The sequence below is a fragment of the Maniola hyperantus genome, chromosome 18 (genome assembly GCF_902806685.2).
Source record: "Maniola hyperantus chromosome 18, iAphHyp1.2, whole genome shotgun sequence".
In the NCBI taxonomy this organism is placed as follows: Eukaryota; Metazoa; Arthropoda; class Insecta; order Lepidoptera; family Nymphalidae; genus Maniola; species Maniola hyperantus.
This window is the reverse complement of record NC_048553.1, coordinates 3,114,502-3,181,589: the sequence shown is the minus strand read 5'-3', so window position 1 is coordinate 3,181,589 and position 67,088 is coordinate 3,114,502. Positions and strand designations below refer to the sequence as shown.

General features: G+C 38.1%; 6 protein-coding genes across 6 annotated transcripts; 4 read left to right on the top strand and 2 right to left on the bottom strand.

Moving 5' to 3' along the window:
- The first annotated feature begins 15,215 nt into the window (after nt 1–15,215).
- LOC117990809 (bilin-binding protein-like) lies at nt 15,216–24,846 on the top strand. The gene is made up of 4 exons (XM_034978300.2): nt 15,216–15,351; nt 22,410–22,626; nt 23,032–23,139; nt 24,635–24,846. Exons 1-4 carry the CDS (start codon nt 15,235–15,237, stop codon nt 24,787–24,789), a joined length of 597 nt encoding a protein of 198 aa, XP_034834191.1. The 5' UTR covers nt 15,216–15,234; the 3' UTR covers nt 24,790–24,846.
- A 10,671-nt stretch (nt 24,847–35,517) lies between these two features.
- On the top strand, nt 35,518–41,446 carry LOC117990380 (bilin-binding protein-like). Its single transcript, XM_069504627.1, has 4 exons — nt 35,518–35,930; nt 36,885–37,101; nt 39,347–39,454; nt 41,168–41,446. Exons 1-4 carry the CDS (start codon nt 35,820–35,822, stop codon nt 41,314–41,316), a joined length of 585 nt encoding a protein of 194 aa, XP_069360728.1. The 5' UTR covers nt 35,518–35,819; the 3' UTR covers nt 41,317–41,446.
- A 519-nt stretch (nt 41,447–41,965) lies between these two features.
- LOC117990377 (lopap-like) lies at nt 41,966–45,667 on the bottom strand. Its single transcript, XM_034977810.2, has 4 exons — nt 45,480–45,667; nt 44,013–44,238; nt 43,220–43,324; nt 41,966–42,267 (listed from the first exon to the last, which is right to left on the bottom strand). The coding sequence occupies exons 1-4, from the start codon at nt 45,642–45,644 to the stop codon at nt 42,074–42,076; spliced, it is 690 nt and encodes a 229-aa protein (XP_034833701.1). The 5' UTR covers nt 45,645–45,667; the 3' UTR covers nt 41,966–42,073.
- A 1,343-nt stretch (nt 45,668–47,010) lies between these two features.
- LOC117990378 (insecticyanin-A-like) lies at nt 47,011–49,866 on the top strand. The gene is made up of 4 exons (XM_034977811.2): nt 47,011–47,177; nt 47,943–48,174; nt 48,740–48,841; nt 49,553–49,866. Exons 1-4 carry the CDS (start codon nt 47,013–47,015, stop codon nt 49,741–49,743), a joined length of 690 nt encoding a protein of 229 aa, XP_034833702.1. The 5' UTR covers nt 47,011–47,012; the 3' UTR covers nt 49,744–49,866.
- An 849-nt stretch (nt 49,867–50,715) lies between these two features.
- LOC117990382 (apolipoprotein D-like) lies at nt 50,716–57,512 on the bottom strand. The gene is made up of 4 exons (XM_034977815.2): nt 57,335–57,512; nt 55,387–55,594; nt 53,797–53,895; nt 50,716–51,080 (listed from the first exon to the last, which is right to left on the bottom strand). The coding sequence occupies exons 1-4, from the start codon at nt 57,455–57,457 to the stop codon at nt 50,863–50,865; spliced, it is 648 nt and encodes a 215-aa protein (XP_034833706.1). The 5' UTR covers nt 57,458–57,512; the 3' UTR covers nt 50,716–50,862.
- Nucleotides 57,513–59,707: 2,195 nt separating this feature from the next.
- LOC117990379 (uncharacterized) lies at nt 59,708–63,134 on the top strand. Its single transcript, XM_034977812.2, has 4 exons — nt 59,708–59,893; nt 60,527–60,734; nt 61,616–61,714; nt 62,907–63,134. The coding sequence occupies exons 1-4, from the start codon at nt 59,789–59,791 to the stop codon at nt 63,122–63,124; spliced, it is 630 nt and encodes a 209-aa protein (XP_034833703.1). The 5' UTR covers nt 59,708–59,788; the 3' UTR covers nt 63,125–63,134.
- The last annotated feature ends 3,954 nt before the right edge of the window (nt 63,135–67,088 follow it).

Sequence of the window (67,088 nt, the reverse complement as noted above, 5' to 3'; positions counted from 1 at the left end):
TGATAGCCTAGTGGTTAGGACGTCCGCCTTTTAATTGGAAGTTGGGGGTTCGATCCCGGGCACGCACCTCTAACTTTTCAGAGTTAGGTGCGTTTTAAGTAATTAAATAATATCACTTGCTTTAGCGGGGAAGGAAAACATCGTGAGGAAACCTGCAAACCTGACAGTTCTTCATAATGTTCTCAAAGATGTGTGAAGGCTACCAATCCGCACATGGCTAGCGTGGTAGACTATGGCCAAAACCCTCTCACTCTGAGAGGAGACCCGTTCTCTGCAGTGAGCCGGGCGATGGGTTGATCATGATGATGATACAGGTACTGATAATTAATTAATTAATTTTTGAAATCTAATCTTTAAATATATAAAAGGAAAATGTGACTGACTGACTGACTGATCTATCAACGCACAGCTCAAACTACTGGACGGATCGGGCTGAAATTTGGCATGCAGATAGCTGTTATGACATAGGCGTCTGCTAAGATTTTTGAAAAATTCAACCCCTTAGGGGGTGAAATAGAGGTTTGAAATTTGTGTAGTCCACGCGGACGAATAAGTCGCATAAGCTAGCATTACAATAAAACTTAAAGCTAGCCTTATCTAATTACTATACAAATCATGCCCGAGTGGAATGGTGCCAAGAATACTGGCTGCATTTCCGCGCTGGACAGCCAGGCAGATCCGTTGCGCAAAAAATGAGCCAGCCCTTCTGTCACCAGATGTGGCTATTAATCGCTGTGAAATGTCTTGTAATTTTTTTTGCACTAAGACTACGTGGCCCCAGGGTCTCAGGGTATTTATTTATCTTGTAGTGTCGTGTTAGAATTCTTATCACGACGCAGAAAGTTAATCAGCATTAAGTTATATCTGAAATTCGTCGTATTTAGGTTAAGTATATCTGAATAAGTCAATAATCAATAATAACAGTCATGGTAACTTTCAGTAATCGGGATGTGAAAAATGTGACTCTACATATCGTAGATATATCTAAGAGCAGTTCCACTTGAAAAGATAAAATAAAAAAACCGGCCAAGTGCGAGTCAGGCTCGCGCAATGAGGGTTCCGTACTACAGTCATATTTTTCGACATTTTGCAGGATAATTCAAAAACTATGATACATAAAAATAAATAAAAATCTGTTTTAGAATGCACAGGTGAAGACCTTTCATATGATACCCCACTTGATATAGTCACTCACTTCGAAAGTTGAAAATACTAATTATCAGTTCATGACCACAATTTTTTTTTTGTGTGTTCTAACCCTAAATTCACGGTTTTCGGATTTTTCTCCAAATGTCAGCTATAAGATCTACCTACCTGCCAAATTTCATGATTCTAGGTCGGTACGGAACCCTTAAAACCAGCCAAGGGCGAGTCAGACTCGCGCACCGACGGTTCCGCACTACAGGCGGTTTTTTTTCAACATTTTGTACGATAAATCAAAAACTATTTTGCATAAAAATCAATAGAAATCTGTTTTAGAATGTACAGGTAAAGCCTGTTCATATGATACCCCATTTGGTGTAGTGATCTTACTTTGGAATTTGAAAATACTAATTATTTCTTCATGTACACATTTTAATTTATTTTCGTGATGTAACCATAAATTCACTTTTTTCGGATTTTTTTTCCTTACGTGTGCTAGAAGACCTACTTACCTTTATGATTCTTAGTCAACGGGAAATACCCTCTAGGTTTCTTGACAAACAGACAGACAACAAAGTGATCCTAGTTAGAAATGTTTCGTTTTTCCTTTTGAGGTACGAAACCCTAAAACTTATACACAATCATCAGTAGATAATCCATATATTATGTACGATTTCAAACTGTAGGTATTGTTCATTATAAGCAATACTTATGACAATAGTTTCAAAACGTTTTACAATCGCATCTAGAAATCGAAATATGATGTTCCCACACCCACCGTATTTTAAAAGACCTATTCAACGATACCCCACACTATGGGGTAGACGAAAAAAATTCATCCCCACTACATGTGTCGGCGTGATTAATATTTATTTATACCCATGCCAAATTACAGATTTCTAGCACTAATAGTCTCTGAGATTAACCGAGGACGGACGGACAGACGGACGGACATGGCGAAACTATAAGGCTCCTTGTTTACTACGGAACCCTAAAAACACTATATAAATTACGTTACCTACTACGACTTACAACTAAAGTTCACGAGCTTCAAACACAATTCAAAAAATAGGTATATCTTACTTGTGTGACGTCGAAATCGCTCACTAAGTTAATGTTGGGATCACACTTTAAATTTTGAACCAACTGAGCACTACTTAAGCCTATAGAAACTGTACAAATCACTAAAAAAAACATTTTGGGCATTGTCAGGTCATGTTTTGTTTATACACTGCACTTAAGATAGCCCCGCAAAATGGCGATATAGTCCTTTATATACCACTTTTATACAAAAATCTTATCAATAAATCTATCGAAGCCGAAATACTTGCTAATCACATACACGGAGTACCAATTCGTCAATACTGAGTCAGTAGGTAATGTAGAATCTTTAGTGACTAATTTTAATAATATAATTTTAATACTTTTTTAAATATTATGATCTTCAGTTAGGAAAGTTTTTGAATTAAATCAGGGGTTCGACTCATCAATATCATCTTTGACTCATCACCGACAAACTGATTACCTATACCTTTATTATGTGTTGTATAGAAGCAGGTGTTACTTTGCGGAAGTCCATGATGTGCAATGAACCAAAAAATTAATTTAGTTTTTGGTTCATTCCATACCTTTATTATGTCTCCTCCTAGAATGAGAAGGGTTTAGGCTTTAGGCGATAGGCCATCACGCAGCCAAGTGCGAATTGGCCAACTTAACATTATAGATTTCTCTTCACTTGTTGTGTGGTGTATATTCCTCCTCACGCCGACGAAAATGAATATACGATTATGTTTAAGTTATTAGAAGATATATGTATTAGGTATAAGAATAATGTAATTATATTAGGTGATTTCAACTTATTTTCTAGCAATATTCAGGTCTGTAACTATTACGAGTATTTTGTGGCTTTCTGTGAACTCGCTCAGTATAATGAGGTACCGAACTGCAACGATAGACAGCTGGACCTAGTGTTGAGCGGCCGAGGGACCGTGACGGTGCGCATGGCGGACGAGGCGCTGGAGCCGGTGGACGGGTACCACCCGCCGCTAGCCGTGGCCGTGCCCCTCGGGGCCTCGTGCGCCTCGCCCGCCTCGTGCATCTCGCCCGCCTCGCCCGCCTCCGATACGCTCTCCGATCTAGTCGATCTAACCGACCCGACATATTTTAGACGATGGAACTTCAACAAGGCCGACTTCCAACAATTATATAATTTAATAGCAATAGAAGACTGGACTGAAATTTACAATCTTAGTGACCCTGAAACTGTGTTGAACCTTTTCTACGCTAAAATCACAAATATTTTTGATGCATGTGTACCCTTAAAAAAACAGCTCCCTAGAAAAACCAGATATATATACCCGGTTTGGTACAGCTCCCAACTGATAATAGATATAAAGAAAAAATACATATTACATAAAAAATATAAAAAAAGTAAGTCGCAAAGCGACTATGCGGCGTTCGCGCAGATCAGGGCGAGAGTGAAGTCGGAGACGGCGATCGCGCACGATACCTACCGAGATCGCGTGCAGAGCCACTTGGCAAAGGATCCGCAAGCGTTTTGGAGCTACATGAGGTCTAAAAAAGGTAATATAAACCAAAATAAACTAGTGAAGAATGGACGAATTTTACCAGACCGAGAGTGCGCTGATGAATTCGCTTCGTTCTTTCATTCTGTGTACAATTCAGAGCCGGCCAAGCTGAGCGTGGCGGCGGCGGACGCGGCGGGAGGCGCGGGCGCGGCGCGCGTGGAGTTGGGCAACTTATCGCCGGACGCGGTGGTGCGAGCGCTCGAGCGACTGCCGCCGAAACGCTCGGTTGGGCCGGATGGAATAACGCCGTTTATCTTTAAGGATTGCCGCAAGGTGCTAGTGGAACCGTTGCTGCATGTATTCAACACCTGTATCGCGACCGCAACGTTTCCCGATCGTTGGAAGCTCACTCGAGTAGTACCGGTTCCGAAAGGCAGGGGAGGTTCTGAGCCCAGCGACTACAGGCCCGTAGCAGTCCTGTGCACTCCGGCGAAGGTGTTCGAGTCGGCGGTACACAACAGTCTATACGAACAGGTGAGTGCTCAGTTGTCAGACGCACAGCACGGATTTCGCCCCGGGCGGGGAACGACTGGCAACTTGCTGCATCTTATGACGCGATTGGTACCAGCGGTGGATGCCGGAGTGCAGGTAGACGTAGCCTATTTTGATTTTAGAAAGGCGTTCGACACGGTCGACAACGACGTCCTACTCGCGAAGCTCGCCCGCGTGGGCTGCACGCCCAAAACGCTCGCTTTCTTCGCCAGCTACCTGCGGGACAGACGTCAGTACGTCGACTGTGGTGGACACCGGTCGGAGCCCTACTATACGAGATCAGGCGTCAGTCAAGGTAGCAACTTAGGGCCCCTCCAATTTATCTTAATGGTAAACGACTTACCGGAGGTGGTAACTGAGTCGACGTGCCTGTTGTTTGCTGACGACCTGAAATTAGTCATGGAAGTAGGAGAGATCTCAGATCACGATAGACTACAGAGAGACATAGATGCAGTTAGCAAGTGGAGCCAGGAGAACAAGCTTCATTTTAATGTCTCCAAGTGTTCTGTGATGACGTTCAGCCGCGCGCGCGCCCCGCGCCACCATCAGTACCAGCTGGAGGGGCAGACGCTGCGGCGGGTCACGGAGGTTAGGGACCTAGGGATTCAGTTCAGCGCCGACCTAAATTTCCGGAAACATGTAGCCGATACATGTAAGAGAGCGTATCGGAATTTGGGTTTTGTCCTAAGACAAGCGAATGCGTTCACTAACATCAAGGCGTTGCGTGCTTTGTATGAAGCCCTGGTGAAAAGCCATCTGGAATGCAACGCATCCATATGGTCACCGGGTGAAGCTAAGTACAAAGTGATGCTGGAACGCATTCAAAATAAATTTTTAAGGTTTATGTACCTAAAGTTGTACGGAGTGTATCCGGGATACCCGTTGCTGTATCCCACTCTGTTTGTCATGGGCATGGTGGGATACAGTACACTGGAATTAAGAAGAGAAGTGTCCCTGGCTGCGTACATATTTAAGGTGCTAAGAGGGAAGGTGCATAACCCTGCTGTCCTGAAGGAGTTACGCTTTTGCGTGCCGAACGACAGTGGGTCACGCAGACGCAGGCCTCCACTGCTGGCGCAACCGCGCGCTCGCACTTGCCTGCTGCAGCGGGCGCCGCTCACGCGCGCGACTTGCACGCTCAACTCGGTCGCTGAACACATCGACCTGTTCAGCTGCTCACTGGGCGAGTTCATAAGGGCCACAAAGTTGTTGTTAAGTTTTTAAATAAAGTAGGGTTATTTAAGTTTACTTAGCTATCGTATTAGGTTAGCCTGTAAGGATAGTTTTAAGTTGTGAATAAATAAATAAAAAATAAAATAAAATAAAAAATTATGAAGAACTCTCAGGGAAGGGATCCTTCCACACGATGTTTTCCTTCATATTTGCTTTAGTGAGTTTTGTGAGATAATGATTGCTTCAAACGCACAAAATTTGCGATTTTTTGAATCGTCAAATGCATCTGGTTCGTAATGTTTGTCCTACCGAGAAGAACCAGCAAGAAACTCGGCGGTCGGAGGAGGAGGAATCGGAGGTCGGGGGTACGAATTATGAATGTGTGTTTTGAGTAATTAAATATCACTTGCTTTAACGGTGAAGGAAAACACCGTGAGAAACCTGCATGCCTGTGAGTTCTCCATAATGTTCTCAAAGGTGTGTGAAATCTACCAATCCGCACTTGGCCAGCGTGGTAGACTATGACCAAAACCCTTCTCATTTTTTGAGAACAGACCCTTGTTCTGTGGTGAAAATGCGAACAAACATTTTCTTCGATCTAACTATTATGGAAAATTTTCTTAATCGTTTAGGTTTTTTTTTAAACTTAGTAATTAATACCTTACTTAGTTATTAATGATTAATACCGTAGATAAAGCTAGTGTGCGATTTATAGACTGATAGCTATTTCGTAATTTAATTCTAAGTTAAGCTTCCTATAAATTTTAGGTGGACAACTAACAATCGTTCTTTAATCTTTACTGATATAACTGACAAATCTAATAGTTATGTTAGTTATGGAACTGATAAGATAATAAATAACAAAGATTAGGTACATATGTCTATGATCAGTGGCGTGCACAGGGTTTGAAGCCAGGGTAGGCTTTAGTTAGGTAGGAACCTGTTTACTGGCAGGTCATAATGAAAAATATGCATTGAGCTTACAACTGGGGTGGGCAGTGCATTTATCCCTCTATGACCTGCACGCTACTGGATAGACTACTGATAAGGTTAAATAGTACTGAAAAACTATGTCAAAACATACCTAAATAAATGATGAAAAATTATATCTTGTTACAGTTGTTGCATTTCACGAGGGCGAGTGGCTCATGCTTGTGTGTACGTCGTATCGGCACTCGGTATAAGTAAGGTACAGTAAATGTGTGCGTCAGCGAGCGCTTGCTCGCGACTAATTGGTCCGATATGCACGCACACTAACGCAATGCCCGTGTAGGTATACGACGTAAACACAAGTAAAGTCCACTTGCCTTCATGAATAGCAAGAACTGTATCACCTAACAGTGGTCGTCATACCATCTGCATCGTCGTGTCCATCGATTGGAATATTTACTGATACATAGCACGTGACAGGTCGAGATGGCATTCGGGGAGGGAACGGGGCACACATCCACATAGCCCTCGCGCTAATTCGGTGTAGGGAGCGCGGGCAGCAGCGTCTTTGATGCGAAAAGCCTAGCCCTGCGCTGACCAACCCGCATGCCCAGCGTGGTCAGTATGGGCAATACTCCCAATGAACAACGCCAACACACAAAGGCCCCCAGTTCCCGGTCGCCCTGCTATTCCCGACTCCGGTAGCAGTTGTGGTCACGGCACGCTGGACTGACGACCTTAAGAAGATAGCGGGAAGTGGGTGGATGAGGAAGGCGGAGGATCGTGTGTGGTGGCGTGCTCTTGGGAAGGCCTATGTCCAGCAGTGGACGCAAACAGGCTGATTGATTGAGCGCGGGTGACGTGCGGCTGTTCATTGCACACGAGTAGATATTATAGACCAGAGGGGAAGCTTCACACTAGCTCACGCACACCACGACGTGTCACGGACGCTCCGTTTGCGCCCAGTTCGATGGCAAACGGCGGCAAACGGAGCGTCCGTGACACGTCGTGGTGTGCGTGAGCTGCGCTATGAGGTGAACAGCCACCCGCTAGTATGATGCTTCCCCTCTGGTCTATATTATATATCTACTTCTACTCGTGTGGTTCAGGGCGTGCCCCCGCCGCCTCATACCCCGATTGCCATGTACAGTAAAACAATAACATTAATTATGACAGTAAGATTCATAGTAGCGGCGCATTAGGACTATCTTTAATTTAAAAAGGATGTGTTAAAACGAAATAAAATGATGTTAATGATAAGATACCTACTGAAACTTAAAATGTGTGTTGTCAAGATTTGAGATAACAAATTATGTTGATGAAAAAATGTTATTTTATCGTATTTAATTTTTTCGTTATTTAAACCATCTGTTCACTCTATTTCATTTCCCTTATCAGTATCAAGTCTCATATTTTCGTTATGTCTTATCCAGCTTCATTTAGGAGGTTTTTGTAATGGTATTACAGTTTTCAGTTTTGCACGCTTACGGAGATCTGTAGGATCTAAAATCATTATTACAATCTCAATTGTTCTGATTGGCTGAATTTGTGCGATTCTTGTTGCAACCATGCATTGTGGCCAATAGTGAGCGAGCATTAACCAATCAGAGATGATTGCGATCGTGACATTGTAGCTGTCAAACAACCGCGGTAGGGCCACGGAATATGTCCGGTCGTCGATATAAATGACAAGATATGGTCGAGCGAACAAAAATTTTCACGGTTTTGGAACCAAATAAATCAGCGCCACCTCTTAGATACTAATGAACGACCCGTTTGAAATCCAGACGTCTCTGAGGTTGCATTGGTGCTAAATAAATATTTTAGGACCAATGAATCGGTGCCATTTTGCTTGTTCAATGGCCCTGTCCTTACGAAGTAATATATAAGTCAATGTGTCCGGTTAGCTTGGGCGGGGACCATTCAACGTTCATACTTCCATACTAAGTAAATATAAATGCGAATGTGTGTCTTACAGTTAAACCAATTTTGAAGAAATTTAGTAGGTACAGAGTCAGCTTTTGTAATGTTCAAGAAGGAGGCCGCCGAGCGGGTTCGTGAGCGCGCTGATCCTGCTCGAAGGCGGAGATATCAGGGCGGCGTTGATCAACGTCCTGATCAGTTAAATAACTAGTCCCTGGCGCTAGGACTTCGAAGTCGCGAGTGGCTGCACTTTCTCGAGGATGTGTCCAACGGGCGTCGCGCGAGAGAGGCACCGGCGTACGTTCTTTAGAGTTCCCGGAGCCTCTCAAAAACGCGCTGAGGAGGGCCACCGAGGGGGTTTTAGTGGGTACAAATCCCACATAACCCGATTGGGTATCTTAAGAAGATTTCCCCCTCGAAAAAAAAAAAAAAAAAAAAAAAAAAAAAAGGTACAGAGTCAGCTTACATTCCTGGGACGGACATAGGCAACTTTTTATCCCGGAAACGCAAAGAGTTCCTACGATATTAAAAATACATAAATCCACGCGGACGAAGTCCTTGTGTCCTTTCCAGCCGAATTTCGTACAAATCGATTGAGCGGATGGGCCGTGAAAGGCTAGCAGACAGACAGACAAACAGACCGGCCGGCAGTCAGAAAGACGGATACACTTTCGCATTTATAGTATTAGTGTGGATATGGATAAAAATATATAGATTCATGAAAATACATAGTTTTTACATTTTTTCAAAACATTTAAATGTTAATCAGTAAAAATGAATATTATCTGTCTATGGACATACCTAGATAATGAACACGCTTTTAATCTATAAATTCGATAATAATCCTATTGTTAGTCATCCTTACATCGATAACCCATAACGACTTATCCTAATGTATGCACAATCAAAAAATTATATTTTTTACAGAACGGTTGTTAAAATGTTCATAAATTCTAAGAAGTACGATTATTTATTAAACCAATCAAGGTTTTTTAAATTCGTTTTATTATTATTCAGATACAAGTTAGCCCTTGACTGCAATCTAACCTGGTGGTAAGTGATGATGTAGTCTAAGATGGAAGCGGGCTAACCTGGACGGGCAGTTTTTATCAGACCTTGGCCCCTTTGGTTTCTACACGGCATCGTAACGGAACGCTATAGCTTAGCGGCACGGCTTTGCCAGTAGGGTGGTAACTAGCCACGGCCGAAGCCTTCTCCTCCTTTTTGGAAGTCGGTTAAAAAGAACGGAAGTTATTTGACAATTTGGTGACCAATAGATCAATAAGTCGAATATTCTAGAAGTATAAGACGACTTCTGGGTAGAGTTTTATTTTCAGGCAATCATGTAATTTACTTTATTAGAAAATTGTTCAGAGTTACGGGTCTTTAATGACTTACATAATATTAATTTGTTCTTCAATTCGGTTCGAATAAATCTAGAAGCTGTGGTAGCCTAGTGGTTAGGACGTCCGCCTTCCAATCGGAGGTCGGGGGTTCGATCCCGGGCACGCACCTCTAACTTTTCGGAGTTATGTGCGTTTTTAAGTAATTAAAATATCACTTGCTTTAACGGTGAAGGAAACCTGCATGCCTGAGAGTTCTCCATAATGTTCTTAAAGGTGTGTGAAGTCTGCCAATCCGCACTTGGCCAGCGTGGTAGACTATGGCCAAAACCCTTCTCACTCTGAGAGGAGACCCGTGCTCTGTAGTGAGCCGGCGATGGGTTGATCATGATGACGATGATGAAATCTAGAACGGTGATAGCCTAGTCGTTAAAACTTCAACTTCCTATTCGGGAGGTCCGGGGTTCAATTCCGGGCACGCACCTCTAACTTTTAGGAGATAAGTAGGTATGTGCGTTATCAGTAGGTACCCTTATTATAAATGCGAAAGTGTGTTTGTTTGTTCGTTTGTTGGTTTGTCCTTTAATCACGTCGCAACGGTGCAACGGGTTGACGTGATTTTTGCATGGGTATAGATAAAGACCTGGAGAGTGACATAGGTTTTTTATCCCGGAAAATCAAAGAGTTCCCACGGGATTTTTAAAAACCTAATTCCACGCGGACGAAGTCGCGGGCATCAGCTAGTGAGCAATAAAATATTAAGGAGGTACTTGCATAATCTCTACATAGTATAAAATAAAGTCGCTTCCCGCTGTCTTTATGTATGAATGCGTAGATCTTTTAAACTACGCAATGGATTTTAATGCGGGTTTCGCCAATAGATAGATTGATTCAAAAGGAAGGTTTATAAGTATAGTTTAATATTGGTTTGTCTTAATTTGTTGAAATATGACGATATTTGAACAAAATGTCGGAAGAATCACTCCTCACTGACACCACATTAGTAGGTATCTACATTGTCCCCATGCGAAGCCGGGGCGGGTCGCTAGTAATATATAAATATGCTCAAAACCTCCAAATCGGAGGCCGATGACTTAACTGCTAGGCTATCAGCGCTTAGGTTAGGTTATTGCCGCCACTAGATAATGACTAAAATCAACAGCAGTGTTTCTTAGTCATTAGTAAAATCTCTGTTCATAATAAGTAGGTAGTTTTTTCACTTCATTTTTTTTTAATTAAGAATATTAGCCATATTAAATGACTAATATTCCCCTTTCCTCTCCAACTAAGCGTCAGGCTCGTACTAGGAGTAGGTACCACAATAGTGCAACGGGCGGGGTTTGAACCGTCGACCTTTCGGTTTTCAGTTTACCTTTACCGGTTGAGCTATTGAGGCTCTGACGGCTAGTTCCCAAAATAGCGCCATATTCATCTTGTACCTACTAACCTAGCAGTATGATTATCTGATTTTTTCCTGTTATCAGATAACAGCACTTACAAGAAACATAAATGCACACTATGAGCGTCATGGTAGAATTGATAAAATCGATAAAAGGGAAACGCCTTAAGGAGTAGTATGTGTACGGAGAACGTAGTGTGAGGAATGATTTGTTTGGATAATCTCTATAATAATATAAAAATGAATCGCTGAATATGTTGCTAAGCGCAAATCTCAAGAACAACTGAACCGATTTCGCTAATTCTTTTTTATAATATTCCTTCAAGTACGAGGATGGTTCTTACGGAGAGAAATATATAAAAAATTGCCTGAAAAAGTCTAAAAACAACACTTTTCTACACTTTTGTAAATACAACACAATCCATACAAAAGATTCGTAGTAATACTTAAAAGTCAATTTGAACTTTAATACCATATCATAAAGTTTAAGTGTTAGTGGAGGGGGGTCAGCTAGTTAATAAAATATAAATATCGGACAAGCGCGAGTTCAAACACACTAGTCACTCTCGGTTCCGTACATAATCTTTAGGAGTATTTCTAGATCTGTTTCTATCAGTACCCATCCATATCAGTAGGAAAAGGAGCCAGTCTATTTGACTGCTCGATTTGACCGAGTTAGTTATTTATTAGCAAATCGGACGCGTAATATTAATTATTGAAATAAAAAATCCGATCTGTAAGACTGCTCGGGCTGCATCGGAATTGACTTAGAACATACCAAATCGATCGAGAAGATTAGAATAGATCAGGTTTTATTTACGGATTGTTTGTCAAAAAAAAAATAAGTAGGTATACTTATAAAAAAGTAAGCAGAATTAAAGCAGATTTAAAATATGGCGATGCTCTTGTCAGTTAAAATCGCATCGAGATCTTTAGGTTCAGCAAAATTTCTTAAAATCTTTGAGTCTCAGCTAATTTATTACTTTAATATTTATTTTTTGGATTACTTAATCGTTACTTAAGTTTAGTTAAAACGAGACAGAAATCTTTCACATAAATCTGTCTCGTTTTAACTCAATCTTAAGTAACGATTAGCGACTCTGAGTACCGCGGTTAGTCATAATATCTCCTTATATTGTTCAGTAACATTGTGGCGAATTCTGTTGTACACAAATCACAAACTATACTGAAATTGACAAGCCTAAAAATATGATGCTATTCTTTTCCGCAGGGAGCATAATGAAAAAGATAGTAATATAATATTTAGACAGTCATTTTACTTTATTTACTTTGGAGATTGTGTAAGTACCTACAACAATATCAGCCACAGTATCCAATATGCTTAGTACGACATTTTATGTCTCACCAACGTTGATAGTATTCGAGTGTCGAAAATTTTCCGCACTATAGTAAACTGGACCTTAATAGTATTGTTTTAAAGCTCAAGTTTGTCTACACATCTACAGCCAGTGCTCCAAGCGGAAACGTTGCGAAATTAAAATCAGTGGCATAGAATTTTTGACTTCAATTCAAGACTCTTTAGGTCCATTTTATTTTGACGTTATTGTGTTTCGACTCTCGAACTCTAGCAACGTTTGGTAAAACGTAAAATCTTATGCTAAGCGTACAGTATCACGTGAAGTTATCCTGATTGACGTTTATTCGATTGTTCGTGCAATTTAGCGAATTTAGCTGTCGAGTACCCGATGTGAGCAAAATAAGATAATTATTCCTGTGTGGTGAGATATTCGATTATCGTAAAAGAATAAACGTTAATCAGCTGACCCGTTCTACTATTTGTTTTTTAGTGTTCCGTACCTCAAAAGGAAAAAAAGGAACCCTTATAGAATCACTTCGTTGTCTGTCTGGTCGTGTCTGTCAAGAAACCTATAGGGTACTTACCTAGAATCTAGAAATTTGGCAAGTAGTTAGGTCTTATAGTACACGTGAGAGGAAAATCCGAAAATCGTGAATTTGTAGTTACTTGATGGGTCGCGCCCATAGATAATAATTCACTATGGTCGCGTCGGCGCGGGCGGCAGCAATCTCTGCCGTGACCTATAATTACTTATACCGTTATAGTACTACTTATTATATCTTCTGTGCCTGAAGTCACTAGTCGGGTGTACACCGACACTTCACTTGAGTTAAGCTGCTTCTTTTTAACAATTATTTGAACTCGAATAAACTAAATTGGTATCATAGTGCAAGTTCTAAGCCTGAAATGCTATAATCATTATGACAAACGCATTTTTTCGCACTTTTATCAGCAAATATTTTTATGAGCACTCTATTTAAAACTTTTAACATGCGACCCGTTATCTTGCTTTTTTAACCGACTTCCCAATAAGGAGGTGGTTCTCATAATTCGGCCCGTTTTTTTTTCGACTTTTTTTTTTTAATGTATGTAGGTACAACGATTTTTTCCAGGTTTCTGGACCGATTTGCAATTTTTTTTTAATCAACAGAAGATGTTTGGTGGTGGTCTCATAAAAATTTATGGATCCAACACCTCAATCCTGATGCTGCAGGGTTACTGCCCGCCTAAGTTATCAAGATTCACGAAGTGTTCATAGTGAATTGATGATGTAGGGTACAGCACTCCTAAACTATAGTTATTCATTTAGTTAGTCATTCATTCAGGAACTGCGGATGATGCAATATTATTTTTGGTGCCAAGCATAGACTACACCATTGAACTTTGGATCCCAACTCCTCAATCCTGATGCTGCAAGGTACTGAATTTCTAAACCGTGGAGATTCGGGAATTTCTGATGGTGAAAATATTGGAAATGCCGAGCATAGACTTTGTAATTGAATTCCAAGTCCCAACTTTTTAATCCTGATACTGCAAGGTACTGAACTAAGCCGTGTGGATTTGAAAAGGTTTGCCGGTTAATCGATATTTTAGGTACCAACTACCAAGGAATGAAATAACTACTTACACTAAAAAGCTTAAAATAAAAAATAAATAAAAAAACCGACTTCCAAAACCACTGCAAAGTAAAAAATAACTTTTGTTTCTAGTCGTGTCTGTATGTATACCTAAAGTCGGGCGAGCATAATAAAAAAGCTAGAAATCAAAGAGTGAAGCTCACCTGACTTCAACATACAATACACGTCTAGAAACAATATCATTTTCCCTTTGTTGTGATATGATGGTGAAAATTATAACTTACTAGCTGACCCGCCCCGGCTTCGCTCGGGTGCAATTTAGAAAATCGAGGTGAGGGTTGAATTTCCAAAAATCCTGAAATACATATTTCTTCATTTATTACCGAAAACCCAAATACCAATTTTCATGTAAATAACTTGAAAAATGACAGACTTTACAAACTTTCATCCCCTATTTAATCCACTTAGGGGTGGAATTTCAAAAAATCCTTTCTTAGTGGATACCTACTCTTTACAACCCTCAAAATTACTTGTCTCTAGGACCAGTGGTTTAGGCTGTGCGTTGATATATATGTCAGTCAGTCAGTCAGGACTTTGAATTTTATATATTTAGATAATACATAAAACTATACAAACTATATACTATACAAACTGATATTATGAACGTAGGATCCAACGCGTGCGTCAAAGAGGTAAAACATAATTTTATCTCATTTAGATAAGTACTGTAGGTAACTATTATAAAAAACCAGACAAGTGCGAGTCAGGCTCGCGCAACGAGAGGGCTCCAGTCGTATTTTTTCGACATTTTGCACGATAATTCAAAAACTATGATGCATAAAAATAAATAAAAATCTGTTTTAGAATGCACAGGAGTAGCCCTTTCATGCGATACCCCACTTGACATTATATGTAGTTATCTTTCTTCAAATATTGAAAATACTAATTATTAGTTCATGACCCCAATTTCATTTTTTTTGTGTGACGTACCCACAAATTCACGATTTTCAGATTTTTCCCTAATGTCTGCTATAAGACCTACCTACCCGCCAAATTTCATGATTCTAGGTCAACGGGAAGTACCCTGTAGGTTTCTTGACAGACCGACAGACATACAACAAAGTGATCCTATAAGGGTTCCGTTGTTCCTTTTGAGGTATACGAAACCCTAAAAATGGTCAAATTTAAAGCCTAAAGAAATGTTTTTACTTTATAGTCAGTGTTTATATGACCTATCACTATTGTTTTGTACATTGTATCGCGACCTCAAAAAAGTATAAAAACAGCAGTAATGTTTTTCGTTCATCAGTTAAGCTCTGGCATCATCAAAACCTAGTTACTCATCACAATGTTCGCTTTCGTCCTCCTCAGTATTGTGGCCTCGGCCATCGCTTCCGACGGCCACGTCCACGTAAACTCCGGCTGTCCCGACGTAAAACCCGTAGACAACTTCAATCTTGCAGCCGTAAGTATTGAGTTAGTTAATTTGATTCATCATCATCATCAATCGATAGACGTCCAATGCTGGACATAGGTCTCTTGTAGGGACTTCCACACGCCAGGGTCTTGCACCGCCTGAATCCAGCGGCTCCCTGCGTCTCGTCTGATGTCGTCCGTCCATCTAGTGGGGGGGTCTTCCAACACTGCGTCTTCCGGTGCGAGGTCGCCATTCCAGCACCTTGGGACCCCAACGTCTATCGGTTTTACGAACTGCGTGCCCTGCCCATTGCCACTTCAGCTTCGCAACCCGTTGAGCTGTGTCGGTTACTCTAGTTCTCCTACGGATCTCCTCATTTCTGATTTGATCACGTAGAGAGACTCCAAACTAATTGCTAATTTGATTAGTTCATGCAAACCCCCCTTAAAAATAAAAATAACCGGCCAAGTGCGAGTCAGACTCGCGCACGTGTTGTAAACAAGGAACCCTTATAGTTTCGCCATGTCCGTCCATCTGTCTGTCCGTCCTCGGTTTGTGATGTTGTCGTTGGAGGTTCCGTAGAGTGGATAGATGTGTAAATCAAACACGTGTGAGCTGTTCTATGTCCCGTTTATTACTGCTACTCAATACTAATACATAACCCCACTACATCACCGGGGTGGTTTTGAAAAAAAAAATGTTGTAATACAATTTTTTTTTTTTTTTTGATAATATAAAAATTATTTAATATAAACTTGTTTGATTTCCTTATTACCTGACACATAGAAATAAGCTGTTCGAAACATTCACAATCTTATAGGTAAGTTACAATTTAAAATATAATGTACTTAGTAGGTACAATACGATGGTACATACATGTCATCGTAATGAAATATAAAACCATTAGGCACTTATGATACAATGTTAGGTAGTTACCTACCAGACTACAATAATAATATACTAATAATAACAAGCGTAGGTACCTCGCGTATTCATAAGTAAAGAAACATGAGCTAAACACTAATACTAGGTGACATATGGTTTTGTCCTATTTTTATGGACAGTCTCGACATTTTTACCGTTTTGCACTGTAACATTAGGTCCATCTTCACTTAACACTGTATAGGGTCCATCGTATAGCTTATCCAGTTTTTTACCTGTTTCATTTTTGATCAAGATTAAATCATCTTTCTGATACTGAATGGGATTACACTTTTTGTCCCATACATGTTTCCTTTTTAATTTGCTTAAAACTAAATTTTTATGCGCTTCCTTAGATGCTAACTGTAGCCTATACTTAAGCTCAAGTGCATAATTATCTTGGCTGTATAGTGGCTCTACTACATTACTTCTTAAATTACTAGGTAAACTACAACTATTGCCAAATACGAGTTCGTACGGTGTATACTTAGTCTGTGTATGGACAGTAGTATTGAATGAGAAACACCAGAACTGAAGCCACTGACTCCAAGTTTCTGGATGTCCGTCACATAATGTTCGCAAATATGCAGCGAGATGCTTATGAGTGTTTTCTAAGGAGCCTATCGACTCATGGTGATAAGCTGTAGAATTTATTTTTTCAATTTGAAGTAGCTTACATACCTCTTTCATCGTTTCTGACTGAAATTCGCCGCCTTTGTCACTCGCGACAATTTTGGGTAGCCCGTAACGTAACACGAAGTTATTAACAAAGGCTCTTGCCACACTTACTGTATCTTTACGCTGCAAAGGGTACGCCTCGACGTATTTACTTAGCTCGCATTGTAAACTTAAAATATAAACATTACCATCTATATCTTTATCTAAAGGACCTATGATATCTAAATATACTTTTTCGAAAGCTTTCGACGCTGTCGTCGTCACGACCATCGGCTCTACTATATTTCTAGAATACTTATTAGTTTGGCATTTGCCGCACTTACTTACGTATCTCCGTACATCGGATTCTAGCCCTGGCCAGAAGTACTTACCTTTGATGTTGCTGATCATGCGTTGTACACCCGCATGGCCACTCGTAGGTAGTAAGTGATAATCATGTAGTATGCATATCTTTTCTTCCTCATTATGGACTCGTTTTACTCCTTTTAATATATTTATCTGCGGTCCGGACCATTTTTCTCTACTTTTTATCTCATTTATTAACTGTTTTATGAACTCTACATTTCTGTCATCTCTAATTATACATAAATTTTTAATATTCAATTCACTACAAAATACGCTCAATAAATTCGCAAATTCGACTCGCGTAAAATGCGACATATAATTGAGGTTTATGTAGATAGACTGAGTTGACTCCTCATATGCTAAACATTCTCTTTCATATGATAATTTCCTCTTACTCAATTTACTTCCTAACATAAATTTCAATTCTACGTAATCACTCGGTTTCCTTAGTATCTCTGCGACTCTTGGTTGGCCAGACCTTGATTCGACAGGTATACAAGGATCCCTCATGTCTACCTTCCTATTCAACTCCTCTTTATCTAATCTAGCTTTCTGAGCTCTTGTCATTACTAAGCTAACTTTACTATTCAATGATTTTAATTCTTCCGAACTTATGGTCACCCTACTCAGAGCGTCTGCGACGTTATCACTGCCTTTTACATACTCAATTTTAAAGTCGTACTCCTCTAACTGCAATCTGAATTTTAAAAGTCTTGTTGACGGATCTTTCATGCCAAATAAATAAATTAGAGGTTTATGGTCGGTTTTAATGATAAATTGCTTACCGTATAGGTATGGTCTAAAATGTTTTATACTCCAAACTATCGCCAAAAGCTCTTTTTGAATAATTGGATAGTTTAATTCCGCTTTATTTAGAGGTCTACTAGCGTAGGCTACGGGTTTTAAATCTTTATTACACAAAACTGAACCGATAGCTATGCCTGACGCGTCAGTTTGAAGAACGAAAGTGTTATTATCAGAAAAATCTGGGTATTGCAAAATGGGGGGTGTAATTAATTTATTTTTCAATATTTCGAAACTATTTTGACATTCTTGTGACCATGAAAATATTGCATTTTTCCGGCATAATTTATTTAATGGTAAGGTGATTTCAGAAAAATGTGGAATGAATTTTCTATAATAATTGCAAAACGCTACAAATCGTCTAACCTCGTCTGAATTTGTAGGTATCGGGTAGTGTTGTAGCACTCTTACTTTTTCTGGATCGGGTAGAACACCCTCAGCTGACACCACGTGACCTAAATATAGTAACTGTGTTTTCATAAATTCGCACTTAAGTGGGTTAAGCTTAAGGTTCATTTTTCTGAGCCGTTCAAATATACTTATTAAATTTTTATTGTGAGTTTCCCTGTTTCTCCCAAATACTATTAGATCATCGCAGTAAATAAAACACTTTTCGAAGGTTAATCCTGACATTGCTATTGACATAACTCTAGAGAATGCATTAGGACTAATTTTTAAACCCATGGCTAGACGCTTCATTCTGTATTGCCCAGTACTCGTGGCAAAACTGGTAATATCCCTACTCTCGGGGTTTAAACTGACCTGATAAAATCCTTGATACAAATCCAAATGAGTGAAATAAATACACCCTGAAAGTGAATCTAAGATGTCCATTATATTTGGTAAAGGAAACTTATCGTCCTGAATTGACTCATTAACCTTCCTATAATCTATCACTAAACGCCATTTTTTCCCGTTTTCTGACTTTTTAGGCACCAGTAATATTGGGCTATTCCATTCGCTATTAGATGGTTCTATTATGTCGTCATCGAGCATACGTTGTACTTGTTTATTAATTTCTTGCTTCGATGCCTGTGGCAAGCGATAAGGTTTTGTATACACGGGTTTGGTGTCGGGTTTCACCATAATCGACTGTTCTACAACGTTCGATACACCTAGCTTGTCACCTTCTAAGAAAAATATGTCTGAGTATTTAGAGCATATTATTTGAAGCGATTTTTTCTCGGTGGGGTCTAAATGGTCCAATTTCAATTCTGCTAATAATTTTTTAACACGGCTAACATGTTTTTGAGATTCGCTAAATGAACATAGGTTATAGTTTTCTAAATAGTCAATGTTTCCCGATTGAATAATACTCGATTTAAGTATTTTTATAGGCTTTTCATCCGTATTCATTATTTTTACTGGTATTTTACCTCTATTCGGCTTTACGATACAACCTGCCAGAAATACGTTTTCATGTAATTGTTTCGGATGTATAACACAATCTTTATATAAGCTTTTACTAACACTCAAATAATGAATTGACTCGCTACGTGATGGAATAGTTAAGTATTCGTCCGACTCTACGGTTTTGCTAGTAGACTTACATATTCTTAAGGTACATGTTTCATAATAATTAAATTGTAACGTAAGTCTGTTCGTAGGCAAGTCTATGTTTGCATTATAAGTTCTGAGAAAGTCTAGCCCGATAATTCCATCCGCTCCGCATGGAACGTTATCGAATAGGTATAACTTGTGGCGAAATATGAAACCGTTTGCTGACTGTAGTGGAACATACGCTAAGCATGTCGACTGTATTTTTCCACCTATACCTTTTATAACTGTAGTACTTTGATACTTTTTTACTTGATTTTGAATAATCTGACTATTTATGATAGATAAAGATGCCCCTGTGTCCAATAAAAATTTGCATTTCCGATTACCGATAAACAAATATATGAAATCTAACCCTTCATAAAGCATAATTAGGCTCGAAAAAACTCTGCTAAATTTATATCTTGCTCCTCCTTTTGCTCAGACGCTGTGACGTAAGCATTTCCCTGACGGTGATTATTATTTGAGTTGCCTCTATAAAACCTGGTGTTATTTCTTGGGTATCTGGACTGGTTGTAGTACCTCGTAGGTGTGGTCCTAGCACGATAATTATAGTTATAATAACCTCTCCTTACCTGTGGTGTGGGCTGATATGCGCCTCGGTGAGGGCCACTCGTACGGTGGAAGTTTCGACGTCCCCGACTGTACCTGGGGTAACGAAATGACTGATTCCGGCCTTGCGAATATGAGTAGACCCCGTTGTTGGACGATGTCCCGGCGGTGGCCAGCTCCTCATCCTCCGCTGCGCGTACTGCGTCTTTCAACTCGCTGTAATTCCTGGCTGATATTATGGTGCTCAGCCTTCGGTTACGAAGGCCGTCCGCAAACCTCTTTATTGCTAGTTTCTCGTTTATAGGTCTCAATATATCACGTGCCTTCTGATTTTCTTCGGCTTGTGATATGGTGAGGCCTATAAAGAGCTCCTCCAGCTTTTCACCATAAGCGCTAATAGACATATTGTTCTGTGTTAAATTGTTTATTTGGGACAGCAATGAATTGGCAGACTTTTTTGTAAGCAAATATTTTTTCATGTCTGATAGCAAATTGTCAATAGTGGAATATTCGGAATTAAGTTTTAATTTCGCGGTTTTTGATAGTCTAGTTTTTAATATAAAAGAAATTAGCAACCCCTTGCTGTCCTGACCTTTTAGATAACTGCTATACATTTCGATGCTGTCTATTATCTGTTCTATATTCTCTTGTTTACCATCCATTACCGGGATTAAAGTACTCGCCGTTTTTAGGTCGAAGTTATCCATTTTTTCGAATGATGACTGTTCTATATTCTCTTGCTTACCAGTCATTTTTTCGACTGATGACTTATCATAGCTTAATATTTTAAGAAAAGTTTCCTCAATGTTTTCACACAGTTTTTGTATGACTAATGATGAATATTCTAAATCCTTTTCATTTAATTGCGTGATAAATGTTTTATAATTTTCGTATATTTCTAACGCTTTTCTTACCTTGCTTAATCCTATTTCCTCTAGCCTCCTATCTGGTCCTAATTTCCTAATGCTTACTCTTAAGTACTCTAATTCACTATTTATATTACTTAAATGTTTTTCCATTAAGTCTATACACTGTCCATTTTCTCAATAGTTTTTACAATAAATCTATACTGTTCATTTTCTCACCGCACTTCCCGCACTTTACGCACTTTCCGCACTTTACGCGCACATCACTTTAATTGTCACACATTATACTCGACTCTCCTCTCGATCTCCTCTCGTAGACATCCGCTCCTGCAGCCTCCTTATAAAGTCCGCTCTCACTCCTTCATTAATCCAGTTCCTGTGGCATTGTCTGTATTTAGCAACTCCTATAAAAATAGCTGCTGCGCTGCATATCGCCAATATTGCTGCCATCATTATATTGTTTGTGTACATGGGGTGGTCCATGTTGGAGTCTCCATTTTGTGATATCACCTCTTTGTTCTCGCATACACACTTGGAGCACTTTGGTCCCATTTTTGTAATTATTTTAATGTTATTCCCGACACGTGTTGCTATCGCGGTGCGAGCGGCCGCTACTCCCCGTGCAAAAGTCCGCTCGCTGTCACGGTCGCCATGTGATGTTGTCGTTGGAGGTTCCGTAGAGTGGATAGATGTGTAAATCAAACACGTGTGAGCTGTTCTATGTCCCGTTTATTACTGCTACTCAATACTAATACATAACCCCACTACAGGTTAATCTCAGAGACTATTAGTGCTAGAAATCTGTAATTTGGCATGGGCATAAATATTACTCACGCCAACAAAGCGGTGAAATAAAATTGTGATAAATATTTTTTTTAGGGTAGCTCACCTACATGACGTAAAGTGGGGATGATTTTTTTTCTCGTCTACCCCATAGTGTGGGGGTATCGTTGAATAGGTCTTTTAAAAATACTGTGGGTGTGGGAACAACATTTTTCGATTTGTATAGATCCGTTTGTAAAATATGATGTTTTAAAGTGCTAATTTTTATTAGAGTCAAGTGTCCCGGGACCTCTCTATCAGCGAAATGATAGTATATAGGAACGTAAAAAATTCACAGCAGTAGTATATACATACAATCAATTTTAAAGGAAAACTATCATGGCTCAGTAGGGTTCACAGGTTAAGGAGTTATATCTGTTTTTCGTGGTTAATTGTGACTACGGAACCCTACACTGCGCGTGGCCCGCCACGCACTTGGCCGATTTTTTACTTGTATCAATCACTTGCCACAGGAGGCACAGGATAAAACACGTGGAACGCAAAAACAAAAACAATCACACCTTCATAGTCGGGTAAAAAACTTTCATTTTCTTTTCACAGTTCGCAACAGGCAAATGGTATGAAGCAGCCCGGTACCCTAATTCAATTGAAGAAGGCGGCAACTGCGGCTGGGCTGACTACAGCCTGACTGGTGACACCTTCTCCGTCAAGAACTACGACGTTTCCAAGGGCAAGCTTCGTTCCGTTGAAGGATCTGCTCGTCTGGCTGATGATGCAAGGACGACCGGCAAACTGATCTTCAGTTATCCGTATGGAGGTATGATTCAAAATATCTTTGATAAAAAATAATACTGAATCCCTATGTCCCTTGAAAATCCACGGGATTAGACAGTTCCCGCGGGACGCCGACGAAATCGCAGGCAATAGCTAGTTATCACTACCCATATTATAATTAAATGCGTGAGTGTGTTTGTTTATTGGTTTATTGATCTGGTGGTGGTTGGTTGGTGTCCTAACTGTCCTTCAATCACGTCACAACGGAGCAACGAATCGACGTAATATTTTACATGGGTAGGTATAGTTAATCAAAGGGTTCCCATGGGGTTTTAAAATCCACGCAAACTATGTCGCGGGTAGCAGCTAGTAGGTTTTCAATATTGTTTTGTCACCAGACTTGACAACAGGTACAGCTTACTGATTCAAATTTTATTTGAAATTTCAGCTGATGGTGCCATCACCAAAAGCACCTTGTGGGTCCTCGGCACTGACTACGACAACTACGCTGTGCTCTACTACTGTAAATTCGACGAGGAGACGAAGACCCGCCAAGGTATGTATCTATACAATGAACCAAAAGCTTAATTTGCTATAATCCGCTGAAACAGGTCAAAGCTGTATGGTGCAACATGCAACATTCAAAATGCACCGCTCGCCCTCCTACTGCTAAACATGCAGGAAAAAGCAGCCACTAGGTATGTATGCATTAACTGTAGGGGATGGGAGGACCTATGCTTGGAGATTTCCTACGTGATCGTGAGGAAATCCGTAGAAGAACCAAAGTAACCGATATAGTTCAACGGGTTGCGAAGCTAAAGGAGCAATGGGTAGGCCACATAGTTTGGAGAACCGATCGTCCCAAGGTAGTTATCACATGATGGAAAGCTTAGGCGTTGACAAATCCTACACTAAGTGGACAAACATCGAACATTCGCTGGTTTCAGGCAGCGCAAGACTGCGGCGTGTGGAAGTATCTACAAGAGTCATAATATCTTGAGCAATGTCTATTGGTTGATGACGAGGGCGACGAATAATGTTTAGGGTTCCATACCCAAAAGGGTAAAACGGGACCCTATTACAAAGACTCCGCTGTCCGTCCGTCTGCCTGTCCGTCTGTCACCAGGCTGTATCTCATGAACCGTGATAGTAAGGCAGTTGTAATTTTCACAGATGTTGCCGCTATAACAACAAATACTAAAAAACAGAACAAAATAAATATTTAAGGGGGCCTCCCATACAATAAACGTGATTTTTTTGCCGTTTTATAGGTACGGAACCCTTCGTGCGCGATTCCGACTCGCACGTTAGACACCTTAGCAAATATTAACTCATAACTGTAGGTATAGTTATTTAAAAAAATAAAATAAAAACCGGCCAAGTGCGAGTAAGGCTCGCGCAATGAGGGTTCCGTACTACAGTCGTATTTTTTCGACATTTTGCACGATAATTCAAAAACTATGATGCATAAAAATAAATAAAAATCTGTTTTAGAATGTATAGGTGAAGACCTTTCATGTGATACCCCACTTGATATAGTCACTCACTTCGAAAGTTAAAAATACTAATTATTAGTTCATGACCACAATTTAATTTTTTTTGTGTGATCTAGCCCTAAATTCACGGTTTTCCCCAAATGTCAGCTATAAGATCTACCTACCTGCCAAATTTCATGATTCTAGGTCAACGGGAAGTACCCTGTAGGTTTCTTGACAGACAGACGGACAGACAGACAGACAGACAGACAGACAGACAGACAACAAAGTGATCCTATAAGGGTTCCGTTTTTCCTTTTGAGGTACGGAACCCTAAAAAATAAATAAATAAGCCTTTTATTGACTGAAAAAAAATGTATATACAGAATCTAATTTTTCTAGTAGCTAGGTACTCACACTTTTCATACTTACTGAGTTGAAACAAAATTTATGTTCTATGCTGATTTCCTTATTTTTAAACCTTCAGTGATTTTACAACTAATCAAGATAAAGGATAGACGATTATAGACGTTTTACCTCATTGTTACTCTATAATAACTGTATATCGATTTACAGACTTCAACTGGGTGTTCTCCCGCTCCAAGAGCTTCGTGGCTGTAGCCAAGGCCGCTGTTGACCAGATCCTGAAAGACAACACCTTCCTCGACAGCACTAAACTGATCTGGCCCGACTTCTCCGACGAGGCCTGCAGAAGCAATGTTGCGCAATAAGGACAACGATGAAACAACGTCACAATTTGTTGGAAGCTGGTGCCACACGAGTAGATATTATAGACCAGAGGGGAAGCTTCACACTAGCTCGCGCACACCACGACGTGTCACGGACGCTCCGTTTGCGCCCAGTTCGACGGCAAACGGCGGCAAACGGAGTGTCCGTGACACGTCGTGGTGCGCGTGAGCTGCGCTATGAGTGAGTGAACCTCTACAGCCAGCCGCTAGTATGAAGCTTCCCCTCTGGTCTATATTAATTATCTACTCGTGTGCTGGTGCTCCTTCTGTTTATATCATAAACTGCTAGAGTAGCACTGATGTGGTAGATTAATTATTATTAAAAAAAATGATGAATCTCGTGAAATAAATGGAGATTAAAAAAAGGTTTTGTATTATTGATAAGCTACAATAATTCATAGTCATATTATTTATAACTAGCTTATTCTCGCTTCGTCCGCGTGTACTATATTAATGTTGTAAGGTAGCCCTAAATAAAATTGATAAAGCATGTGGGCGGGGTATATGGGCCGAAACGCCCGTTCGGTACTTGCTCGGTGGCTCTTTCCCGGGGCGCCCTTCTTGACTCCCTACAAATTCTTTCTACCCTTTCCTTGTCCCTTTGTGTCTTTCTCCCCGGGCAGGGTAGGTGCGCCGCTGCTATGATTGTTCGCTCTAGTGGAAGTCATTTGATTTGGGCCATTTTTTCCAAATTGTAATCGTGATCAGAGCTGCCGTACAAAACTCGAAAAGATGCCGAGTTGTGCTGAAGTTACAAGTCGTATCTTCTATAATATAAAAATGAATCACTAAATGTGTTGCTCATCGCAAATCTCGAGTACAGCTGAACCGATTTCGCTAATTCTTTTTTTATAATATTCCTTGAAGTACTAGGATGGTTCTTACGGAGAGAAAAATTTAAAAAATTGAATCGACTGTTAGGCGGAACGAAGTTCGCCAGGGCATCTAGTACGAAATAAAAATGTGAGTCCGGGTAAACAAGGGATTTCCTTTCGTCTGTAAGATAAAAATCTATTAAACTATTTGTGGATCGAAGCATTCCATGTACCGGTTCAAAAGTTGCTAAGTATATTTTGATGCTTTGATTTCAAGAGATCTGGTCAATTATTTCAGTGCCGCCGAAATCCCAGAAAATCAAATAGTTCCCACTGGATTTTTAAAACCTAATTCCATGCGGACGAAGTCGCGGGCATCAGCTAGTAATTTTATAAACTGAAATTAACATTTTCGATTGCTTATTGCTAATACTAAGTATCTTGTTTATACATTTTTGGATATTTTCTCGCTTGGTGTAAAATACTGTATTTACCTATACAAAAATAAAATTCGCCAAAATTATCATTGAGTAAACCGAACTTTGCGACCGTGCGTCGAGAAGATTATAATCCCTTTGATATTGAAGATATTAATATACTAGATGATGCCCGCGACTTCGTCCACGTGGGTTTAGTACCCGTCCTAGATCCATCATTGTGCAATTCAATTCTCCGTTAACAAGAGACGGTTTCTTAGCGGCAGTTATTAAGCATAATAAAAGCAATCCCACTGATAAGCTAAATACTTCTCACATTGGAATCGGAGATGGTGGTGAAAAAAAGCCTATCTATGTAGTCCAACATCTGTCACCAGAAAATAAAGCTCTGCACGCTGCGACTAGAATGAAAGCAAAAGAAAAAGGATATAGATATGTTTGGGTCCGTAATGGCCGTATCCTGATCCGTAAGGATGATAGCTCGGATTACAAAATAGTAAAAAACATAGATTTTTTAAGTAAATTAAGTTAGTATGTTAGTGTGTAAGGTAGAGGTCATGTACTGGTGTCACATTCATCATCAAATTCACGTCAGTAAATATTTTGTATCAAAATGTGCGCGGTTTTAGAACCAAAACGCACGATGTCTACAGGAATGTAGTGGTTAATGATTATGACATCATTATTTTGACTGAAACCTGGTTAAATAACTCCATTTTAAGTAGTGAACTGTTTGACGCACGATATAACGTATATAGAAGAGACAGGCAGACTTCTAACTTTAGCTCTAAAACAGATGAAGGTGGGGTACTAATTGCTGTTAAAAAAAGTTTGAATTCCAATAGAGTTGTTCATTGGGAAAGTAATTGTGAAGATATTTGGGTAATTGTTAATGTACCTCATCTGAAAAATATTACTTATTTTGCTATATGCGCTGTATACCTTCCGCCACCTGTTAATAAGAACATACTAGAACACTTTTTGAATAACTGTAATAGAGTCTCTGAACAACACAACAATATGTCAACATGTATTATTGGCGATTTCAATCTGAGCTGCATTAACTGGAACAAACCTTCTGAGGGAAAACTTGTCCCCGCAGCACAAATGTTACTTGACTTTGTATCTGAAAATGGACTGCGTCAATGTAATTCGGCACTTAATAATAGGAGAAAAATACTGGATTTAGTTCTTGTCGATTTACCTGCGTGCACTGTTAGTTATTCACATAATTCTATTAGTAATATTGATCCACCACATCCCCCACTAGAAATTAATTTACCTGACGTAAGATCGGACAGACTGACGGTTAATACTACCATCGAGCGGTTTGACTATTATAAGGCAGATTACGATACAATTATCGAATACTTAAAAGGCATTGATTGGCAGAAGCTAATGGATTTAAATGATGTAAACGAATTGGTTGGTGTGTTTTATGACAAATTGCATACTGCTATATCTAAATACGTTCCTCGGCGAAAAGTGAGGAGTAATAAGTATCCTGCGTGGATAAATAACAACATTGCAAAGAGAATCCAAGAAAAACATAAAATACTAAAACGATATAAAAAGTATAAAAATCCTAGGGATGAACTCGAGTTAAGAATACGTCTTAGTGACCGATGTGACAGACTTACGCGCGATGCTTACAATAATTATAATAATAAACTTGAAAAGAAAATTCAAATAAACCCAAAAGCATTCTGGACATTCTTAAAAAGTAAGCGTAAAAACTCGAACTCGTATCCAGCTTCTATGAATGATGGAGTCAATACATCTTCTAATGGTGTTGAAATCTGCAACATGTTTTCAAATTTTTTTGCCTCTGTCTATGAAGACCCTAACAATGCCTGCAATAATAACTGCTCTTCTTCTAATCTGAAAAAAAATCTCTATTTAGGTTATAGCGACAAACTGGCATTTATTGAATTTAGTGAAGACGATATTTTAAAAAAACTTAGAAGCTTGGATATAGCAAAAGGTGCTGGATCAGATAACATACCACCAATATTCATAAAACGATGTGCAACCAGTTTAACTTTACCCCTATATATTATATTTAAAGCTTCTTTACGCTCTGGAATCTTTCCGTCGGCATGGAAACGAGCAAAAGTTGTGCCAATATTTAAAAGTGAAGAAAAAGAAGATGTTCGCAACTATAGACCCATATCTATTCTTTCAGTTTTTGCCAAGGTCTTTGAATCCTTAGTGTGTCCTATAGTTCAAATGCATTTTCAACGTTTTGTGTCTGAACATCAGCACGGATTCTTGCCTGGTAGATCCACGTCCTCATACCTAGTAAGTTTCACGACCTCGTTATCACCACACCGAAACTTAATTGAGAAACTTTCGTATTACGGGTTTTCTGATCCACTACTGCAATGGTTTACATCATACTTGAATGATCGTTCTTTTTATGTTGTTGTTAATGGTTTCAGCTCATCAGTGCATTCAATAACATCAGGAATCCCTCAAGGATCACACCTAGGTCCAATTTTGTTTAATATTTTTGTGAACGACATTGTCTTCTGCTTTAAACACTCAAGGCTCCACTATAGAAAGGTTCACCACTATTTATTCACGAATATTATACTATATAGGTATAGCGGTAATATTCAGTATAAAGAGGTTCATTTGCACTTTACATATCTGTAATTTCAAGTTTCGGAGACACGTATTTATAGACATTTATACAATTTTAAAATGATTAACATTATAAATAGAAAACACGATTACTACATAGATTTCGTTAATATTCACTGGAAAGATATTAATTTGCACTGATCTTTACGTAATTTCTTAATTTCAAGACACGTAATCGCGTATTTTATACAGATTTATGTAAATAAAATGAAATTAATTAGGTCCCTAGCATTTTTAGAAACACAAAACCGCAAAGTATGAACTACGAACACATATAAAGATTACCATAACATAAACCTATAATACTTTTTTTTTTAACTGGTTTTACGGCTCTGGGATCTATAATAATCTTGCTGGGAACCAAAGACCAATAAGTAAACTTAGCAAGATACTTTTTTTTTTAACTGGTTTTACGGCTCTGGGTTCTAATCTATACCTCCCCCCCGCTCCCACCATCAAGAGCGAGCGAAGCGAGCTCGGGACTTGGGGCACTCCGACTCGGAAGGGTTAGGTTAGAAGGGGATGGCGGGGTCTGTAAGACCCCGCCATCCCCTTCGTGGGTTATTTCTTTTTTACCACCCAGAAAAAAGGAGCCCCGCGAAGCGGGGCTCCGTCGACGGGCCCCGGTCGACGAGAAGAGACCACCACTATGGTGGGGGGTCTCTTTCCTCCCCCCCGCTCCCACCATCAAGAGCGAGCGAAGCGAGCTCGGGACTTGGGGCACTCCGACTCGGAACGGTTAGGTTAGAAGGGGATGGCGGGGTCTGTAAGACCCCGCCATCCCCTTCGTGGGTTATTTCTTTTTTTACCACCCAGAAAAAAGGAGCCCCGCGAAGCGGGGCTCCGTCGACGGGCCCCGGTCGACGAGAAGAGACCACCACTATGGTGGGGGGTCTCTTTCCTCCCCCCCCGCTCCCACCATCAAGAGCGAGCGAAGCGAGCTCGGGACTTGGGGCACTACGACTCGGAACGGTTAGGTTAGAAGGGGATGGCGGGGTCTGTAAGACCCCGCCATCCCCTTCGTGGGTTATTTCTTTTTTCACCACCCAGAAAAAAGGAGCCCCGCGAAGCGGGGCTCCGTCGACGGGCCCCGGTCGACGAGAAGAGACCACCACTATGGTGGGGGTCTCTTTCCTCCCCCCCGCTCCCACCATCAAGAGCGAGCGAAGCGAGCTCGGGACTTGGGGCACTCCGACTCGGAACGGTTAGGTTAGAAGGGGATGGCGGGGTCTGTAAGACCCCGCCATCCCCTTCGTGGGTTATTTCTTTTTTACCACCCAGAAAAAAGGAGCCCCGCGAAGCGGGGCTCCGTCGACGGCCCCGGTCGACGGGCCCCGGTCGACGAGAAGAGACCACCACTATGGTGGGGGGTCTCTTTCCTCCCCCCCCCCCCCCCATCAAGAGCGAGCGAAGCGAGCTCGGGACTTGGGGCACTCCGACTCGGAATGGTTAGGTTAGAAGGGGATAAACCCCCCCCCCCCCCCCCCCTAACCTACCCAATCCTTAAGTTTTTTAAAACAGGCTATGCCAGAAGACTCGCTTTAAAGCCGTTTAGAAAAAAAAAGTTTACTTTACTGGTCTGTAGTCTGTACAGCAGCAGCAAAAGTATTATAGATTAGAACCCAGAGCCGTAAAATCAGTAAAAAAAAAAGTATTACAGGTGTTAACGGTGGTAACCTATGACAGTATCTATTGTATTTTGCGATTTTGTATTGTGTTTGTTTAGTTTATTCTAAAAATGCTAATTGTGATTAAAGTGATTAATTTTATTTAAAAAAATGATTTTCGAGCTCTGAAATTTTAACTTAGAGTTTCAGGAGCACCCCCTTTACTGCCCCCTATCCCAATGGATGGTATTGTACTCTATAGCAACCCCAACACTCAACACCATACCTGTATGCCGATGATTTAAAATTCACTAAAATTATCTATTCCCCAAAGGATTCACTTTTACTCCAAGATGATTTTAACAGGCTAACAGACTGGTGCACATCTAATGGCATGCAACTTAATTGCAATAAATGTCTCCACATCAAATTTACCCGCAAGCTTAACGTTATACCAACGCAATACAGTCTAAACGGCATAAATTTAAAAGAAGTTGATCTCATAAAAGATTTGGGGGTTATGTTAGATAGCAAGTTGACATATCTTGATCACATAGACAAGGTTATTGGCAAATCATCAAAATTGTTAGGTTTTATTATGAGGCAAGGTAGAACCTTTAAAGAAACTAAAACTAAAATAGCTCTTTATAACAGTCTTGTTCGCAGTAACCTGGAGTACTGCAGTGTAGTGTGGCGGCCGCATTATTCTACACACTATTTAAGATTAGAGCGTGTCCAAAAAAGATTCATGTGGCATCTGTCATATTCAGCAAGGATACACAAAACAGTTATTTCTTATAAGGATAGAGTAAAATATTTTAAAATGATGACCCTTAAAAATAGAGGTGACTTGCTAGATCTTATGTTCCTATATAAATTGATAAGAAATAAAGTAGACGGGGTTGCTATAGAGTACAATACCATCCATTGGGATAGGGGGCACTAAAGGGGGTGCTCCTGAAACTCTAAGTTAAAATTTCAGAGCTCGAAAATCATTTTTTTAAATAAAATTAATCACTTTAATCACAATTAGCATTTAATCAAAATCGCAAAATACAATAGATACTGTCATAGGTTACCACCGTTAACACCTGTAATACTTTTTTTTTTTACTGATTTTACGGCTCTGGGTTCTAATCTATAATACTTTTGCTTCGCTTCGCGGGACTCCTTTTTTCTGGGTGGTAAAAAAAGAAATAACCCACGAAGGGGATGGCGGGGTCTTACAGACCCCGCCATCCCCTTCTAACCTAACCCTTCCGAGTCGGAGTGCCCCAAGTCCCGAGCTCGCTTCGCTCGCTCTTGATGGTGGGAGCGGGGGGGAGGTATAGATTAGAACCCAGAGCCGTAAAACCAGTTAAAAAAAAAGTATCTTGCTAAGTTTACTTTATTGGTCTTTGGTTCCCAGCAAGATTATTATAGATCCCAGAGCCGTAAAACCAGTTAAAAAAAAAAGTATTATAGGTTTATGTTATGGTAATCTTTATATGTGTTCGTAGTTCATACTTTGCGGTTTTGTGTTTCTAAAAATGCTAGGGACCTAATTAATTTCATTTTATTTACATAAATCTGTATAAAATACGCGATTACGTGTCTTGAAATTAAGAAATTACGTAAAGATCAGTGCAAATTAATATCTTTCCAGTGAATATTAACGAAATCTATGTAGTAATCGTGTTTTCTATTTATAATGTTAATCATTTTAAAATTGTATAAATGTCTATAAATACGTGTCTCCGAAACTTGAAATTACAGATATGTAAAGTGCAAATGAACCTCTTTATACTGAATATTACCGCTATACCTATATAGTATAATATTCGTGAATAAATAGTGGTGAACCTTTCTATAGTGGAGCCAAGTAGACTGTCCAAGTTTACTTAGCAAAATCAATTTTAGAGTGCCGCGTAGATATCCACGCACTGCCATAACTCCTTTAGTGCCACCACTCAGCAGAACAGTCTTCGGGGCCAACGCTACTCTGCCCCGGTTGTGTAAACTATACAATGAGCGCAGTCAGTTGATAGACATAAATACAAATTCGCTTGCTATGTTTTGTAAGTTAGTGATAAGCGACCTAGTCAAAAACTAGCCAATAGCTGTACCCTGAACCTGGAATTTAATATTACTATCAAATTATTTTTGTAATTTTTAAAATTAATGAATCTATATTTTTACTTTTACATTGTTATGTCTTGAGTCCGTGATTGATGAATGAGCTGAGATCAAACACACAAAAGTTCATTGCAAATCTTTAATCATGCTACATGCAAGTTGAGCGCCAGGAGAGTTTTCGTTGGAGGTGGTGAATCAGGTGCCCTTCCACACCAAGGAAGCTAGCCTCAGACGATCTCAGGGTTGTTCTTACAATTTTATTAGGTCCCGTAGTAGAAGGGCGTGGCGTTAGGCTATTAACAAATAAGAAAAACTATAATTGTAGTATGCCACGTACAAATCACCGTACCTACACAACCCGCGGTGCCGTGAAGACATAATATCTACTATAAGCCTAGCACTCACCCCTTCTGCTTGCACACGATACAATTTCCAAAATCACTGTACTAAAAATCTAGTAAGTAGATATTTACATCATTCATGCATTCTGAAAATCACCTATTCAGGTAGCTGGTATCTGCATTACACCACTACAACCGTTCACACACAAGGTCGATTCGAAAGTGTTCTTATTTCCGATAATACGTCACACTAATTCGCTAACTTAAAAAAATAAATAAAAATGTATTATCACACTAATGCCCGGGTGGGATTCGAACCTGTGAGCTCCAACCTATACTGCGGCAAGAAAGCGGCTGCGCTGCGACCAGTTACTCTAAAACTAATAAAATCTTTAAGGCTTACTGCAATCTCATATCAACATACCTACCTAGTTATCTAATTATTTATTTATTTTTTTACGTCTCATTTCAAAATTTATTTTTGTATCTAAACTACCTTTATAAAGTGAAAGTATAATGAATTAGAAATTAATTTTAGAAATAAGAGTGTGTTAGAACTTAGATTGTATAGAATATAAGAAAATAGTAATTGAGTATAAACGTTAAAAATTGAAAATCATACAGTAGTTAATTTAGTTTTTTTATCATGCTTATTCATTTTATAATATAACGTATACTGTATTTAGCCATAAATAAGAGTGTGTTAGAACTTATAGAATGTGTAGAATATAAGAAAATAGTAATTAAGTATAAACGTTTAAAAAAATTGTAACATTATATTATAGTAGTTAATTTAGTTTTTTTAACATGTTTATCCATTTTACAATAGAACGTTTACCTACTGTTTACTTTTTAACCATAGCTACAGACAAACTGTATGGAATCTTCACTTAAATTGTTATCCCCTTTGTAAGTCTGATATATTTGTACGGAATTTGCATGCAGTGTTTACTTTTAAAAGATTTAACATAGTTGTGCATGATAGAAAAACCTATGTATATATTATAGTTAGTAAGTTTTATGTTAAAATCGCTAGTAAACCATTCAATAAAAAAAATAAAAAAATAAAAAATAAAATTTAGATTTTTTTAAATCCCGTGGGAACTCTTGAATTTCCGGGATAAAAGTAGCCTATATCCTTCCCCGGGATATAAGCTAACTCTGTACCAAATTTCATCCAAATCGGTTGAACGGTTGGGCCGTGAAAAGCTAGCAGACAGACAGACAGACACACTTTCGCATTTATAATATTAGTAGGGAGTATGGATTATTCAATTTCACCTAATTCAGCTATTGAAAAGCCGAGTCGAATTTTAATAGAGCTGTCTTATGCAAATTCATAAACTTGATATAGATAAATAGGCCGTGGACAATAATTCATGTTTTTCTAGCAACTTAAAAAAACTGGTCAGGTGCCATTCAGACTTGCACACGAAGGGTTCCGTAATATCATCGCCTACAATACACATTTTAACCGACTTCCAAAAAGGAGGTGGTTCTCAATTCGGCCCGTTTTTAGGGTTCCGTAGCCGAATGGTAAAAAACGGAACCCTTATAGATTCGTCATGTCTGTCTGTCTGTCTGGATGTATGTCACAGCCACTTTTTTCCGAAACTATAAGAGCTAAACTGTTGAAACTCGGTAAGTAGATGTATTCTGTGAACCGCATTAAGATTTATAGGTACACAAAAATAGAAAAAAAACTATAAATTTTGGGGTTCCCCATACTTAGAACTGAACTCAAAATTTTTTTCCATCAAACCCATACGTGTGGGGTATCTATGGATAGGTCTTCAAAAATGATATTGAGGTTTCTAATATGATTTTTTTCTAAACTGAATAGTTTGCGCGAGAGACACTTCCAAAATGGTAAAATGTGTCCCCCCCTGTAACTTCCAAAATAAGAGAATGATAAAACTAAAAAAAATATATGATGTACATTACCATGCAAACTTCCACTGAAAATTGGTTTGAACGAGATCTAGTAAGTAGTTTTTGATTTATCGTGCAAAATGTCGATAAAATACGATTGTACTACGGATCCCTCAGTGCGCGAGTCTGATTTGCACTTGGCCGGTTTTTTTATGTATGTACATCGATTTTTCGAGGTTTCTGGACCCATTTGCAAATATATTTTTTTAATTTTCAGCGCGGGCATTCAGAAATTGTTATTTTTTTTATTATAGCGATAGTAGAAATACTGATAGACAATACGGTATTTGACTATGTCAAAAATAAATTGTTTCTTAGTGATTATTAAATAGAGAGTCTTCCAAATTACGTAAAATCCACGTCTTTTGTAAATGTGTGATAACCATTTTAATTATCGATTAAACTAAAAAAACACGTCAAATGATTGTGACGTCACATACCTACCGGTATTTCAAAAAATCTGACAACCGTGAATTTGTGGTTACATCACACAAAATAAATTAAATTGTGGTCATAAACTAATAATTAATTAGTGTTTTCAATTTTCGAAGTAAGATAACTATATCAAGTGGGTTATCATATGAAAGGGCTTCACCTCTGCATTCTAAAACAGATTTTTATTTATCACAGTTTTTAAATTATCGTGCAAAAAGTCAAAAAAATACGACTATAGTACGGAACCCTCGTTGCGTGAGCCCGACTCGTACTTGTCCCATAAAAAATTTGGATTCCAATTCCTCAATCCTGATGCACCAAAACTGATGGGATTTAACCATTTCTTTTTCCTAAATTAGTCGCAGACGAAGTTGCGGATCAGCTAGTAGTACATTAATTTAAGGAATAAACGTTTTTCTTTCTTTCGAATTTCTTTCTAATATGACTCTAGTTATTTTATAATTTTATTGTCTAATCTGGCCTTCAAAAAATTCCGTTTCATTACAGTCTATTATCGCATATACCTACCTGACCTGTATATTTACGAACGCCCGTCACTATTATTTTGTTTACCGATCGTAACCTGACCAGACCAGGCCGTCGGGAAAAAGTATAAAAACAGAAGTTTTGTTTTCCACTCATCAGTTAATCTCTAGCATCATTAAAGCCTAGTCACATATCACAATGTTCGCCTTAGTCCTTGTCAGCATAGTGGCTGCGGCCACCGCCTCCAACGTCTACGTAAAGGCTCCTTGTCCCGACGTAACGCCCGTAGCCGGCTTCAACCTTGTAACTGTAAGTACCCAGTCAGCTAATTACTTAGAGTACTTTGTACAAAATAACAAAGTTCTTTTTTTTTCAAACTCTTTAATATCATTCAATTGGGATGATGCCTCTGTCAAAAAAAATATCTAAGGAATTATTAAATAGAGGGTCTTCCAAAATTCGTAAAAGCCACGTCCGCTGTTAGTTTTAAGTTTACTACCTAACTATTTTAAATTATCGATCTAACTAAAAAGTACGTCAAATTACATCAAAGTTGACGTCACATCTATGTATTCATGAAAAAATAATTAGTATTTTCAATTTTCAAAGTAAGATCGATATACCAAGTGTGGTATCATATGAAAAGGCTTTCCTTATACATTCGAAAACAGATTTTTTTCATCATAGTTGCATCATGGTTTTTGATTTATATTGCCTAATGTCTAAAAAATACGACTGTAGTACGAAAATTGCGGTGCGAGAGTCTGACTCGCTCTTGGCCAGTTTTTTTTAAACTCGTTACGAATTCAATTCAATGATTTTGAAAGCGTACGATCGAGCTCAATATACTAGTAGTATATGTTATATTAAAAAACGTTTATTTAATTTTTTTTTGTTAAAAAAAATACATTAAAATTGAACATTAGTTGAATTTTAATGTATTTTTTTTATATTTCGGGACATGTATAAAATAAAGTATTTTCAAATAATATGTTTCTAATGTTAGCGCTAACATTTAACTTAAATTGTTTTATATATATTATAGCTTCTGTATTTTTATGAAATACTACTTACCCCTTATTTGGTTTTCAAAAGAGAGTTCTTCTGTTATATAGAACAGCTTTACTTGGGTGGAATTTAAATATATATAATATAAATAAAATACATAGTATAAGTATACGTATATTATTGACCTATTTTTTATTGATGTAATTAACTTGAAAAATGACGTTCGGGTAAAAAACTTTAATTTTCTTTTCACAGTTCGCAGCAGGCAAATGGTACGAGCTAGCCAGGTACCCTAAGACTGTTGGGGATGGCGGCAGCTGCGGCTGGGCTGAATACTTCCTGACTGGTGACACCTTCTCCGTCAAGAACTACGACGTTGCCAAGGGCAAGCTTCGTATTATTGAAGGATCTGCTGGTCTGGCTAAAGATGCAGGGACGACTGGCAAACTGACCTTCATCTACCCGTATGGAGGTATGATTCAACTATCAATGGAACTGATACTTATAGCAACTTAGAGTAATGTAACAAGAATTTAAAATTATCATACCTTTGACGACTTGCCTGGCGCAGTGGTAAGCGCTGTGGTCTTATTAGTGGGAGGTCCTGGGTTCGATTCCTGGCAGGGATTTGGAATTTTATAATTTCTAAATTTCTGGTCTGGTCTGGTGGGAGGCTTCGGCCGTGGCTAGCATCGTCACTTACCACCAGGTGAGATTGCAATCAATGGCTAACTTGTATCTGAATAAGAAAAAAAAAACCTTGTGACTTTAGGTGCAAGTCTTAAGCATAATATTGTTTAAATTTAGAGTGCACTAGAACTTAGTCTTTAATTTAAAACATCATTTTCCGTCCTTGTTTAGTAATATTAAAAAGACAAGGATGCAGATGCTCTTTTAGTTTAGACTTTAGAGAATGATTTCAGAATCCACGCCAAAAAAATATTTTTCTGCTGTGAGTTTTAATAGTCTTACGACGAGACGACAGTGCATGGATTTTGTAGTCCCGGGTTCGAGAACCGAGGAGAAATTTGAACAGGATTCAGCCCTGGATTTTTAAATAAGTTAAACTCAAAAATATTACGATATTTTTTTGAGTTGAATATATTGACGAAATTGAAGTAACCGATTTTGACGAAATTTGGTACTGAAGTTGGTACATTAATGCAGATAAATTTAATTGTGTAATGAAAAATACACAGGCTGATCAAAAAATACACGAGCGAAAGTAACCGTCTGTTTGTTACCTTTCCACGGTCCATATCTTTAACCGATTTTGACGAAATTTGGTACAGAGATAACCGCCTGTTTATATCCTAGAAACGGATGGACCTAAAATTTTCGTGGAAATTTATTGATTTCTGAGATATAAAGTATTTAAGCATTTACTGTTCTAAATTTTCAAGGCCAGTAATTGTCAAGGTCAAACAGGCAAGCATAATAAAGATACTTTCGTATTTTTGCTGGGTTTAAAAAATATTAAAATACAAGTCAGCCCTTGACTGCAATCTCACCTGGTGGTAAGTGTTGATGCAATCTAAGATGGATGCGATTGCGGGCTAACCTGGAAGGGGTATGGCAGTTTTTATTAAACCCATACCGACCCATACCCTCTGAAACAGGCAAGCGGCACAAGTTTACCTCTCTTATCGAGAGTTACATTTGTGTTCCGTTTACCGTGGAGACCTTTTTATAGTGTTAAAATATTTTTTACAATAGATTACACCGCGGTTAATGGCTTCATTTGGTGACAGAATGGCTGGCATATTTTTTGCGCAAAGGATTAGCCTGGCTTCCCGGCGCGGAAACGCAGCCATTATTCTTGGTACATTTCGGGCATGATTTGTACAGTAATTTCATAAGGCTAGCTTAAGGTTTTACTGTTACTTTTGAATATAACAATGGTACCATAGAGCAGAAACAAAGAGGAGATGTTGTATTAAGATTTCCCTATGAAATATCGAGTGACATTTTGCGGGGTGAGGGGTTGTGGAACGCCGCCCACTTCTCAATTTTCCATCTGCGGGTTAGTAGCAAAACTACTCGCTTAGCGACCTAACATCGATATATTGATGTCACTACATAGTTCAGCTATCTCACACTAGATGTCAATAAGTGTAGAAATTACGTATAAAATTACTTACAAATGAAATGTGATACCATTCATAGCATCAGAACGTCTGTCTGAATAACTTTGACACGATAAAACACAACACTTCATCCTTTTGTTCTTAAAAACGCGAAAACACACCGATAATACGAGTCTCAATATATGTGAACCTGACGAACGCAGACAGCATACTAACTAAGGCCCCGCCCACAGTGATGACGTCAGGACCTAGTTGAAAATCACAGTGCACAGTTGCTTAGGCCAACTCCTCTTCGTTTCTGCTCTGTGAATGGTACTGATTCTGAGCAGAACCAAATTTTAGAGTATTTGCATCCTCTTCTTACTAATGTAAAATGAAAAGGACAGTCGCAGTTTGACAGTTTTAAATTAAATTTTTAGATGGTAAAACCCGTGATTTTAGCGCACAGTCGCGAGCCTACTGTTTAAATTTGTAGCGTGCACTAAAATTTAGAGTCTTTAAATGTAAAGTTCATGTTCTGTCCCTTTTTAGCATTGTTAAAAAGAAAAGGATGCAGATACTCTAAATTTAGTTTAGAGAAAGACAACGGAATCGGTGCCAATAATAAACAATAATTTTTTGAAATTTTAGCTGATGGTGCCACCACCAAAAGCAACTCGTATGTCCTCGGCACTGACTACGACAACTACGCCGTGGTCTACGAGTGCAAATACGACGAGGCCAAGAAGACCCGCCAAGGTACGTCTAGATTTCAAAATCTATTTAAACACCTCATTTACATCTAAATATATAAAAGGAAAAGGTGGCTGATTGACTGACTGATCTATCAACGCACAGCGGCTGAAATTTGGCATGCAGATAACTATTATGACTTAGGCACCCGCTAAGAAAGAATTTTTGAAAATTAAACCCCTAAGGGGGTGAAATAGGGGTTTGAAATTTGTGTAGCCCACGCGGACAAAGTCGCGAGCATAAGCTAATCTATATATATAAAATTCAAAGTCCTGACTGACTGACTGACTGACATATATATCAACGCACAGCCTAAACCGCTGGTCCTAAAGGCATTTTGGAGTGTATATTCTTTGTAAAGAGTAGGTATCCACTAAGAAAGAATTTTTCGAAATTCCACCCCTAAGTGGGTTAAATGGGGGATGGAAGTCTGTATGAAAGTCGGTAATTTTTCAAGTTATTTGCATGAAAATTGGTATTTGGGTTTTCGGTGGTAATGAGGAAATACGTGTTTCAGGATTTTTGGAAAATTTGCCCATAAGGGTGGTAAAATAGGGGATGAAAGTTTGTATGGGACAGTTTTAATTATTGATATTAACTTGAAAGTTGGAAAGTAGGGTTTTTCTTGAGGTTAGGTGTCAGCTAAGAAACGATGAGAAAATCCCCCCCCCCCCCCCAAAGGGATAAAATGGGGGTTGGAAGGTTATATGTGGTGCTTGCTGTTCAGGGTGCGCGTCCTGATGTTATAATGTTTGTTTCTGGAGAAAAAAAATGCCATTTGTATCCTGTATGCCCCGCGGGCGAAGCTGCGAGCAGAAGCTAGTCTTCTATATATTACCTTCACTAATTTTCACCCACCTGGCGCAGTTATACCTACGTACCGTGGTCTTAGATGAGTTGATTGCGTTCATGAACTTAGGTGTTTGTGTATTACGTAAATGATTGTCTAACTCCCCACACATTTTGAAGATCTCTCTGGAGAAGATCAACAGGATCTTCATATTTTCGAAAATGACGAAAATCCGGTTTTTTAGGGTTCAGGATCACTTTGTTGTCTGTCTGTCTGTCAAGAAACCTACAGGGTACTTAGGTAGGAAATTTGGCAGGTAGGTAGATGTTATAGCTGACATTTAGGGAAAAATCTGAAAACCGTGAATTTAGGGTTAGATCACACAAAAAAAATAAAATTGTGATCATGAACTATTAATAATTAGTATTTTCAACTTTCGAAGTGAGATAACTATATCAAGTGGGGTATCATATGAAAGGTCTTCACTGGTACATTCTAAAACAGATTTTTATTTATTTTTATGCATCATAGTTTTTGAATTATCGTGCAAAATGTCGAAAAAACACGACTGTAGTACGGAACCCTCATTGCGCGAGCCTGACTCGCACTTGGCCGGTTTTTTTAACGGAATGGGAGGTTTCTCTTCAGAAATGACCCCAGCCGCTGGATGAAATAGGGGTTTGAAAGTGTAGTCCACGCGGACGAAGTCGCGATCATAAGCTAGTATTAGTATATTCTTAGAAATTGAATAGGTGTTTTTGAAACATAAGTGTGGGCAAATTCATGGGCTACGAGATATCAATGAAATAATATTAATGATATTTATAGTCCATTCCTTAGTCGTTTCCTGTGTTCGAGCAAGAATCCTCTGCATTTTACAGAGGATTAACTATTTTATAGTATTATAATACCTGTATTTCAATTTACAGACTTCGTCTCGGTGTTCTCCCGCACCAAGAACTTCGTGGCTGTAGCCAAGGCCGCTGTTGACAAGATCCTGAAGGACAACACCTTCCTCGACAGCACTAAACTGATCTGGCCTGATTTCTCTGACAAGGCCTGCGAGTTCAAAGCTTAAGTAATTGAACGTTGATAAGGATACCTACCATCAAAATTTTCCTCCTGTTTATATCAAAAACCTGCCGTTATTACTGATATTATTATTATTATTATTTGAAAATGATGAATCTCGTCAAATAAACGGAGATTAAAAAATATATATTTTTATTATTCCTAAACTACAGTCAAAACTACAATCCATACCTAGTAGTAATTTATGTTACTTACCTAATACAAATTCGATTAAGCCTGAATAATAAGGCTTTTATTATATCCGTTGATAAGCAGCCTACGAGTTGGAAAATACAAAGTGTATTTTGACAAAAAAAAAAACGATTCCGTGTATCGGCTAAAAAATTGGTATGTATATTTTGATGTTTTATTAAGATGTCAAGAGAATCATTGAATTTCTATCACCCACACAATTATACCTAAACACCTAATTTTAAACTTTCGATAAAATTTTAGTCATTTTGCATAATGCCTAGGTAAACCGTAATTTTTTAGGCAATAGTTGAGTTCATGTTTACTAATTATCACAAAAAACTATGTCAAAAAAATTCTAGAAAAATATAAGGTATATATACCCCTTAATATAAGGTATTTAAATTTTTCTTTTAAACATCACACGCGTCTATACAGGATAGATAAATAGTAGGCAGTAATGATTCATAATATAAAACAGTTTAATTTATGTTAATAAATAAAACAAGTCACGGGATTTTGATTATTTAGTGTTTGATGAGTATTTTGATCAAATTTTACATCAACTACATTCACCAAAAGTTGCTAGTGAAGAAATCAGTCTCAAATTTATTAGCATAGGCGCAGTTGGGTTCAGAGAAATCCTTCAGTACAAAGGATTGCCTATGCTCAGCCAGTTCCGAGTACTTGGATAGGGCGTCTTCCACATTCTTAAGTTTTTCTCCTTGTAACTTTTCTTTGCTTCTTGACAGCACCCAGGTGAACACTGGAAATGTTTTTTAAAAATGCGTTTAGTCAATGAAATCTGTATCTATGTCTGTCTGCTAGCCTTTCACGGCCCAACAGTTCAACCGGTTTTGATGAAATTTGGTATAGAGTTAACTCACATCCCAGGAAAGGACACAGGCTACTTTTTATCCCGGAAAATTAAAGAGTTCCCACGGGATTTTCAAAAACCTAAATCTATGCTGACCAAGTCGCGGGCATTATATAGTCTTGACTGATCTATCAATGCACAGCTCAAACTACTGGACGGTTCGGGCTGTTTGGCATGCATATAGCTATTATGATTTATGACGTACACATAAAGGATTTTAAATAAAGGATTTCTAAAGGATCGTAAATAAAGGATTTTTGAAAATTTAACTCCTAAGGGGGTAAAATAGATGTTTAACTACTAGGTGATGCCCGTGACTTCCTCTGCGTGGATTTGGGATCACGTGAGAACTCTTTGATGTCCCGGGATAAAAGTAGCCTATGTCCTTCCCCGGCATGTAAGATAACTTTGTATCAAATTTCATCAAAATCGGTTAAACTTTTGGGACGTGAAAAGTTGACAGACAGACAGACACAATTTTGCATTTATTATATTAGTATGGATATACTATGATGCTATATACCTATGGTGTTTATGTGGGCACCCAATCTTGATACATATTTTGAAAAAATTTGACTCATTGTACTGTACGATAGTGAAAAGAATGAATTTTTACCTCCCTAAAGCTTTATGTATTAAATTTCTTTGTCCGCGTGGATTTAGGTTTTGAAGATCCCGTGGGAACTCTTTGATTTTCAGGGATGAAAATATTCAAAAAATCACGTCGATTCATTGCTCTGTTGCCGCGTTATTGAAGAATAAACCAACAAACAAACACACTTCGCATTTATGATATTAAGTAGGAAGTATGATTCTCTTACAATAGTTTGAAAATAGTTACCATAATGAGTTCTAAGTTTCTTCTTCAACGTCTTGCAAGTGTAGGCAATGGCGAAGCCGTCGTAGTCCGTGGTTAATATGAAGAACGGAAACTGCAGGACTTTATCTGTAGTGTGAATAAATTAAGTTTATTATAATACTTAAAACGATACGTACTGATATGGAACTACTATACGAATTATACGTGTAATGTTCCGTAATTATGATAGTGTAACTGCAGTATAAGAAAAATCATGCAGAGTAGCTTGTAGCATAAACTTATTCCTTTATTCTAATACATGTTTTTATTTATTTGAAAATGTTACAATAAAACTTAAAGCTAGACTTAGATAATTCTGTACTAAAAAATAAGCTCGCGTGGAAGGTGCGAAGAATACTGGCTGCATTTCCGCTCTGGACCGACAAGCTGATAATTTACGCGAAAAAAGATCCAGCCCTTCTATTTGTATATCTCCATTCATTAATTTATCTTTACTGAAATCTACACATACATTACATACTATAGGTATAGTTCCTGGCAGTTAAATGGTCGCGTCTGCCCTACGATGCAAGTGCGAGCTCGAGCAGGTATTGTTCCACGCGCTCGTGTACTGTGTATGAATGTAGCACTCACACTAATGCAGATGGCGAACACGTGGTGCGACGTGCGGGCTGGTATGTTCCGCTTCCTTAGCACCGCGCGCCCCACTGACGCCTAAAATGCTATTGCTGATGCGCCTTGCGGTTAACTTCAAGAACGATTATTTAATTGGCGCGGTCAAAGAGCTCTAAGTATCCGAATGAAAAATACAAACCTCCGTCTTCATGGCTGACAATGAACTGAGCCTTGTTTGCAGCATCAAAAGTGGGATCAACTCTTGCAAAGTATGACTTCTGCGTTCTATTTCCCTGGTCCAAATCCACGTAAGTTTCCCGAAGAGTGTACCCTAGATTGTCTTCTTGGAACTCCAAAGAAGCACAGTCGTAGATGTTTCGGCCATCGCTGGCGTAACTGGCCACGTTGTACCATACTCCTGAAAACTGCAGAATACAACATGTTAAATATACTACCCACTAATACTTTATATAATAATCCATATCCATCCATACTCCATACTAATATTATAAATATGAATGTGTGTCTGTCTGTCTGTCTGCTAGCCTTTCACGGCCCAACAGTTTAACCGATTTTGATAAAATTTGACACAGAGTTAGCTTGCATCCCGGGGATGGACATTGGCTACTTTTTATCCCGGGACATCAAAGAGTTCCTACGTTCCTTCGTCCGCGTGGAATTAGGTTTTTAAAAATCTGGGAACTCTTTGATTTTCCGGGATAAAAGTAGCTTACATCACTCTCCGGGTCTTTATCTATACCCACGCAAAAAATCACGTCAATCCGTTGCACCGTTGCGACATGATTCAAGGACAAACCAATAAACCAACAAACCAACAAATAAACACACTTTCGCATTTATAATAAGGATACTGATGTTAGGATTCGTGACTGCTTTTATCTTTGTATGCCCATCAATAATAATAGTTCGAAAGATTTAGACGTCAGCTTTCAACTATAATCTATTGTTATCAATATAATTTGACCTCCGGAGCTGTACACAATCTTGTTGCTATCAGTTACACCTAGAAAAGGTTATTATAACAATGCACAATGTAAAGAAAATTAATATTATGAAGATTTTAAACCCCAGTGAGGTGGCATGACTACTGCGATAACAATTTATCAATTTTTGCTACTTTTGATTAGAAAAACTGTCTGATATCTCCTTATCCCCCTTAATGAACGAAACATTTGTTGACTATGGTATTTTAAGTTGTAGTTCTATTTCATTCTTTTAGCGAAACAAACGAGTACACTAGTCTTATTGGAACTCTTTCATTTATTCAGCTTTTCTTTCTCTAGGTTTTTCATGTTAGACCTGGTAAGAATTAAAGTTATTGATAGCCAGTTTTCTCCTTCCCACTCCTTTCAACTTAAATTTATATCTCTCCTTCCCGCAATTTGCCTTTCACCAACTCGCGCAAGGATGTTTTCGTTGATAACGTGAGTTTCCTGACCTTCCTTTTTTTCTTTGTCCAAGTCCACTGCCCAAGAGGGCCTTTTTACAGTCCCAGGCCTCCCTTCACAGAGCTATCGAATCGGTATTATGAATTACGCTTTTTGAATCGGACCAGACCAATATTATTATCAACATTTAAAAGTTGGAGTATTGAAAGGATTATACAATATACTTACTTACATAAGAATAATACAGTATGGCTTACCTTTGTATAGTCCAGATTTTCATGTATCTTCACGTCTGGACATTCGCCGGCCAATGTGAACTCTGCCCCCAGAGTGCAGGCGATAGTGAGACAAAAACAGAAAGTAAATAAAAGCATTGTGGAACAAGCAGACCGCTCGGGAGTCTCGTATGAAATGCTCAGCATCCCACGCGATAATTACACGAATGATACAACGTTTATATACGTGATTGTTGGTTAAATTGGATTCAAGGGTTTACTTATAATATGGACGTCCTTAGGTCAAGTTTTTTTTAGAATACTAACTACGTGAAACTCAAACTATTCATGACATTTTGCTCCTAAACTTTATCTTCAAGGAAGTGAGTCTTGACTGGAAGATGTGAAGCAGCTCGACTTTCAAGTATAACCGCCAATTTCAATAAGGAACTGCTAATGTGATGGCAAACATTCTGATACTTGAACATAATATGTTCAAGTATCCACACATTTTTTTAAGGAAATATTATTTTCTTAAAAATGTGTGGATTTCTTTTCTCAAACAAAGGAATGTAGGATATGGTAGATGAAACATTTACCATAGGCATAAATCAAGGGTTAAAAGCAATTCTGGTATACTGAAAATTTGGAACTCTAGTTCGCATCCGAGTTGGGTCCATTCATTTCTTTCATTCCTGGAATTGTAATGTTGTGATGTCTAAACGACACAAATAAGGTGATTAGCTACTTGGAAATTAAATTGTTTTTCATAATACATAATCTATTCGTAATAATCATAACATGGAAAATATAATTTTCAATATGTATAATGTTTTATACTAGTTATATTGCTATGTATTTTTTACAACTTTTAGGTCCCCTTTTCAACCTGGTTTAAACATCCATAATAAACTATCCATACCACCATCCATACATAATACATATCCATAAAATATGTTTGTAATATCCATAATACATGATGGTATAAATCTATATACGATCACACGAAATCGTGGTCAAACCATAAGCCTAATAAAGTTTTAGATGGATCTGCAGTAATTATGATCTCAAATGAACATGACATTGTAAGGGCCGATACAGACTGCCGAAGCTGTGATAGCCTAGTGGTTAGGACGTCCACCTTCTAATCGGAGGTCGGGGGTTCGATCCCGGGCACGCACCTCTGACTTTTCGGAGTTATGTGTGTTTTAATTAATTAAATATCACTTGCTTTAACGGTGAAGGAAAACATCGTGAGGAAACCTGCATGCCTGAGAGTCCTCCATAATGTTTTCAAAGATGTGTGAAGTCTACCAATCCGCACATGGCCAGCGTGGTAGACTATGGCCAAAACCCATCTCACTCAGAGGAGACCCGTGCTCTGTAGTGAGCCGGCGATAGGTCGATCATGATGATTGAAGATTGAGCTCCCAAGTGACAAACTCTTAGACAGTTTTGAAAATGTAAAAGTATGGGCTAAAGCTTGAGAAGACAAGTAGGATAAATGACTTACGAGATTTATTCTTAGAACGTATTTAATTATTACAAGATAACCTATGACATAAATAAATAATCATGTGCACAATTCGATGTTGTTTGTATTACTGTAGTCCCGACCACGCAGCCATGTTGAAAATAATTTCTTTTCTTATTTGTTTCAATTGTGTATTTGCTTATTTTACTCTGTCTGGTAAATGTCCAGATAAGGTCACTTTGCAAGAAGATTTCAGGCTAGCTGATGTATGTATTACAATTTTGACAATATCTAAACTCTATTCACATTTTGTAGTTTATTTTTTGTATGAAAATGTAGTCTTGTGAAAAATTTAGGGTCTTGAACTGTAGTCATAAAATGATGAGATTTTTTGTATAGTGGTAAGTAGTTTATGGGGCTAGTATAGAGATTTTTTTAAAAATCAGGATTTCTATTTATATTTAACAACAAAAAGCGAATAATGACGTCACAAGGCGTGAACGACAAATATTTTTCAAAACATAAAAATATTTTCTCGGAGAAATTACTGTTTTTTTATGTTCAAAAATTGGAAAAATGTCTTTTACGGATTGTGACGTAATTAATATTTCCGTACAGCGTGACGTTCATATTAATAAACAACATGTTTTTTTAAACTATTTTCATTACCTAATTAATGAATTCTAGATCGAGCCCCATAAACTACCGCTATACAAAACATCACATCATTTTATTACTACCTACAGTCCAAGACCCTATTTCAGTTAAATTTTCTTCTTTCGAGTACCTAAACTAAACTAAATTAACAGGTCTAAATCTAGTGCTTTCCTTTTCCGCAAGCAACATTATGAAAGGGATAGCAATAGATTTAGACGTGATATTTTAGTTTAGTTTAGAGATTGTGTACAAAGGAATTAGCAACACTGCCCAGGTGTTATCTCAGTAACATTGATACGGCTTATCTTCATTTTAAGCTATGCCAAAACGTGCTCTTTTTTCTGTCACTACAATATTTAATCCAAAATTTTCAGTTCTATGGGAAATGGTACCAGTCTTACCACTATTCCAGCGATGGTCAACAGCAGAACAACTGCTCTACTCTGGAATTGCTGACTAGACCTTCAGGAATCTATCTGAATCAGTCCAGGGTTGACCGTGGTCTGTTCCATCGGTTCAGTATCGGCAAGCTTGATATAAATCCAAGAGTGGAAAATGCTGCACGTTTGGATCTTATCTTTGCTTTCAAAAATGCTCCTCGACGATGTAAGTAAACTTTCATCATCATCATCGACCGATAGACGTCCACTGTTGGACAAAGGTCTCTTGTAGGGACTTCTACACGCCACGGTCTTGTGCTGCTAGAATCCAACGGTTCCTGCGATATATCTACATTCTACACTAGCTGATACCCCTGATTTCGTACGCGTGGATTTGATTTTCAAAAATGCCATGGGACCTCTTTGATATTCCGGGATAAAAAGTAGCATGTTCCAGGTCTTCAACCGTATCCATCCAAAAAATCAGATCAATCCGTTGCTCCGTTGCAGCGTGATTGAAGGACAAACCAACAAACAAACAGACAAACGCACTTTCACATTTATAATATAGGTAGTGATAACTCAGCGGGTTGCGAAGCTAAAGTGGCAATAGGCAAGTCGCATAGTTCGAAAAACTGATAGTGGTCGGGGTCCCAAGATGTGAGATGGCGACCTCACACCGGAAAGTGCAGCGCTAGAAGAAAAAACTACTATTTTCTATTCTATTCTGTTCCTAACTTACCAGTTCAATATCATTCAGGTGTTTATTTTAATGTTTTGTTATTTTCTAGTAAAAACAAGAAGATATCCCTTCCATATACTGGCGACTAACTACAACTATTACGCTACAGTTTACACCTGCGAGTATAGCCCGCTTATTGATAAGCATTTTAGTAAGTTCTTCTTCTCTAATATATGAATGTGTCCAGATCATATTAACATGTTATAAAAATGTTGATGCATTCCACGTCCACAATTTTTAACACTGTTACATTGTTGTGTCATATAACTATGGTCTGGAACCACCTTTTGAATAATTTTCAAAACAGCATTCTTTAAATTCTAATCAGAGAAAGTGACTGAAACCGTTAACCAGCGCAAGTATACCTCTCGTATCGAGAGTTAGTTATATTTTTGTTCCGTTTGTCCATGAGACCATGGAGTGCTACAATTTTTTTGCGAGACCTTTCACGGGACATAATTGCCTTATGGTGACAGAAGAGCCTGCTCATTTTTTGCGCAAACGATCGGTCTGGCTGTCCAGCGTGAAAATGCAGGGCACCATTTCGGGCGGGCATGATTTGTACAGTAATTAGACAAGACTAGCCTTAAATTTTATTGTACTATCTAAATATTATAAAAGGGAAAAGGCGACTGACTGACTGGTCTATCAACGCACAGCTCAAACTACTGGACGGATCGGGCTGAAATTTGGCATGCAGATAGCTATTATGACGTAGGCATCCGCTAAGAAAGGATTTTAGAAAATTCAACCCCTAAGTGGGTGAAGTAAGGGTTTGAAGTTTGTGCAGTTCACGCGGACGAAGTCACAAGTATAAGCTAGTTTTCAATAAATAAAATATTTGATTATTGTTTCTTTACAGTTTACGTTTGGATTCTATCCCGGAACCCAATTTTAAACGATGTTTCAAAGGAATTAGCGATAAAACCCCTGAACCAAATCGGGGTGGACTCTTCTAAGCTGGTTAAAGACGATCAAAGCAAATGTGTTCCGAAATACTACGAAGATGTGCCAACAGAACCTATGACTTTTAGATTCCCCGTGCCGATTTAAAATGAAGAATAATAAAGTTAAGAATAATAAAATCAATTTAGTGAACAGTGAAGGAGGCACTCTCCTATAAAAACAACTTTAGTAATTTATTATTTCAAAATTATATTCAGCTTAAAGACAAAAATTTATTTATCTACCTCTAGTATATATTCCTTGTCGTTTTAAGGGAATTCATCAGTTGGAAAGAAAGATGGAAAGAAAGAAAACTTTTTTATTGGATCACTACAATCAACAATACAATGAACACTACAATCGTTATATATTATATACAGTTGGCAGCTGGTTCCACAATAATTTGCATCATTGTGATTATTATAAACCGATAGACGTCCACTGCTGGAAATAAGTCTCTTGTAGGGACACACGCCACGGTTTTGCGCTCCTTGATTCCACCGGCTCCCTGCGACTCGTTTGATATCGTCTGTCCATCTAGTGGGAGATTTTCCTACACTGCCCTTTCTAGTACGAGGTCGCTACTTTGGGACCGTTGGGGTCTATCGGATTTTCGAACTATGTTCTCTGCCCATTGCCACTTCAGCCTCGTAACTCGCTATGTCGGTTATTCTAGTTCTCCTACGGATCTCCTCATTTCTGATTTGATAAAGTAGATAAACTCCAAGCATAACTATCTCCAATTTGGATGTAAATAGCTAATCATATAACCTAGATTATTAGAAGGTATCTAGCCTAGGTTCCAATTAACGAGGTTTAATAATATAACCTAGATTATTAGAAGGTACCTAGCCTAGGTTCCAATTAACGAGGTTTAATAATATAACCTAGATTATTAGAAGGTACCTAGCCTAGGTTCCAATGAACGAGTTTTTGATTAGTACATTAATTAGTACCTACCGTGAACAGAAAAGAGAAGGTAATAGAAAATCCGTCAAGTGCGAGTCGGAATCGCACTCGAAAGGTTCCGTTGCATCGTACAAGAAATTACGCTTTAAAAAAAACAGTTTTATTGTGGCCATTTTGAAATTTTTAATATATTTTGTTGTTATAGCGGATCTACTTATTACGGTTCACGAGATACATCCCGCCGATAATAGGGTCCCGTCAGTACCTTTTGGGTACGGAACCAAATAAAATGATGCTGAGCTTTTTAAAATCCTTTGTTTATTTATAAGAGAACAAAGTGTTACGGTCCGTCTGAGTGTCGTTATTGTAAATTGCCTGCACATGCGCCGTCCAGTGGTAACTGCAGAGTTCCTCCGAATGATTCACCGTCTCCAAGTAGGACAGGCTGAGCCCAGGTATCACTTTCAACTCCTTGTACGCACTATCTAGTGTCTCGGGAGGCAACGTCGTATTCCTTGATAGAATCCACGCCAGGACTGTAAGTAACAAGCAATAATAAAACAGTCAAAAAAGAACTGCCCTGCCATATTGAATTTTTGTCAAAAAACCGGCCAAGTGCGAGTCAGACTCGCCCACCAAGGGTTCCGAACTACAGTCGTATTTTTGCACGATAAATCAAAACCTATTATGCACTAGCTGATACCCGCGACTTCGTCCGCGTGGAATTAGGTTTTTTAAAAATCCCGTGGGAACTCTTTGATTTTCCGGAATAAAAAGTAGTCTATGTCACTTTGCAGGTCTTTATCTATACTCATGCAAAAAATCACGTCAATCCGTTGCACCGTTGCGGCGTAATTGAAGGACAAACCAACAAACCAACAAACAAACACACTTTCGCATTTATAATAAGGGTACTGATAACAATAAATAAAAATCTGTTTTTGAATATAAAGGTGATATAATATGATATAATATGATATAATATGATACCTACTCTACTTGGTAAAGATATCTAACTTTAAAAATTGAAAATAATTATTGGTTCATGAACACATTAAAATTTTTTTGTGTGATGTACCACAAATTCACAGTTTTTGGATTTTATTCCCTTACTTGTGCTAAAAGACCTACCTACCTACCAAATTTCATGATTCTAGGTAAACGGGAAGGACCCTATAGGTTTTCTTGACAGACCCGACCGTCTGACCGTCGTGTCTGTCAAGACAGATAGACAACGAAGTGATCCTATAAGGGTCCCTTTTTCCTTTTGAGGTACGGAACCCTAAAAAATTAATAAACTGCCCTGCGATATTGAATTTTTGACAAAAAATTGTAGCCAATGTCACTCGGAATAATGTAACGATAGGCTACTTGACTCATATCTAATTTCGTCCAATAAATGATAATGTATTATAGTATTTTGCTTAAGACAACGAAATATATCAATAACAATTATTAAAAACGCAGGATGGATATATAAATCCAATTTAAAAAAATACAGTTTTTATTTTTATTTGAAACTCAGAAAACGCTGTCAGCCATGATGTGACGTCATTAAATATGTAAACAAACAAATGTCATCCCTATTGACTAACGTAGTATCCATATATATAAAATTTCAAGTCCTGACTAACTTATATATCAACGCACAGCCTAAACATCTAAACGGCTGGTTCTAGATACATGAAATTTGGTGGGTGTGTTCTTTGTAGGTAAAGAGAAGGTATCCACTAGGAAAGGATTTTTTGAAATTCCACCCCTGAGTGGGTTAAATGGGGGTTTGAAATTTATGAAGTCCACGCGGGCGAAGTCACGAGCATAAGCTAGTTTTTATATATTTCTAAAAACTCATAGTAAACGTAAAAAATTATCGTTTTCTCTTTATAAATTGAATAAGTTATTAAGTAAGACTTACAACAAAGTGATCTTTGCAAAAATAAATTTGGGTTGCAGTCGTTAGTGATATTATAGGATCCCTTTAAGCAAGTCTTCGCGTGTTACGTATATTTATTTCACTGGGCACTCTAATCCACAACTTTCCTGTGGTCTTTATCGATGCGTTTTTATATTCTCGGATGATACAATAACGATAATTACTATATTTTTCATGTAAACTAGTATAGAAGTCATGTTTATTAAACTTTGGTAGGTTATGCTGTTGTTTACAAATGCATGACGTCAGAGCACAGATAATCTATCGGCCAAACATGGCCGACAGTGTTTTCACCTGTCTAAGAAAAATATATTTTTAAATTAAAGTTTTACGGTTTTTAGGGCGCAAAAAAATATAGTGTTAATTTTTTTGATCTAATAGGACAAATATTAACCATTTAAGACCTACTTAAAAAAAGTGTCAACTAGCCTATTCTAACGGTACACCGTACATCAAAATAATGATCAGGCATTTAGAAGTTATGGTGAATCATATTCACGATTCACCATAACTTCCAAATGCTATCTATCAAAGGAACTCACATACATACACACATACATATCTACCTATCTGAACCCTGAAAATATTAGTTACCTACATTCCTTTTTTAGGCAGTCGTGTAAAAAAATCTGTCACATCTTTCCACGAATCTAAGAAGATAGCAAATTAGATTTGAGATAGACTATTTTACTTCTTTAAGGATTGAATTTTCAAAAATGCCTTCTTAGTGGATGCCTATGTCGTAATAGCTATCTGCATGCCAAATTTCAGCCCAATCCGCCCGGTAGTTTCAGCTGTATGTTGATGCCTGACTGAATGACTGACTGACTGATCTATCAACGCACAGCTCAAACTAATGGACGGATCAGGCTGAAATTTGGCATGTAGATAGCTATTATGACGTAGATATCCGCTAAAAAGATTTTTAAAAATTCAATCCCTAAGGGGGTAAAATAGGAGTTTTGTAAATTTGTATATATAATATATATAGTATATATATACTTATAATACTAGATGAGGCCGGCGACTTCGCCTATGTGAACTACTCAAATTTATATATATATCCATTTCACTCCATTTGTATCCGCGTGGACTACACAAATTTCAACTTTCATCCCCTTAGGGGTTGAATTTTCAAAAATTCTTTCTTAGCGGATGCCTACGTCGTAAAAGCTATCTGTATGCTAAATTTCAGCCCGATCCGTCCTGTAGTTTGAGCTGTGCGTTGATAGATCAGTCAGTCAGTCAGTCAGTCACCTATTCTTTTTTTATATTTGTTTAGATTATAATTGAGTGATACTGTTCTACGCTATACGTACCATATTTTATGTTTATCAGCTGATTATGTTTGCATCCATACACAACAGCATAATTTGTATAATCAGTCCATAATATTGACAGGGGAATACCGACTGGATCTGAAATATAAAAAAAGTTGTGGTTTAAGGGTTTTTTTAAATATAGATAGCGAGCAAACGAGCACGTGGGTCACCTGATGTTAAGTGATTACCGCCGCACATGAACATTTGCAGCACCAGAGGAACCGCCGATGCGTTGCCAGCCTTTTAGGAATTTGTTGGTCCGCCCCTTGAATAACCCCATGTTGTAATCTAGTGGGTTTACCGCAAAAGGAAAAAGGAACCCTTATAAGATCACTTTGTTGTCTGTCTGTCTGCCTGACCGTCTTCCCGTCGTGTCTGTCAACAAAACCGATAGGGTACCTACTTCCCGTTGACCTAGAATCATGAAATTTGATACGTAGGTAGGTAGGTCTTATAGCATAAGTTAAAAAAAAAAGTTATAATATTATATTTTTTAAGGTTTTAGTTTTAGTTTTAATTTTTAAGATGTTCACTTTTAGACTAGTATCTTTTAGTTAGTATTTAACATTAGACATAGTTTAGTTAAGAAATAAATCCGAAAACCGTGAATGATATGAATTGATAAAATTATCACGTCATTTATCATTTCAACAACAGTTTCAACGCACCCTAAGTTTCAGTTAAAACGAGACCGATTTATGTCAGCGATATAACAGTTCTTTTAACAAGTTCGTTCTATAGATCTCAGCCTTAAAATTAAAACCACTAGACTTTCACTGCTTTTACTAGCCTATCGCCGCTTTTTAATATTAACATAATAATCTAAAATAATGTTTAGGTACATTTATCAACTGAAACATTTTAATAGATTACAATTTACAATCATTATATTTTATGGATATCACAGATAATATGACACATATTATAATAGCAATGATTAAAACATGGAATTTGCGATAAGAAGACCTGAACTAGAGCACTGAGTCAGTAGATTAAATACTAAGTATCTACTAGGCTGTTGCCCGCGACTTAATCTGCTTGGATTTAGGTTTTAATGGGTTTTACTATGGGAGCTCCTTGATTTTTTAGTATATTATGCCTATGTTACTGTCCAGGTCAATCCGTTGTTCCGTTGCGGCATGATTGGAGGAGAAACCAACGACTAAGAGCCAGCGCGTGCCAGACCTTCATTATTTTGTAAAAGCTGAAAGTTTATCTGCGTATAGTCGCAGTAGGTGGACGGAACATATCAAATGAGTTGCAGGGAGTTACTTTATTCAGGCGCGCAAGACCATGGCGTGTGGAACCCTAGATCCGCAAAAGAGATCTATCCCAACAGTTCACGTCTATCGGTTGACTACAATGACTAGAAGTGACTGAACAAACTCGAAATATTTTTTAATACATATCAAAAATTGCGTCACTGGCAGCAAGCGAAACCGTGGCCTAGTGGTCAAGGCGTCGGGCGGGAACCCAGAAGACGCAGGTTCGAGTCCTGCCAGTTCCGCAATTTTTGATAGGTATGTATTAAAAAGTGTAGGTAAAAACACAAACATAAAAATTATAAAAATATAGAAGACTACTAACCTATATTATTCTTTGGTATAACTAATACAGCCTCGTCTCCCGGCGCATAGGTAGTGTTCATATGTAATACGTATTCGACGCCTTTTTGAATGGATCTGTGCTGGATCTCAATCGTCCTTCCGCACTGTTGGACAAGCTTATAAGTGCATTGTCCGTACTGTTCGTACCATGATGGGATATGTTGTATTGTGTACCATTTGCCTAGAAACTGTAAAAAACAATCGATGATATTTTATTATTTTGAGAATTTCTCTTTATTTTTACGAATCCTCTTTTGGGCAATTTTAATAAAAGTTATCCATATAAACCTATCCAATTCGCAATTATACTACACTAGCTTATGCTCGCAACAACAACAAAGTCCGCGTGGACTACATAAATTTCAAACCCCTATTTCACCCCCTTAGGGGTTCAATTTTCAAAAACCCTTTCTTAGCGGATGTCTACGTCATAAAATAGCTATCTGCATGCCAAATTTCAGCCCGATCCGTCCAGTAGTTTGAGCTGTGCGTTGATAGATCAGTCAGTCAGTCACCTTTTCCTTTTATATATTTAGACTAGCTGATGCCCGCGACTTCGTCTGCGTGGAATTAGGTTTTTGAGAATCCCGTGGGAACTCTTTTATTTTCCGGGATAAAAAGTATGCCTATGTCACTCTGCAGGTCTTTATCTATACCCATGCAAAAAATCACGTCAATCCGTTGCATCGTTGCGACGTGATTGAAGGACAAACCAACAAACCAACAAACCAACAAACCAATAAACCAACAAACCAACATACAAACACACTTGTCGCATTTATAATAAGGGTACTGATTTCTTTGTATGTTAATAAGCTGTGATAGGTTAGGTCATCCGCCTTCTAATCGGTACAATTCTACTGTAGTTATGCCCTTGAGGTAAGATGGCAAGAATACTGGTACCATTTACGCGCTGATTAACCAACCTTACACTATTGTCTTCTTTTTCTTTATGCGTCTCTTCAGGACTAAAGGACAGCAGTCAGTTTTGTAAAGTTTTTCTTGTCCATGACTAGATGGAAAAGTTCTACAACTATTTTTATTCCAATCCACTCTTAAATTTCGTAACTAAGTATAACCTCTTACCACCCGACTCTTTCTTGAGATGTTACCCATCATTTTTAGGGTTCCGTACCTCAAAAGGAAAATCGGAACCCTTATAGGATCACTTTGTTGTCTGTCTGTCTTCTGTCTGTCTGTCTGTCTGTCTGTCTGTCTGTCTGTCTGTCTGTCGGTCTGTCAAGAAACCTGCAGGGTACTTCCCGTTGAAGAGAAAGAATAGAATCATGAAATTTGGCAGGTAGGTCTTATAGCTGACATTGGGGGAAAAATCTGAAAACCGTGAATTTGTAGTTACATCACACAAAAAAAAAATTGTTGTCATGAACTAATAATTAGTATTTTCAATTTTCGAAGTAAGATAACTATATCAAGTGGGCTATCATATGAAAGGTCTTCATCTGTACATTCTAAAACAGATTTTTATTGATTTTTATGCATTATACTTTTTGAATTATCGTGCAAAATGTCGAAAAAATACGACTATAGTACGGAACCCTCATTGCGCGAGCCTGACTCGCACTTGGCCGGTTTTTGTAAGAGCCGTGATAGCTTAGTGGTTACGACCTCCGCCCCCTATTCGTCGAGGGTTCGATCCCTCTAACTTTTCGGAGTTATGTGCGTTTTAAGTAATTAAATATCACTTGCTCTAACGGTGAAGGAAAACATCGTGAGAAAACCTGCATGCCTGAGAGTTCTCTATAATGTTCTCAAAGGTGTATGAAGTCTACCGATTCGCACATGGGCAGACCCTGCTCTCTCTGAGAGGAGACCCGTTTTCTGTAGTGAGTCGGCGATGGGTTAGTTAAGTAGATCTTCTCTCTCATTTCCAAATACAAATCCAAAATTACTATATAAACAGCACTCACTTTTTCAATCTCAAAGTATTCCATTGTTTTGACATCTTCACAGTCTCCGAAAAAAATCTCTTGCCCACGACATAATACATGAAAACTTAGAACAACTGCTACAAAAACATAATGTTTACTCATTTTACGATGTATTCAGAATACTTTACGTTTACTCTTAAATTGTTATGCGATCCAAGATTAGCTTATCAGTACCCGTAGTACAAGATTTTACGTCTCACCAAACCAAACCAAATTCGAGAGTCGAAATACTTCCGCGTTACAGTAAACTGGATCTTAATTGCCTTGTTTTAAAGCTCAAGTTTGTCTACACTTCTACAGCCAGCGCTCCAAGCGGAAACATTGCGAAATTAAAATCAGTGGCATTGAATATTTGACTTCAATTCAATGCTGTTTAGGTCCATTTTACTGTAACGCGGAAGTATTTCGACTCTCGAATTTGGTTTGGTTTGGTGAGACGTAAAATCTTGTACTACGGGTACAGATACGCGTCTTGTATTATTGATATCGAATTGAGATTTATGTTGCCCATAACTTGGGAGAGGTTTATCTTCTAATAGTTTAAGAGACGGTATCATCAGAAGCTACATTGGCGTAGTCTAGGAGTAGATAAATTTGGTATTTGGCTCCAATTTTTTATTAAGTACTTTATTATAAACTAGGATAAAAATAATGACGAAAACTGAAAAAAACTAATTAAATCGATCAAATAACAAAAAGTTATAAGCATTTAAATATTTCTAATTAGACAGAGATAACGATATAGAATTATGACGTCATTGTGACTAATGCCATAGTAGCTTCGTGCGGTTTCATACAAATTTTCGTTTTACGAGAAAGGGATAGAAGAGCCTCCCACTCTAAAATTAAAATGTCTGTAACTTTGTAAATCTTTGTTGGATTTTAATATTTTTTTCAGCGTACGTCATTAATTTAGCTTTGTTTATAATAAAGTAATAATATTAATCAAATTCAAAAGTAGTAAAATACCCAATTCCTGACCAGAGCGGGGTGTTCCGCTAACCCATTGTCTAATACTGTATGATAGCTACCGAGCTCATTTGACATTGATTGGTTCTAAATTGCTCATTGAGTTAGATTAGAGTCAGATCAGTCATGAAGGCTTGTCAAGCTTCATCATCATGATCAACCCATAACCGGCTCACTACAGAGCACGGTTCCCCTCTCAGAGTGAGAAAGGTTTTGGCCATAGTCTAACACGCTGGCCATGTGCGTATTGGTAGACTTCACACACCTTTGAGAACATTATGGAGAACTCTCAGGCATGCAGGTTTCCTCACGATGTTTTCCTTCACCGTTAAAGCAAGTGATTTTTAATTACTTAAAACACACATAACTCCGAAAAGTTAGAGGTGCGGGCCCGGGATCGAACCCCCGACCTCCGATTAGAAGGCGGACGTCCTAACCACTAGGCTATCACAACTTTTTAACCTTGCTTGTCAAGCTTGCAGTTATAATATGTAATTATATCCTAACTATCATCAAACTCTTGTTCTGAACCATCGCATTGGAGATAGTCATCTCTAATTGAAACTGGAATAAAAAGAGAAGAAGAAACTAAAAAAATATGAGATAAACTGAAGAGAAAGGAGGAAAGACCGAAAGGATAGAATCTAAACTCTACTGTGTAGAAGTTATTGATAAAAACATCAGACCCGTAACTAAAACCAGATTATATCCTGTAAGTATATCATACTATATCTGTTAGAAAGATTCGGCAGAATAACATAATTTTTGTAAGACAAAATATTCCAGAGACAAGCTTGTAGCTCCTACCTTCCGCCTCAGGAAAGTCCAAAAGTCATTTGTGGGTATGGGTATTACCTTTTATAATAAAATTCCGCTAACTATTTTGGACTTACCTTAGCACAAGTTTAAAAAATCTATTAAAAATATGCTCCTGAAAAAAGCATATTACACAATTGAAGATTATCTAAATGATAAAAGAGCGTGGATTTGACCTGCAGCTCGTTCCAGAAACGCACAAGACTGCAAATACTATTTTATACATGGCATAATCTTGTACCTATATCAAATATTTGAAAAGAGCAACCGCCGAGTTTCTTGCTGGTTCTTCTCGGTAGGAAAGGCATTCCTAACCAGTGGTAGATGCATCCGACTATTCGTAAGTGCTTGTAAAAGTTTATACGAATAAAAAAGATTTTTATTTATTTTATTTTTATTTTCTTTTATCAAGGGTTTCATACAATTCAAACATCTTCTGTTTTCAAGTTAAATAAGTACCTAAGATCACTTTTTTTGTTCAATTGTAAACAAAAATCATTACAATACTAACGGAAAATTCGCTTTACTTTTTAACTACGGAAGTTCCTAATTACTTGCCTAAAAAAACGTTATAAATGTAACAACTTTTTGCATCCGATCTTAGTTTGCTTGTAACTGTTAGCGACGTTGCTGTGACAAAGTTCTAAAATGTTCTGCTTTTTGCTGTTAGCACTTTCTGTTTTTGAGGTTGAAAGTGTTACTCGCAATGCTAGCTGTCCCATTGTTAGGCCTAGGGAGCTGGATTTATTTGAGGTGAGCCTGATGAATTTTAATTTTTACTCATTCGAAGATTAAAAACATGTACTAAGTACCATCAGAAGAAAATTAAATTCAATTCATTATCATCATCATCAACCGATAGACGTCCACTGCTGGACATAGGTCTCTTGTAGGGACTTTTACACGCCACGGTCTTGCGCCGCCTGAATCTAGCGGCTCCCTGCGACTCGTCTGATGTCGTCCGTCTACCTAGTGGGGGTCTTCCAACGCTGCGTCTTCCGGCGCGAGGTTGCCATTCCAGCACCTTGGGACCCCAACGTCTATCGGTTTTTTTCGAACTATGTTACGAGGTTTTAGTTTCGCCTGAATACATATCCATAAAACGATATTTTAAATAGCCTAGCAGAATTAATCCATAATATAAATGCGAAAGTGTGTCTGTCTGTCCGTCTGTCTGCTAGCTTTTCACGGCCCAACAGTTTAACAGATTTTGATGAAATTTGGTACAGAGTTAGCTTACATCCCGGGGAAGGACAATTAGGTAAGAAGAAGAATTATTAATCCCGGAAAATTAAGTAGATATTTGAAAAACCTATATCCACGCGAATGAAGTCGCGGGTATCATCTAGTTACTTATGTTTTAATAATTCTGGCGTCTTTTTCTAGCTCGATGGTAAATGGTACCTAGCAGCCGTGGCCACAGACATGAACATGCAAGGCGACTGCGCTATGGTGGTATTCAGCCATAAGAACACCAACACCACAGACGTCTCTATAAGCTGGATTGTCAACAACACTGCCAGCTATTTCAATGGATCTGTCGCACTTACTAGTAATATCAATGGAGATGATTTCTTGATGGTTACTTATACTGGTAATAAATTTTGCTTTCTAGGGTTTCTTCCGTACCTCAAAAGGAAAAAAGGAACCCTTATAGGATCACTTTGTTGTCTGTCTGTCCGTCTGTTTGTCGAGCCTGTCAAGAAAACCTATAGAATACTTCCCATACTTATACTTTTCATGATTCTAGGTAAACACCAAGAATCATGTGTCATCATGGTAAGTGATTATGCAATCTAAGATGGATGCGAACGAACCTGGAAGGGGTATGGCAGTTTTATTAAACCCATGCCCCTTTGGTTTCTACACAGCATCATACCGGAACGCTAAATCGCTTGGCGGCACGTCTTTGCCGGTAGGGTGGTGACTAGCTAGACAGCTGAAGCCTTCCACCAGACCAGACCAGAAATTTAGAAATTATAAAATTCGAAACCCCTGCAAGGAATCGAACCCGGGACCTCCCACTAATAAGACCACAGTGCTTACCATTGCGCCAGGGAGGTCGTCAAAAACGCGGTCTCCACTCCAGAACACGTCTGCCCCAGCTGCCATCGGTTCTGGCGTGGCCTGCCCACTGCTACTTCAGTTGGCTAATCCATATTTAAGTATTATTTAAAAATTGAAGTATCTAATACGGTATTTGACAGCTAGTCAAATCAGCAACTTTTTATCAAACGTCAAAACGCGCGCTTAGTATGCGAGATCCTATGAAATAGTGTGTGACGTCACAATCATTTGACGTGCTTTTTTTAGTTTAATCGATAATTTAAAATGGTTGTTACACTTAAAACCAACAAAGAACGTGGATTTTACGTATTTTGGAAGACCCTGTATTAAAAATCACTGAGAAATAATTTATTTTTGATGTAGTCAAAATACCCAATTGGTAAATACTTAAAATATTGTCTGTTACAGATAAAAAAACTGAAACTTACTCAGTGTTGGATGTGGACTACGAACACTACGCTGTGATTTTTGCGTGCTACGATGATCCTGATGGGAATAGCAGTAGTTGTAAGTATTTTATCTACTCTTCTAAATATATAAAAAGAAAAGGTGACTGACTGACTGATCTATCAACGTACAGGTCAAACTACTGGATGGATCGGGCTGAAATCTGGCATACTGTACCCGTAGTATAAGATTTTACGTCTCACCAAACCAAACCAAATTCGAGAGTCAAAATACTTCCGCGGTACAGTAAACTGGATCTTAAACGTCTTGTTTTAAAGCTCAAGTTTGTCTACACTTCTACAGCCAGCGCTCCAAGCGGAAACATTGCGAAATTAAAATCAGTGGCATTGAATATTTGACTTCAATTCAAGGCTCTTTAGGTTCATTTTACTTTGATGTTATTGTGTTTCGACTCTCGAATTCTAGCAACGTTTGGTGAGACGTAAAATCTTATACTACGGGTACAGATAGCTATTATGACGTAGGCATCCGTTAAGAAAGGATTTTTGAAAATTCAACCTCTGAAGGGGTGAAATAGGGGTTTGAAATTTGTGTAGTCCACGCGGACGAAGTCGCGAGCATAAGTTAGTGGTCAATAAGTATATGGTCTTGTTTAAATTAGTTTCACGGGTTTTCCGTAATATGGCGAGGTGTTTTATTTTTCACTGGTCAGGCTTTGCGTTTCAGTGCGCTTGACCTCCACTGATGCATAAAATTGGAATGCCTTGAAAATCTTCCATTACTTACTTTTTCTAGATACTGATGCTTCAAATCATTGTGTCCATAGAAAACAATCGATTCATTTAAAAAAAGCGAGTCAGGCTCGCGCAATGAGGGTTTCGTACTACAGTCGTATTTTTTCAACGTTTTGCACGATAATTCAAAAACTATGATACATAAAAATAAATAAAAATCTGTTTTAGAATGTACAGGTGAATAACTTTCATATTATGATACCCCACTTGATATAGTTATCAAAAATTCTTCAAAAGTAGCTTCGAAAATTGAAAATACTAATTAGTAGGTAGTTCATGACCACAATTTAATTTTTTTTTGTGATGTAACCACATTCACGGTTTTCAGATTTTTCCCCTAATGTCTGCTATAAGACCTACCTGCCAAATTTTATGATTCTAGGTCAACGGGAAGAACCCTGTAGGTTTCTCGACAGACAACAAAGTGATCCTATAAGGGTTCCGTTTTTCCTTTTGAGGTACAGAACCCTAAAAATGACGTCAAACTGTTCTTGCAGATGAGCTGTGGAAACTAACTCGCTCACCGCACCTGAAGAAGACGGATGCATTGAAACTGGACCAAGCTGTAGGCAACTACAGCCTCCAGTCCACCCCGTTCATGTTTTTCAATAACACGGAAGATTCTTGTCGGATCAACGCTGGGAATCATTTGAACCCTGCGGCCTTAGTTATGACGTCAGCTGCTGCTATTACTTTGTTTAGACGTCTTTATTGAAAAAGTTTTCAAAAAATGTATCATCATCATCATCATCATGATTATCATTACAGTTTGTACTAGATGATTTCTTGAAAAATTGGTGTTAATAGTTATTTTTATATACGCTAAAAATATCAGAAAATTGTAAGATTTTTCTTTAAATAAATTCTATTAGAAGGAATTCTAAGTTCAAAAAGTCAATTTCACCAAAGTTGTAAATAGTTGATAGTAGTTCTTTGTAACCGTCGTCGATGCGTAATTAACTACCTACTTTTTGGGTGATGATGCGCCATAACTCTACGTTTTGTTTAAATTTGATGCAAAGACTTATTGATTTGGACCATTTTACTGTACCAAAGATCATTAATTTTTTTCTTTTCTATTTTAATTTTGCAGCATCTATATTTTATGTATCTTTGTAAGTTATAGTTATCTCAAAATAGTTTTTTTTTAAATTTCACCTAATATTATTTTTTGTAAATTGAATTATTATTAATTTTATATAGGTAGGTACAAATTATAATAAGTGTTTTAAATTCAAATAAATTATGGGTGTACCTACTTAATAATATAAGTAAGTCAAGCTGTTTAATATACTTAGTATGTAATGTAGATAATTATGAGGGTTTAAATTTTAACGATCATTTAAATTTATTGTATTTTTAAGAAAATTTAGATAGATCACGAGGCATTATTAAAAAAATAGTTTATAAAGATTTCAGCCAACATTAGAAGAATGCCATCTAGCATTTAGCTGGCGAACTACGTGAGTTTCAAGAGCGACTACCTACATCACCATGTGTCTGAAGTTGAACTCAAAATAAAGTTTTTGAAACCAAAACCAAAAACCAGTTCGAGAAGAGTAACTGAAAATAACACTAGATGTTGCTTAATGCACAACAATAAAAAAAACTTATTTCTCTGTTTGAAAAAACTCTAATGGAAAATGATAAAAAAAGTGGTCTCAGTCTATGTGATACACGAAAAAGCAAAAGGCTGAAATCTTTTGCATTGACTACAAAATATTTCAGCCTTTTTATTTGCATATCTTTATCACGAATGCTTGTGTAGCTCTAGCTTAATAGGTAAGCAGTTACATAGGTAATAATCTATTAGTATCTATTATTAAACCTTAAAAGCAAAAAGCCTTCAGAGCCTCAATAGCTCAATCCGAAAGGTTGAAAGCCGAAAGGTTGACGGTTCAAAACCCGCCCGTTGCACTATTGTGGTACCTACTCAGAGCACAAGCCTGACGCTTAGTTGGAGAGGAAAGGGGACTAGTCATTTAATATGGCTAATATTCTTTAAAAAAAAAAAAAGAAGCTATACTTACTTACTTAAAAAAATAAACATCTATAAGCCCCATCGATGTAGGTACGTATAAAATCATTACGGTTAGGAATCCGTAAAAGTAACCGTTATTAGACCGTATCATCAATCCCAAAGGATATTACAATCCAATCGTTCGATGCGGTTACTTATTATGATTACAAACGGTTCACAGTTTACTACCAACAGCCAACAGGCAACTTTCAGAGAAGCTCGTTGACTTTTATGGCAGTTTTTACACCCGCGAATCGTGAGTTCGGTTGCGCTGAAACAACTTGTGCAAACTTATCCTTGCAATCCGTAAACCAATTGCCACAAAAAACAAACTCTTATTACCAACACACAAATATCAATTTGGTTTGTAGTAAGTTTTGAGAGATGCAAATAAACTTGTTTTCAACGAGTTGATTACAGTAATGTTGGAGGTGAAATAGTGGGTGGGAGTTTCCTTCGGTGGTTCGGAGGATAGACGGTATGTGAAGTCGGTAAGTGTTCTAACAAATTAGCTCATCGTGTACTAGGTTAAGTTGAAGATAGTTTGGCGAATCTATGAAGGCGTGATTTGTTAAATCGTGGATCTAGTAGGCCTTCTTTTGAGGCACATACGAAAGCTCGTAAGAAAGCTCAGAGTCACTCAGCGGGCGATGGAGAGAGCTATGCTTGTAGTTTCTCTACGTGATCAAATCAGAAATGAGGGGATCCGTAGGAGAACTAGAGTAACCGACACAGCTCAACGGGTTGCGAAGCTGAAGTGGCAATGGGCGGGGCACATAGTTTGTAAAACCGATAGACGTTTGGGTCTTTGGTGCTGGAATGGCGACCTCGCACCCCCCTACTAGGTGGACGGACGACATCAGACGATCGCAGGGAGCCGCTGGATTCAGGCGTGGCAAGACCGTGGCGTGTTGAACTCCCTACAAGAGACTTATGTCCAGCAGTGGACGTCTATCGGTTGATGATAATGTTAGATACATTATCAGTAGACAAATCTGGGACTCTACATACTGTTTTTGTTTTATCTGTAGTACTTACCTACTGTCTATTAATTTTTCACAGCTCAATCAACCACTGAACCGATCGTAAAGCATAGAAATAGCTTATAATTATCCTGCGACGGATAGTCGGACATATAGAAAACTTTATTTATTCAAGAAAAATTTCAAAAAAAAGGCCAACTTTAATAACTACAAATACTGAAAATTAAAAAATGCAATTCGATGCAATTCTAATAAGTATTCAAGAATTAGTTTAGTTATATAATAATATCTTTCGGAGCCACACACACACACAGTGGCATACTACTTAACACAGGATTCCTCTCAGAATAAGAACGATTTAGGCCATGGTACACCACGCTGGCCAAGCGGTTTGGTTGACATCACATCTTTGAGAACATTATGGAGTACTCTCAGACATGCAGGTTTCCAGCTTTAGAAGTAATTATAGTTAGTAAAAGTAGTACCTAGATAGGTACCTATAGTACGCGACAGGTCGAGGTGGCGTGAGCGTCCAGACAAGTCGACAAGACTTAAGGGTGATAAGAACCTATGTAAATACCTATATTTGTTATGGAAATAAAATATAAATATAGATAATTTCAACCTGTCGTGGACTATACCTATTTTATATTAGTTAACGGAACTCAAAACTAACTAACTCTTTTTATTCCATTTGCTTAGCGGCCAGTTATTATGAAAGTTCTTAATTTAAAGTACTGGGCGAGCAGAATTTATCAGGAGGTAGACCATAAAAAGCTTGCCAACTTTAAAAATATTTCACCCGCGAGTCGTTCGGTGTGTGAAATAAAGTAGGAAAGTCTATTTACGACGATTTTTTTGGACCCAGGATTTGCACGGGTGGACTTGCTTATTATTACTTGAAAGAATGAAGGCAATACTATATTAAAAGTAATCTAATTAGAATATAATGAGAATTGAATATAATTATTTTTATGCAAGTAAACTTTTACAAGTGCTTTTGAGTGACCAACTACTTAGTTTAATTTACATAGTTTAATTAACTGAGAATTATGAGAAATAGCAAATACGACCTCCTTCATTATTCAGGAGAAAAAAGCCGGCAGAAGACCACCAGGCCGTAGAACAACATCGTGGCTAAAGAATTTACGACAATGGTACGGGAAGAGTACCCGATCTCTTTTCCGAGCAGATCAGCCAGGCTATCCAGCGCAGAAATGCAGCCAGTATTCTTGGCATCATTCTACGCGGGCATGATTTGTACAACAATTAGATAAGGCTATAGCTTTACGTTTTAGTGTTATATTTTATTTTCAATAATAATAAAAAAATAAGGGAAATTTGAAGGAAAAACATATTTGAGTAAGTAAACAATTTATATTTTCCTAGCTCAATACAACAGTTGCTCTTTTTTAACGGCCGAAGCTCCAATAAAAGATTTTCATTAGGAGATGCATTTCTAAGCTCGTTCGTACGCAAAACCCCTACCAAGTGTTATTGCTATTAATTTTCTTAATCAACAAAGATAATGACTTAGTTCCATGTTTTCGAAAACCCGACTGGTGGGTTTTTCTTACAATTGAATGTAGCAACATAAATAAATCTAAATATATAAAAGGAAAAGGTGTCTGACTGACTGACTGATCAATCAACGCACAACTCAAAATACTGGACGG

Coding starts and splice junctions, on each gene's coding strand:
- LOC117990809 (XM_034978300.2), top strand. CDS start 15,235: ATGTTCGCTTTCGTCCTCCTCAGTATTGTGGCCTCGGCCATCGCTTCC. Junction 15,352..22,409: donor ACAACTTCAATCTTGCAGCC/GTAAGTATTGAG, acceptor TTCTTTTCACAG/TTCGCAACAGGCAAATGGTA. Junction 23,140..24,634: donor GGAGACGAAGACCCGCCAAG/GTATGTATCTAT, acceptor ATCGATTTACAG/ACTTCAACTGGGTGTTCTCC.
- LOC117990382 (XM_034977815.2), bottom strand. CDS start 57,457: ATGAGTAAACATTATGTTTTTGTAGCAGTTGTTCTAAGTTTTCATGTA. Junction 53,896..55,386: donor TATACCAAAGAATAATATAG/GTTAGTAGTCTT, acceptor TTTATATTTCAG/ATCCAGTCGGTATTCCCCTG. Junction 51,081..53,796: donor GCTGATAAACATAAAATATG/GTACGTATAGCG, acceptor TGTTACTTACAG/TCCTGGCGTGGATTCTATCA.
- LOC117990378 (XM_034977811.2), top strand. CDS start 47,013: ATGTGCACAATTCGATGTTGTTTGTATTACTGTAGTCCCGACCACGCA. Junction 48,175..48,739: donor CAAAAATGCTCCTCGACGAT/GTAAGTAAACTT, acceptor GTTATTTTCTAG/TAAAAACAAGAAGATATCCC. Junction 48,842..49,552: donor GCTTATTGATAAGCATTTTA/GTAAGTTCTTCT, acceptor GTTTCTTTACAG/TTTACGTTTGGATTCTATCC.
- LOC117990380 (XM_069504627.1), top strand. CDS start 35,820: ATGTTCGCCTTAGTCCTTGTCAGCATAGTGGCTGCGGCCACCGCCTCC. Junction 35,931..36,884: donor CCGGCTTCAACCTTGTAACT/GTAAGTACCCAG, acceptor TTCTTTTCACAG/TTCGCAGCAGGCAAATGGTA. Junction 37,102..39,346: donor CTTCATCTACCCGTATGGAG/GTATGATTCAAC, acceptor TTGAAATTTTAG/CTGATGGTGCCACCACCAAA.
- LOC117990377 (XM_034977810.2), bottom strand. CDS start 45,644: ATGCTGAGCATTTCATACGAGACTCCCGAGCGGTCTGCTTGTTCCACA. Junction 44,239..45,479: donor AAAATCTGGACTATACAAAG/GTAAGCCATACT, acceptor TGTATTCTGCAG/TTTTCAGGAGTATGGTACAA. Junction 42,268..43,219: donor GAAACTTAGAACTCATTATG/GTAACTATTTTC, acceptor AAACATTTCCAG/TGTTCACCTGGGTGCTGTCA.
- LOC117990379 (XM_034977812.2), top strand. CDS start 59,789: ATGTTCTGCTTTTTGCTGTTAGCACTTTCTGTTTTTGAGGTTGAAAGT. Junction 59,894..60,526: donor GGGAGCTGGATTTATTTGAG/GTGAGCCTGATG, acceptor GTCTTTTTCTAG/CTCGATGGTAAATGGTACCT. Junction 60,735..61,615: donor CTTGATGGTTACTTATACTG/GTAATAAATTTT, acceptor TGTCTGTTACAG/ATAAAAAAACTGAAACTTAC.